Source organism: Cottoperca gobio, chromosome 1 (genome assembly GCF_900634415.1).
Source record: "Cottoperca gobio chromosome 1, fCotGob3.1, whole genome shotgun sequence".
Taxonomy (NCBI): Eukaryota; Metazoa; Chordata; class Actinopteri; order Perciformes; family Bovichtidae; genus Cottoperca; species Cottoperca gobio.
Genome location: NC_041355.1, coordinates 26,043,566 through 26,115,242, shown reverse-complemented (window position 1 = coordinate 26,115,242; position 71,677 = coordinate 26,043,566). Strand labels below are relative to the sequence as shown.

The following is a 71,677-nucleotide window of genomic DNA, read 5'->3' as shown; positions in this document are numbered from 1 at the left end:
ACTCAACCATACAGATCAAAACCTTGTGATATGTTAAGATAAAATGTGGTTAATGTGTTTAAGAAATGGCATCTGAATTGTAGTTGTTTTTCCCCGTCATGCTGCATGACATCCTATGCATCCTATGTGTGCTCCAGATAGTGAGTGAGCAGGGGAGGGAGAGGAAGGAGGGGGAGCAGCTTCAGTCTGGATCGACCAAGCAGGTTCCTGATCTGGAGACGACACAACTGGCAGAGACTCCTCGGAGAAACTAGAGAGAGACAGAGTGATTTCCTCTTACTGTTGTGATAAAGCTCATCTTTACATTATTATTACAGTTCATGAGTCCATCAGTATTGAGAATCACTGCAGTAGAAGATATTGCAATACCTTCAAATGTCAGCAGCAGCTGTTGTGTCTTTCCACCAACAGGTGCTAGCTCCACAGGCCGCTGATCGTTACTGTCTCTGATGTTGACATCAGCTCCATAGTCCAGTAACAGTGAGACCTGATCCGCACTGTCCTGTCTGACAGTGGCATGCAGAGGACTATCACCTCCTCTGCCTACATTAACATTGGCTCCTAGAGAAGACACAGACAAGAGGAGAGGAGATACTTACACATTACATTTAGTAGATAGAATAGAAGACAACTACACAAGATATGATCCCTATGCTGAGGAACAAAGTGGAATTGAACCCTTTAAAAGACTTCAGAACAACATAATGAAACATCACTTTTTCCCCAGATGAACATCCTAGAGTAGTGGATCCAGCATATGGGAGTCAGGACCTCAAAAGGGTTAATAATAGGTATGAGAAATCTTCTATTTTTTTTATTTTCTTGTTAAACACTGCATACGTTCACCTCTTCAGTTCTCTAAAAATCCTTCAACTGAGACAACCCCAGAAGGAAAACAAAATGGCCATGCTCAGGCCTTAACCTGTGACGAGGGGTCACAAATTAACATTGCTTTATTTTAGGGCTTACAACCAAAAAACGTTCAAAACCACAGGCTGAGAGCACTGGAGTCTATGCAGTAATGTAAAATAACAATAGGCAGAGATGAATGAGATGATTTCTGTGGTCAGAAAAAGTAGTTAGGAGTTAAAAGTATGCATATATAATGTTTCATGACTACAATCCTAAAAGCACATAATGCAGTATATCGACAGTCATAACACATTATAGATGTGACTTATAATAAACTATAAGTGTCTTATAGATGCTCTTGACTAGTTTTACATGAGAGGTTGACTGATGGGCTTATAAATCAGTATGCCTACACATACTCACCTATACACACCACAACAATCAACTGTAGTAAGGACTCATACTAGTAGGATGTATGCTATAATAGTCCACAGTTCATAAGTTACCATTGTATCTGTTAAGTTCAGTGAAGTACATATTGATATCCATAATATTATCATTATGTTCCATTGTTGGTGGTAAGTAAAGTGTAATGAATTGTGCATAATAATCACATACAATGCAGAATAGATTATATTAAATGAAATGGCAGAAGGTTGCTGTAATTGAGACACACCACTATGCAGCAGAATCTTTGAGCAGGCTGCGTGTCGGTGTAGACAGCTCATGTAGAGAGGAGAGCCCAAGTGGGACACTTCATAGTCTGGATCTGCTCCATGAGACAGCAGGGTCTCTACACACTGGCTATTACCTGCACACAGATGCACACACATGTACATATATATATATACACATGTACACACACACAAAATGATGAAACATTCACAAACTTTTGATGCTGAAGTAATCCATTTGAATTGAAGTGTAATTGTGAACAGCTATGTTGCTTTTAATTTGACAAGTTATTGAGCAGTACCTTTGTGCTCTCCAGGACCTACTGTAGTTAAACATTACAACTTGACCATAGACTGTATATAGGAAGTGGACGTAGTCACCGTGATGTCACTCATTGATTTGTGGACTATCGTTTTAAAGCCTCGAGTTTTGCATTCTGGCCGTCGCCATCTTGTTTTTTTGGAACTAGAAGTGACACGAGAGGGTGGAGCAAAGTACAACCAAACTCTAAACAAGACACTTTCAGGCAACACAAATGTTACAATTAACTTTCATAAGGTGAAACATACTGTGAAAGAGTTAAAGTTCGAAGATGAAAACACGGACAACACCCAAACTGGACAAAGCCGTGGTAGCAACCTGTCAATCTCCATGTAGCCCCGCCCTAAAGCATAGGCTGCTTTAGCCTCTATTTTACTCTAAATGGGACCATAGTCACTATATGAACATCATGCTGTATGAAGAAGACGTGAAACTAGAGATTTAGAACATACACTCATTAGGAAACTGTTTAATAAATCAAATGATTCTTCTCATAGACTTCTATACAATAAGACTTCTTTTTGCACCCAGTGGAGTCGCCCCCTACTGGCCATTAGAACTAATGCAGATTGAAAGCACTTCCGCGTTGGCTTCACTTTTCAGACCTGAAGGCTGACCTATCAATGTTCTAGCAGCCTTTAGCTGATTTCTTTTAGAAAATGCCACAATGCATAAGTGAGATGAGTCATTCAGCCAAAATTCCACCAAACATCTGGTGATGGGGTGTTTGTGATATTGAAAATGATGGATGCCGGCACACAGAGACTAATCATACTATGACTACGCATGACCCTGGATACTGTTAAATCATACTGCATACAAGCTTCCTGTTCTGTGTATTTACCTCTCTTGCAGGCTTCGTGCAGAGCCGAGGGGAAGTGTGCGTGTGATGTGTGTGTGTGTGCTCCATTCTGCAGCAGCAGTTCCATACAACCAACACTCCCAGAGGCACAACAGTTGAACAGAGGAGTGACACCATCGATGGTAGCAGCATTTACCTAGACACACACACATTGTATGAGCAATACAAAAGCAGCTGTTTAATGAGTGATAATGGGTTTTAAGATGGACACATGGTGACACATAATAATGGTGGTGATAAGAAGAAGAATACTTACATTAGCCTTAGCATTTATTAATGCTCTGACACAGGCTACATGTCCTGACAGGCAGGCTTCATGGAGAGGGGTCACATGATCAATGGTGACAATGTTGGCGTGATATCCCTAAAAAATCAAAGCATTATGACTTTAGTTTTTAGGAATCACACTGCACTGTTTGAATAAGTCTTTCTTTCTGATAAGAATTGACACCATTGACAGGATGAAGGCAATAAAGTACGTGAGGCAAGATAATGTGATGCATTCAGGACATCTTCTGAAGATTGCTGGCCAAGCATCAAGCTTCATGTTAAGGTCAAATAAATGTAAAATGTTAAACTGATGTGTGGACTGCCAGAGTAAGGTAAATTAATACTAAGTAAAGTAAAGTATTAAAAAGATAGATCCAAAGAAAAAACAGTTAATCCCTCACTATCCAACTATAACAATTAGCCACATTAGTTCACATTTTCGATGGGAAAATGAAACAAATTCAATTTGAAGACGGCCACTGAACTTTTGAAATTGTTCGCATATGACCCAGAATTTACTCCTACTGTTTTCAGCATGACAAGGTTGAACATCTAGTGGGCTCAAGGTACAATAAGGAGATTCCAGGAGGACACATTCCATTTACAGAATCAAGACAATTTAAAATAGCCTATTTACAAACTAAATAAACACAAATCTTCAATACTATTGAAAGTGATAGAAGAAAAATTAGCTACAAACATATATGATATCAGATGAGGATGGACCTGATAAAAATCTAATTTCAAGGTTATACTCAAGTCTTAATCAAAGCACATTCCAGTTATAACACAATGGGAAATAGAGAGGAATCTGATCATCACACAAGAGTAGAGGGAGGAGATATTTTGACAAAAAGCTCTGCATTGTGGAGATTATTCATTATTTCTGTAACTCTGTCCAAAGAAGTCTTATTCAAATCAGGCTGACAGCTGGAGATCTCGTGGGAACCATATGTTTTGGAGTTGTAAATCTATGGACTTAAGGTTCACATCATCCTGGAAGCTCTCCTCCAAATGGAGAAAGGATAATCATTTGCTGAGAAAACTATTGGTGGTTTATAAGAATTTTTTAAGAAATGGCATAAGAAAGAAATATCTAGTGTGGATGAATGGATTGAGCCGGCGTCATATTTAAGTAATGGAGAGAAATACTTTGATGCATCAGAAACACATTACAGTGTCATTTAGAATCTACCATCGTTTATGAATGTATTTATTTATTTTATAATCTCTCTGGTTATATTATTTCCTTCCTCATGTTGAAAAGTCTTGATTTGGTGTTGAATTTAGCTTACATATGTAGTTTATGTTCAATCTCTCTTTAAAAGCCAACAAACAGAAAAGAAAATGGATGAATATTTAGTGACTCTCCAGCTAGTTGAGGGATGTGGAGTTTAAAATGAATGGCTGTTATTGTGCTGGAAGTATGAATACTAAACTATGTAAAGTATGTCTGTGCTCATGCAAACCCTGTGTACATCAAGTCACAGACAATGTTTGAAGCTGACATAAAGGACATTTTCACACTTCCACCAACTTGCACAGATAGTTTAGTCCTTGACAGTCAGGAAGGAGCATACACCTTATGACTGACACCAGACAACTCACTGAAGCACTGCTCAGTAACCACTGGAGCTCTAGAGGAAGACACACCTTTTTATTGCACCATTTGGTGCATTTGCACAGGCCAAATAAGGAGGAAAAGAGCTCAGAGTTTGGTGAGATCCTGGACAGAGAAGCATGTTGGACTACAGAGGGAACTGGAGGTGAGTAAACTTTGTAAAAAAAAAGCTAACTTCAATGATGCTGTTTATTTAACGGTGTCTCCCTCAGCCGGCACACATGTGACGTCATTGGTGGCCAATGTCAGGCGTAAATATGTTTGAATAAAGAATGTCTGGCAGCGACTGGATCTGAGGACTTCAGAGATAGAGGTTCTTTTGTTGTTAGCCATTTTGTTTTTGTTATATTTTGTTCTCTACAAGTACATATTCTGTTTTACCTGCATTTCTAAATGTGACACATTCAGAGTGTGTGCGTGTGCGTGTGCGTGTGTGTGTGCGGACATTGCCTGGGCCAGCAGAGTTCGCAGGGCAAGCAGTCGACCCTGAGAAGCTGCTTCATGGAGAGGGGAGCGATCTGCCCAGGACCCTGGACACACACACACACACACACACACACACACACACACACACACACACACACACACACACACACACACACACACACACACACACACACAGACAGACAAGGAAACAGACAAACAGTTTTGTTATGTTAATTGTAGCAAAATATACTGACACTTATATAATACTGGTTCTCCAACGGGCCATTATGCCATGCGTTGTGTTATATTCTGTTTTAAAAGGGCCATATTTAAGATTTGAAAATGTTTGACTTTGGTGACTCCCAGTGGTAATATATTCAAAGACACTGTTCAGCCAAGTATGCAGGGGATACTAGTGCTCTTCTCAAACATTCTATGGTAAAACATGGGGACATTTTTCTCGGTGCATTCGCAGAAATGATCTTATCCAACTATTGCTGGGGCTTTAAATAGCAGTTATGGATAGTCAGGAGAACACTGACATGATTTGCACTCAGTCAGTCAGAGGCACCGGGATGATCTGAATTGTACCAAAAGATGTTAACTGCTACAGAGCAAGCACACTTTCATCATCAAGTTTAGATATAGATCTAACTTCATAATTGTTCCTACAAAGAGCGCTGTGGAGGACTAGGACCGACAAACAACCGCAGAGTCCCTGGTTTGAGTTTGGCCGGAGACCTCTGCTGCATGTTCCCCTTCTTAAACTTACCAACTTAAAGATACAAAACAGGGATATGGTAAAATCACATACAATTGTACATATAGTAGCTTTATTCTATTTTTGTTAAATAATGACAATAATTGTTAGTACTAGCCCCAATAATTTTGAATTAAAAGCAAAACAAACATCTGCTCAAAACAGAGTTTGTAGCAGGACTTCAGCATTGCTTCCTGTGGTTATATTTAGTGCTAGTGAGGTTTTTCTCAACAGTGGCATCAATAACTGCACCGATATTACATACAACATACCCATATCTCTGTCTCCCCATGGCACATCCAGCCACTGGTAGATATAAGACGTTTTGGATGAAATGGAACAGACCTTCTTCTTGTCCTTATGTTGTCTGTCACACTTGAAGATCACCTTACCGGCTACACAGAACAGTGACCACACACCTACAATACTAATAACTACTAGCTAGCTTACTACCTAACTGAATAAGTAGCTGGATAACTGACCCTGAAAACTGATGTGCACCAGGCAGAGCAATCTTAACAGAGTGTTGAGATCAAACCTAACAATCCAACCTAAACTACTGTATCTGCTTAACCAGCTATCTCTCCTTTGAACCTGCTATTAGAAAGAAAAACATGTTTTCAAGCGTCGTATAGTCAGTGCGGTCAGTAGAAAGCCACTTGGACACAAGCCGAGTCCTAGTAAACTTTTGTCGGGGCACCTGGACAAGAGTGTTGCAAGACCTGAAACACCCAATGACTCCAGGATACAACACTGATGATGTGCATCAGAACACTGAGCTACTCCACAGAGTATCCCAAGCTTTCCACTGTGCTCTACTTTCCTTCTTTTCACATTCCCAGTTCACTCTTCTGCCTCTATCCCTAACCCACCCCTGCACCTGTTCTTTCACTTTTTATGAATAATTTAAGCATGGCCAGGGCATACACATAGTAAGCTTTCACAGCAGTGATGGAGACTGAGAAATCATTAGAAGAAAGGTACAGTATATAGATTGATGGATTGGTTTGATATTTCCAAAAAGTCACATAGGAGTCTGTCAATGTTATCAACCACTTCCGATTTGATGGATGTAAAGCCTTATCAGTTACGTATTTGTTGTAAAACTGAATTGTCCTAACCTAAATCATACTGAATTGACCCCATTGTGATATTTAATTAACATTCAAATGCTGCATGATGATATCATAACTTTATTAGTAATAGTATTAAGCAAAATAGACCATATTTAAATGGCCAGAATCAATGCTGTGGCAGGAAGCATTCATCACAATAGGGAGTAACGTCATTTTGTTGTCTCTTACTCTCTCACTGGCTTACAGAAACATCCTGAAATGTCAAGTAAAGTTGCTCTAAATCTAGATTTGCATTGTCCAGTGCTTTTCAGCAAACATTGTACTACAGGAAGGACATTTTACTATGTCATTTCAAGCACTCCTGGATATGTGCTGCAGAAAGTACCAGGACACTTTCAGGTTGTATATTTTGAGAATGAAATGTGTGGACCCGACTCTAATCTGACCTTCCAAGAAGCTTTCCAACTCTATCAAATATTCTGAACAGCACAGTGTTAGGTCTAATCAAACATGTCTTTGTTAATATACGAAATCAACAGATAGTGCAGACTTTAAATTTAAGATAATTATAGATGGATCAGGATATATAACAAGTGGTTTATAAAAGCTATGTTGAGAGTTTTATTTTTTCAGCTTGGTATGTAAATCTGAAAGCCAAAGTTAGAGTGGGGCCCCAGTAGTATCAAATGTCAAACATAGGCCTATAGCCCATAAAGTTAGTTGTATAACATTGAATAACATTATTTATACTGATTTTGACTCTTTTTTTATGACTACACGACTGCTAAAAATATAATGCTATTATATTTTCTAGGTTTTCAAGGTTTGATCAGCCTCTGGAGCAGATCTCTACCATTGCCCAGTAGCATAAACAACCTGTCATTTTAACCACAGCACAGCAGTGTACCGACCTTGACTAGTCAGAATGCCCCAGCAGGCCTTTTTCCTCTCCGGGACGTGCTCGGATAGCGGTCCGGGCTCAGCGCCTCTTTTCCGAGAAATTTCCGGAGCTGGAGACGGAACCTCTGGCATCTTCCAAAAGCTGGACCTCACGCGTCTACCGCTCAATAACAGTCTGACTGCAGCAGCAGAGCGAGAGCCATCAAGAACGGATGAGCGGGGTGAGGCGGGGCTGGGAGCTAGTGGAGAAGTCTGATTGGTCGAACGGCTTTGTTGTTGTTGTGTTCAACGCACATGACCATCTCACATGCGCGCCCACGTGAGGACGAGAAAAACTATTTCTGTCCTTGAAGTGGACTTCACGCCATGGTACACACACACACACACACACACACAGCATGTAACTATGTAACTTAAACAGCTGCTGCTACTGGAGTTACTGACTACAGTCTCCTAAAGGCCCTGTCACACATATCTGTATGGCAGAAACATATGCTGGAGTATATGAAATGATTATTTTTTTTGTCAGAGTCCAAATACGTCCAACTTTTCCACAGCGGTGTTGTAGCTGACATATACATAACGAATACATAACTAATTATTATACGTATGTCAAACCTATTAATAGCTATCACTTACTTATTTAAAACGTATCAGAGCGTCTGGCCAACGGAGCTGGAAAAGTGCCATCTGGTTCACGTCATGCTGATGCTGGAGAACGGCTAAAATGCTGAACGCTAGCTGTACTGTAGAAACACGTTTAATAAGTTACTCCGTCGACAGGCATAATCTTAACATAGGTTACGAATAGGTTATCCACTCGTTATCAATAAATTGGCTGTAGGATTCACCGTCAGCCAACGTAGCCTATAGATCGTGTGCATGTGACGTCACGCTTACGTCCCAACCCGTAAGTCAGCCATGTTGGATGATATACACAACCAAGACGGCGCCCGTTCGCGTGGGAGTTGCTGCAACGCTTCGTAATTTTCTTTGTATTTAAACGTCTAAGATTGAAAGAAAATGGCAATCGTGTGCGCAGTGTATAATTGTTGTAATAACGCTACTCGTGACCCAGAGAAACGGTTCTTTAGATTTCCTACAATCATCAAAAACATCGGTCCACAAAAGAGGGATGAATTACTGTCTACCGAACGCCGTAAGCTGTGGTTTGGCAACATAACTCATGAGGATTTAACAGAAGAAAAAGCACAATTCACCCGTGTGTGTGGCGTCCACTTTATATCTGGTAAGAGCTCATGCTAAAGCTATGTTTTCAATGTTTACGTTAAACATTTGTGCTTATGATATACCCGAACACTATAAGACCTTACTTCTCGTCACTAGGAGAAGCGGCAAAGCTTTATGATAGCAGCCATTTTCTCTTTTCTTCTGTGCATGTTTTTGTTTTGCTTATTCTTGAGACTTGCGAAAAGCAAAGCACCAATGTGAGCACATGCTTCGCTCAATCCAACCATACAAATCACAGTGTGCGAGGATAACATCGCCGCTCTTCTCACTCACAAACCACGGCTTGAGCGGTGTATCTCGAGCTCTTTGCGAGTGATTTACACAGGCATGGACGAGCACCCTGTCATCTTTCAGTGGTTTGGTAAGAAGACTACCAACCCAGCCAGAAACAAAGAAATTATAAGCATCTAAGCTCTTGTATGCCTTCATTTGTGCGTTGGTTGCCCACGACGTTTGTAGCACAAGGTAGTTCACAATATCCGGATATTCAATCGGCGGTAATGAATCTAAATCCTCAATATAATCCGACGGCTTTAGCATGTACGGGTCACGGCCGCAAATTTGGACTTTGCAGAGGACTCCAGAGAGTCAAAATACTTTGAAGAAGTCGGAGTTGTATTGCTGTTGTTGTTCGCTTTAGACGCCAATGTTGATTTGTATATCATCCAACATGGCGTTGCACGCATACGTCACACAGTTTTGTCACGTGTTTGCACACTATCTATATCTAACGTACCTCTAACATAGTCACGTAGGTAGTCACGTAGGTATTCATGTACTATATTTACGTAGGTAAGTATTCACATACTGTATTTACGTAGGTAAATATTCACGTACGTATTCCGTATTCACGTATGTCTAACATAATGTAACGTCTGCATATCTTATGAAGCACACGTTGTCACGACGCTGGATTTGCGTTTCCTGTTTTATTTTTAAATGTTCTCTTCCCCTTGTGTCATGTCTTGTATTACTTCCTGCCCTTGTGTTTTTGCCTTTGTCCCCCAGGTGTGTCTCGTTACCTTCATTAGTTTCCTCCTGTGTGTTTGCCTTTCTCTCCCAGCTGTGTCTCGTTCCCTCATTTAGTGTCTGTGTATATATCCCTGTCTGTCTCAGTGTTCTTTGTCGGTTCGTCATTCTTGTTACACTCATGGTCCCTTGTGTTATCTCGTGCTTCCCTTGTGTTATCTCGTGCTTCCCTTGTGTTATCTCGTGCTTCCTTGTGTTATCTCGTGCTTCCCTCGTGTTATCTCGTGCTTCCCTCGTGTTATCTCGTGCTTCCCTCGTGTTATCTCGTGCTTCCCTCGTGTTATCTCGTGCTTCCCTCGTGCTATCTCGTGCTTCCCTCGTGCTATCTCGTGCTTCCCTCGTGCTACCTCGTGTTTTTTGTTTTACTTGTTACTTTGTTTTGTATTCGATTAGCTTTGTTATATAAAGCTCTCCTTTTGTTAAACCTCATCTGGCGTTCTGCATTGCATGTCGTAACAGTACGAACTGACCAGAAATGGTCCCAGCATTCCTTGATGATGAGGATTTTCTTTGTCTGTATGTCGAGTTAATATGTCTTATGCGTGAATGGAAGGAAGCCACCTGTAGAAAGGACCAACAAGTCCTTCTTCGACAGGCCCGCGGGGAGGTGGCTGAAAAGCCTTGGTTGAGGAGTGTTCTGCCTGAGGAAATCAGGGATTTTCTCAACCTAGCAGATCGGTCTGCCTTCCAGTCAGCTCGCCAGCTCACCGTTCCTCCTGCTCCAGCACCTGACCCATTTCCAAGTACTCGCTCGACTTCAGTTCCCGCTGCTGGACCTCCGCGAACTCCCGGACCTCCGAGGACTCCCACCCCTGCTGCAGACCCCCGTCCCTGCTGCCGGACCACTGCAGATATCTGCTCCGGCTGCTGCCGGACCACTGCAGACCCCAGCTGTTCCCCAGCTGTTCCCCAGCTGCCCCTCGAGACCCCGGCCCCTGTGCTCCCTCTGTCCCTCGAGACCCCAGTCCCTGCAATTCCCTTGCCCCTCGAGACCCCAGTTCCTGTGCTCCCATCGCCTCTCGGGATCCACGTGTTCCCCTTGACTTGTAAGAAGAGAGAGGAAGAGAAGGAGGGGAGCAGGGAGGTGTCCCCCAGCAGTCTAAGCCTATAGCTGCATAACTAGGGGCTGATCCAAGGCAAACCTGAGCCAGCCCTAACTATAAGCTTTATCAAAAAGGGATATCTGTGACAGGGCCTTAAAGTAGGTCAAACTGTGGCAGCCTCAGTCTGAATTTCATGAAAGATAGGAGCCTAATTCACAATACTTAAATGTTGCAGTACTAAGTACAATTTCCCATTCATTTTAAAAGCAGTGGATTTTAACTTTAGCCCAGGGGTGGGGGACCTTTTTTCATCCTTCGAGGGCCATACTAATTATTGAACTCATAACCTCTGCAAACATTTAAGATACAGCCCATTCATTTCACCTTTCTTTTATGCTAAATGCAAAAAAGCAACTTTTGTCTTATCCATGTATCTTTCTGTTTTTATCAGAAATCAGCAATCCTTTTAGTCCCACAACGGGGAAATGTATCTTGTCACAGCAAAAGAACATATGGAGTAAAAAGGCAGTAAACAACAGTTAAATAGAATAAAAAATAATATAAGTACCAAGAGGTTGATAGAAAATAAAGTGAGTATTGCACATGGCAGTGATAATTGCACAGCAGTGGTGGAATAGTCTGTTCTTGGTGTGGTGGGCTACCTATCTATCTTTCCATGCTTTCATGTTTCGCAAATCACGAGTCTGGAGAGAGCTACTTGACGGGCCAAACTCCGCCGAAGAGTATTAACTTTATCCAAACGCACTCGTCCTTTCAGCTCATGCAGTTCGGCATGTTTTGTGCAGTAATGATTATTTTTAATCACCGCAAGTACAAACTAGACACACTGGCCTTTTACTTCCACAAAGAAATAATCGTTCGTCCATTTCTCCTGGAAAGTGCAACATTCCGAATCCCACTTTCTCTGTTTTACACTCGCCACGCTGCGTTCGCTGATGTTAATGACCGTCTTGTTTTTTGACATGACGTGACCACGTGATGACACGTTCCGCTCGTGTTGTGTTCAAGGACTTGGCCAGGAAAAACAGTCAGTCGCTCGTTTAAAATATTGCCGTCTAGTTTCTTTTGCTAGTGGATTTTTTTTGCGTGCGTTTTACGAATTACCTCGAGGGCCGGATCATGTTCCCCACCCCTGCTTTAACCTATCCATCCCCATCATTTCAGATATGGTAGAGGGATAAATTTCTAATCTAATATATTCCTATTTCAAATGTTTTCTCTGGCTGTGAAAAAGATTGACACTAACCTTGATTTGATCTGATGGCTTAATTGTCTATTTGGAGCTATAGGTTTTGAGTTGTGCATTCTTCATCGGGATGAAGGCAAAAACCAATGAAATGACATAACGATGAGGGAATCTATGCAAACGTTTCATAAAGAACAAAAATATTAATATTGTTATTATCTATCTATTAATTGATAGATATATTTATTATGCAATAAAACTTAATACAATGAAAATATAACGAAATCACGCTTTAACACTTCAGGTACTGACAAATAGCATCAAGCAGGAAGTTGACCCCAAAAAGCAAGAAGTCAGAGAAATGACACATGGTTTGGCTTGATTTTAATATAGGGGTATAACATTTGAAGGACTAGCATATTGTAGATGCAAATGATATACAAACATGTATGATATAATAGTGTAAAATGTTTCAGGTAAAATAGGACCATGTTAAAATACTATTCAAATAAAGTATAACGCTAGTGCATATTATAACCTGATGAAAATAGTCTTCACATCTATGTTAACACAAACCCACAGCTATGTAGCCTTCAGCCAACTTGTAAGTAGATAGAGTCTTTTTAATGATTTATGAACAGACTACAGATAGCTAGCATGCTAAACTCATTTATGCTAATCCCCCAAATTGTGTTTAATAGGACGTTATAATTTGGACACATTAGCCAAGGGAGACCATTATCTCAGCACAGGAATTGGCCAGCCTGACTTAATAACAAGTCCAGTAAAGCGAGGATTTCTGATGAGGAATATGGAATATCAGAAGCTAGCATTTCAATTTGCAAAGGCCAATGGCCTAAAAGGCTTATCAGGTATCCTAGATGTACTGAGCCATTTGTGGAACTGCAGGGACAGGGTTGAAGGATCATTTTGTGTTTGTGAAAGTATGATCCCCGTGCTTCGAGGTCACTGCAAATGAGAAAGGAAATAACACCACCCGACTCGCAATTCTCAACGCGGCATGGGAATATGGCCCTATCATGGTGATTTTCAATGGAAAGCAATTGTGCCATGAGTGTTGCTATATGGGGGTCCCAACAACACAGTGGTCAATGCCATGGACACTGGGTGGATCAATGTAGATGTGGTTCTGGACTGGGGAAGACAATTCATTACTTCCCAACCAAAAGATGACCCCCACCCACATGTCCTTCTCCTGAATGGGCACAGATTCCTTGTGCTTAATTTGGAGTTCTTGGAACTAATGAGACACACACAGCCACATCCGGCAGACAATATAACTGGAAGCTGGAGGGCCGTACCTTTACTGGGTAGAATTGTGGGCAGAGGCTGCAGTAGCATCTGTTTCTTTGATTGTTTCCAAAGGCCTGGAAAAGTGCAGCGCCACCAGATCCTAGCAACATAGTTGAGGTGAAAACGATCATTTTTGATGATCTCTTCACACTGGCTACCCACAATCGCCGTTCTAACAGCAAGCCAAAAAGATCCAAGCCTTCAAATTGTTACTTTACAAGTAAGAGACACCTTGAATATGTTAGAAGAAGAGCCAAGAAAACTGCAGATAATTTCCACAGCATTTGTGGAGTAAAGTACAGGGACAAAAAATACCTGAAAAAAGAAGAGGAGTGGATCTCTGTGGAGCCTGAAAAAAGTGGTAACGTCAGACGGGGAGGAGAATGGAATGATTGATTGAATCATACCTTTGCAAAGACTGCCTTTAAATGTGACACTGTGAAAATTCAAGATCCATGCTTGACTAAAGTACAAAGTTTACATGTTGATGTTGTTAAGATGAATACACTGTTGTTATCTCTACCAGGTGTAAATAGAATGAATAATAGAATATGTTTCGAAACATTTAGAAGAATTGATGGCCAGGTTGATGAATAGGCACCATTTCATAAAAGAAATCGGTGGACGGTTGATGGCGTGGGTGAATTGATACGTTGATGAATTTATGCTTTGTTGAACTGATGAATTTCATTCTATACAATTTGATTTTAAATACATTTTATATTTTGAAAACATGTTGTATTCTTTAACCCTTTTAAAGGGGACATATCATGAAAAACGCATTACATCAGTGCTTGTGCACATGCATTTAGTTATCTGGAGTGCCTACCAACCAAAACACTGTGAAATAAGACAACACAGTCAGTAAGAGCAGAATGGGCTTTTTCGGAGGCGGGCTTAATGAGACAGGCGCTGAAACAGAGCATTTCAGACAGAGGGTGAACATGTTTGTTTAGGCAGACAGTAAGAAAGATGATGTATTTAATTAATAAATGGGATGATACCAATGGCAAAATCTCATATAATACATGTTTCCAATAATTTATTTCATATTATATTTATATATATATATATATATATATATACGTATATATAGATAGATAGATAGATAGATACACACGCACACACATACACACTGTTACTGCCTGGCTCAAGGCCGGCAACAAAGCGGGAGGCCACACAGTTATAACAACCAAAAAAGGTTTATTAAACTAGCAAACATAAGCATGACAAAGCAACTAATGGGATGTGTAACCAGGTAGGTCATCAGTGGTGTTAGCAGTGTGTGGATGGGTGAAAATATAGTGTAATGTGTGTTGTAAGGTGCAACAAACCAAACAAAAGTACACACACACACACACACACACACACACACACACACACACACACACACACACACACACACACACTTAAAAGCAACAATGTTTTTTGAATTTGTTGTAAATAAAGTTATTGAAAAAAGAATGTACTTCTTCCGCTTACTCATCGCTCGTATTTAAATTATGTTTCCCCCTGTTGTTGCATCAAGTTTGCTGAAAGCAGCACAAAATCGGAAGTAGGGCGGGACTGTACATTGTTTTTAAAGACAAAACTTCCACTACAATGAGTTCAATATTTTTTTTTATTACAGCAGACTCCTTCTCCTTTCGAGATGCTTGTCCAAATTGTTGTTTGAGAATCACATTGCTTATTTTTTGTCCAAGATTTAAAGATTTAGATTTTACATTAGATTTTATTTTGAACATGTACACAACACGTGTACACAACTAAAATGTCATTTTGGAAGGAGAGTATTTTTTATACAAAATTATTCCTTTTATCTAACATTACTTTCGATGCCAAAAACACCCCAGCGTCTAAAACATAGATGTACAGTAAAGAGAACGGACGTGAGGGTGGTTTTATTTTGAAACGCATGAACGGGAACTACGTATTCATTCCGGTTCATTCCACGAAACCTGACATTTCCTTTTTGTACACAGTAGCTAGCAACCGTGCACAGACTGTGCGATACGTCTCTCATTGAATTACTGATATTCTTATCATATCATTGTAGTGGTAGCTGCTATTTAAAGATGAATACGGTTCTTTCGCGAGCTAACTCTTTGTTTGCCTTCTCCCTGAGCGTCATGGCGGCCTTAACTTTTGGCTGTTTCGTCACGACAGCGTTCAAAGACAGAAGGGTTCCTGTGGACATCCACGTCTCTAAAGTCATGCTGTAAGATCCGTCGTCTAGTATCATGTGTAACAGCTGTTGGCATTAACTTTACCTTACTATACTGTGTTATAGCTGTGTTTCATGTATTGCTGATGCTGTAACGCTCTTAACGTTGTAATGATCAGTTCAAAGACTAACGTTACTGATGCTAGGTGCTTTTAGATGCTACTTGTTTAAAGACACAGTTTGCAGGGCCTTCTGTTCTGGTCACAGTGCGATGTCTAACGCTACTGTGCGTATAACTCTCTGGTTGTGGGACTTTGATTTGGATAACGGTACATGACTACAGTTGTTGCAGGTTGTGTGCCAGAAGTGCTTCGAGTAATGAAGCAGTAATGAACTGCTTTATTGAACATCTCAATTTCTCTAATGAATTCAAGACATACAGCTACAGATAAAAAAAATCGAGCAAATATAGAAAACTGTCTGTATTGAGAGTTATCACTGAATCATATCATATTTTTCATATTTTTATTCTTGATCCTGGATTAGATCACTGAAGTGTTCATTTTACACAATACTGCATTTAGACAAACTATGTTGTATTGTTTGTGAAGACATAAAACCCGGATGCATGTAAAGGGAAAAAAAAGTTAATTTAACTAAAAATCTTTTTTTGTAAAATTAATTCATTGATGTTTGTACTAAATGTCAGGTATTATGCTGGCTCCTGAATTAAACATTTTCCAACGACACTCAGTTGTAACAAACTATCATACTAAATAACTATTTTATGTGATCAGAAAATCTGCAATCAAAAGTTTAGAAAAATGATTTCAGGAATGAAAACAGATCAGGAAACAGTAATTATAAAATGGATAACAGACTAGATTCTTTATTTTTGCAGTAAATACAAGTAATAATAGAATAATCTTAATATTAAAAGTTTGTGATTATGAAAATATGAACTAAAAGATAAATTAGTACTCTAAGGCTATAGCTGTTAAAATAACAAATTAACTGCATGTGTACAAAATGAATAATAGCTGCATTCCAAAGTGCACATGACACACTTTAGATGTTTAATATTTACTTAACTCACAGGTTATGTTTGGATTAAATAGACAATTTTCTGACTTTATATCAAAGCTGCTGTATGGAGCGACACAGTTAGAAGTAATGTCATGAACACAGTTTCTTTCTTTAACAATATCTCAAATCCGTGTTTTAATGCAGCTTCTCAAGGAGCCTCTTTTCTAAATGTTTTCACCAGCAGTCCTTCTTGCTGTGTTAACTTCCACTAGAGGTTGGAGGCAGGTTTTCCCTCAAATCTCTCACACTTCCTGTTTCCTCCTTCATCTCCCCTCTCTCTCTCTCTCCGTTTAACAGGAAGAACGTTGATGATTTCACAGGACCCAGAGAGCGCAGTGATCTGGGCTTCCTCACCTTTGACCTCTCATCTGATATCCTTTAAAATACTGCTAGACAAAATGACATGAACTGTAGTGAACAGTACAAGAAGAAAGAAATCTTTTTTGAGCTACAGCCAGCAGCCAGTGTCGGCCTCTTGTTTGCCACCTTCTAAAGTTGATTGAGTCTTATTTAGTGACATCTCATCATGAAATGAATAGTTGTTGTGGTAACACCAGGACCTACACAAGTTGTAAAAGTGTTTCGATATTAAACGTTTCAGGTCATGTGTATTCAAGAAGGCCCTGTTTTGTTTTCACCTATTTGGAACAGACATTTTTGAATGAATGCTTTTTAAAAATGTCCTGAAATATGGTAAGGGGTATTCTTTTAATCACCCAACAGGGTTCCCCTGGGTCGAGAGAATACGTTTTAAAAGGAGCTGTATGTATATAGTCATCCGGCAAGACGGAGACAGTGCTGCATACATTCAGACGTTTAGATCTTCATTGTTTTTAATACTCAAACTATGTAGAAAATAAGAATTCACAACTGTGTTTGTAGATGTGTTCAGCAGTGAGCTTCGTGCAGTTCTTGAGCATGTGTTGGCTGATGTTTTGCCCCACTTACCAACACAGTGAGCAGTTGCAGCCGTAGCAGTGGCTGTGTGTGACACACAACTCACAAAGGAGATTAAGGTTCAATACATAAGATATGGCAGAATTGAAACATTAAAACAATGAATTAACATCAACAGAGTGTGAAGAGGTAACAGTGTTGACGTATCTGTGTTGTCACTAGCTGCAGTCTTCCCTCAGAACTGAGGGAGAAGAAGTACAGCTGCTGACTCTGCAGACTCAGGGTCAACATCACATTCATGATCCCTGCACTCTTTCATAGTTTGTATCTTAGTGTAGTAGAGTGTGCAAGAGAGAGGGGTGACACAGATATTCTGTTAGCAGTTAGCACTGATTCAGTCGACTTCCCTTCGGATCGTCAAACTTACTGTCGCTGCTGTGACTCAGGTTAGACCCAGTGCTCCATCAGCCCGCTGTGACTGCCTGTGCTGGGATATTCGCCGTCCAAATCCGAGCTGCTCGCCGCACGCTCCCCTCTGGGGAAGCAGTATGAAACAAAAACAAGAGTCGTTCCCTCGTCTCTGCCGCCTGGACCCAAGCAACATACAAACTATCAAAACATAACGTTACACGGAGCGTACAGCCCCCAGTGCCACAGGAAACACAGATATCTAAGATTCACATAAAGATTGCAGTGATATTCAGACCGACTCGAGTTTTAGAAGTCTGCTGTACCTGACTGACAGACAGACAAAATACTCTATAACTTAGAATACAATAAAACTATTTTAATCAACCGTTTATCTGATAATTTCTGCCTCCATACTAATAGAGCTGAGCTAAGATTAATGAATCTTTATTTTTGCTGATCCAAACTTGCCACTTAATGCCACTTAATAAACTCAACAGCAATTTATCTAAATCAGTTAGTCCACAGATCTCACTGAGCAGGTCTCATCACTACGTTCAGGCAAATCTCTGTTGTTCCTTAACTCTTCCTACATTTGCAGCCAATCTTTGACTGGAACGTTAAACAGCTGTTTCTCTATCTGTCTGCTGAGTACGCCACAAAGAGCAATGTAAGTCACACACACACATACACACACACTCATACACTCTCTGTCTGCTGAGTACGCCACAAAGAGCAATGTAAGTCAACACTTGCTGTGTTAGTGTTGTGTTTTGAAGAGGCTTTGCATAGTGACATACTGTAATGAATAATGCATACAAAATGAAGCACAAAAATCTTAAAGTCTTCAATATTAATCCACAATCCAGTGTAAAATGCATGTTTTGTACTGTAGATAAAAAGGGCCAACATTCCAAAATGTAATTCAAGATAATGCAATCCAGTGCAACAGCTCTGTCAACTATTGTATTGTTACAAAGCTCAGAATATAAATGTTTTTGTGCGTCACAATAATTGTTTTCTGTGTGTTTCAGTCTCTGAACCAGGTGGTGCTGTGGGATAAGATCGTCCTTCGCGGTGAAAACACCAAACTGAACCTCAGAGAAATGAAGTCCAAATACTTTTTCTTTGATGATGGAAACGGACTCAGGTTAGACACACACACACACACACACACACTCACACACTATTTAAAAAGAAATATTCTCTCCGTCATCAGGTGCTAAGACGTTTGACCAGACATAGAGCTTATATTAATGCTCTGTTAATTACCTTTCAAATTTCGCAATTTTTAACAGTGCATGAATACCATTCTAAAGTTCACACATGTCATGTAATGTGACTGACTGAAATGTGCGTCTCGTCTCCAGGGCTAATAAGAACATCACTCTGACGCTGTCATGGAACGTTGTTCCCAACGCTGGGATCCTGCCTCTGGTGGCTGGAAGTGGACAAGTCAGCCTCCCTTTCCCAGAGGCGTACGAGACCACCAAGAGCTATTAGACGGACAGAAACACAAACTGCACACACACTGGTGTTTCTTCATAGATGTAAATGAACTTGTTTGTAATAAAAGTTAAGATTGGAACATCTGTGTTTTTGTAAGGATTTAAAAGAAGCAAATGGTCACAAAAAATACATGTTCTCACTTATCCGACATGGATAGTGTTGGTTTGATTCAGCCATGATAGAACATGTCCTGTCAAAGTGCGCTGCCAATAACGGCTCCTGTGAACAAGATTAAGCTTTTTTATACAGACAGAAACCGATCCTAAATATGTGCAAATATTGTTTAATAATGAGTCTTAAATTTGAAATTGGACCTTTTCCATTGGTGCAGGGTCTGCTGTTTACCACCATCAGTGACTGGAATGGGTATATTTGAAAAATATTTTTGATTATTGTAAAATAAGTGTCTTAATATTGTTTAAGTATATAACTCATGTATGTGGTAAATGCAACAAATAGAAAGTTCAGCCATTCACATTTTATTAGGTTGCCAGTTGGAAAAAGTCAATGGAGTCATGGATGAAACATAAAAAAATAAACATACACATGGAATTTTCTTTACACAGAATACCACTCAACTATTTAAACATACACTCATTTTTCTAGTTTCCCTGATTTTTAATCCAAAAAATAACGACCTCTTACAAACAGGGCTCCATCCTGCACCAGGCTGTACACAGAGCTGGCTTCATATTGAGCCAGACTTCTGGTTAAACATGATGTGTACATTCTGCAAGTTAAGACTTTTTAAAAAGGACGATTCTGACATTTTGAAAAAATGCTTGTTTGTAGTCTTGCCAGAAGATTGTTATTAAATTGGGAGTGTGGAGCCTCAGCGAGAGAAACTGCTAGCCTCGTTTCATTAGTGAAAAACACACATTTGTACAAGTGGAAGAGATCTTTATTTACATGTTGAAACAAGACGGTAGGATTGTAGGAGCTGTGGTGCCACGGCTGCCAGTTAGCTCAGGTTTAATGTTTCTGAAGGCCAACTCAAGGTTTGGTGCTCTTCATGTTCACAAGAACAACCTACACAAAAGGTTGAGCTTTTTGTTGTTGTAGTAATTCTTCTCTCAAACACCTTGTTACACTGGTACATAGCCAACTGTTAGTGTTAATCAAGGCGCTGGATGAGCTTCTCCTCCATCATACAGTAGAGTGCAACGTGGGACAGGTCAGATATGAAGGCGTCACAGGCTCGTCTGCTGATGCTCTTACAGCCTCTGAGGTCCAGCAGAGTCAGAGATGAAAGACGCTTCAGGTAGGAGAGACAGCCGTCGGTCAGCTCACAACAACCTAGACAGACAGACAGACGTCAGGAGCTGCTCTCATCTAAAACAACCATTGTTGATAAAGTAAAAGAAGCACCACTGCACAGCCGCGAGGGATTTGGTAGTTCCAACAAATCAAAGTGATTTCTCTCAAGCGGATCACTTCAAGTCAATTCCTTAAGAGTTGCACTCCCAGGTAATCTTCATTCTAATCCAGTGGTTCTCAACCTTTTTTGGGCCAGCGCCCCCCTATCCATTATCTTTTGTTGTTTTTACCTTCAATTGCCGTGATACACCATGTACCCAGGGAGCAAACAAAGACATTTTATTAAGGAGCGTTAAACAAATGCAATGGTAAGAAGAATCAAACTTTAATCTGTGCCATAGACTGCAGCCAATCAGAGACGGGTCAGACATTCAAACTGTAACCGGTGTTAAACACAGCAGCCTCAGAAATGTGAAACAATTTGCACTCTCAATAAACGAGCACAAATAAACAAGTCTGAGGCGTTGCCGCCGCCGCCCCCCAACAGAACTCCATGTTTTATTTTATATAAATATATAGCGCCAAATGTTCTCTTTTATTAAATAAACCAAACGCTTATGTTATTTATCTAATTTATGTGCACGTTTCCGTGTTTACGGCGTTGCTTTGCGCATTCACATTCTCTCCGTTTCGCGAACAAACGAGAGGAGAAAACTACAAAGTGCAAAAAAGTCAAAAATCCAACACATTAATTATAAATGGAGCGACGTCGACCCCAACGTTCATAAACTCAGGCGAAAATATCTGCGTTTTTTAAACACACACAGCCTGAATCAGCAGCAGTGATGCTGATATTAGCTCTGCTGGTGTTAGCTCTGCTATAACGTTAGATCTGCAGGTGTTAGCTCTGCTATAACGTTAACTCTGCTATAACGTTAGCTCTGCTATAACGTTAGCTCTGCTGGCGTTAGCTCTGCTGGCGTTAGCTCTGCTATAACGTTAGCTCTGCTATAACGTTAGCTCTGCTATAACGTTAGCTCTGCTATAACGTTAGCTCTGCTGGTGTTAGCTCTGCTGGTGTTAGCTCTGCAGGTGTTAGCTCTGCAGGTGTTAGCTCTGCTATAACGTTAGCTCTGCTATAACGTTAGCTCTGCTGGTGTTAGCTCTGCTGGTGTTAGCTCTGCAGGTGTTAGCTCTGCTATAACGTTAGCTCTGCTGGTGTTAGCTCTGCTATAACATTAGCTCTGCTGGTGTTAGCTCTGCAGGTGTTAGCTCTGCTATAACGTTAGCTCTGCTGGTGTTAGCTCTGCTATAACGTTAGCTCTGCTGGTGTTAGCTCTGCTGGTGTTAGCTCTGCAGGTGTTAGCTCTGCTACTACGAGAGTGCAGCTCGTCTGCTGCCGGTCCAAGTCCCGACCAGAGTGTTGGTGTTTTAGTTTAGTTTTAGTTTTTAGTTTTATTCATGGTGCATCTTTGGAATAATATTAATGCTTTCGAACAGTGGTGGCTGAGGGGGATGGCGCTTGTTTTTGTTTTTCAAGCAGCACTTTATCGCTCAGCAAAATAAAAATAAAAGCCTAAAAACACACAATGTTAACTTTATTCAAACGCACTCAACTCTTCCTTTCAGCTTGTGCAGTTTGGCATGTTTCGTGCTGTAATGCAGTTCGAGAGCCTTTTCCATGACCGCAAGCGAACACGGCCACACAAACACTGGCCTTTTACTTCCACGAAGAAATAATAGTTTGTCCATTTCTCCTGGAACATTCCGCATCCACCTTTCTCTTTGTTACACTCGCCATGCTGCGGTCGCTGTTGTCAATGACCGTCTCGTTTAATATTTAAGTTTTTGACATGACGTGACCACGTGATGACACGTTCCGCTCGTGTTGTGTTCAAGGACCCTGACCTTGACCAGTAAAAACAGTCGCCGGTTATATTCTATATCTGACCAGATTTGGATACATTTTTTTGGAGTAGATTTTTTGCGTGTGTTTATGAATTACCTTGCGTGCCGTACACACAAATGCCCCCCCAAAGACACGTGAACGCCCTTTCTAAAATATTGCTTCCAGCGCCCCCCAACGTCCTCTGAACGCCCCTCAGGCGCTTTCGCCCCCGTTGAAAAAACCCTGTTCTAATCGATTGATTCTGATAGTATGCACAGTGCTAAAATGAATGATGAGATGTTTTAAACACCCACCTGCCAGTGTGAGTTCAGTGAGAGTGTTGCGGCTGTGAGTCCCGGATGCTGCCAGCAGGCTGATACACGAGTCAGTTATGTCCTTGCAGTGAGCCAGGTCCAGTCTCTCCAGCTGGGGCATGTGGCGCTGGAGCAGCCTCAGAGTGGATTCATTGACATCCACACCGGACAGACGCAGCGTCACCATGTTCCTCAGTCTACTGCGGGACGTCTCAGAGCCTACAAGAACAACCAGAGATGTAGAAAATGGTCACTTGAGTTGGAAAGGTCAACAAGGAGATTACAGGCTTCATTAGTAACCCAGCAGCATGGCATACCTGTCAACATTGGAATTTCAAAAATAAAGGACATTTTCCGCACATACCTTAACAGCTCTCAGCCCCCATATAATGTAAACGTAAACACATAAAGGACGGGTATATACATTCAGGAAATACATGTTTATTTAAAGTATGTATTACTAGTACAGACATGTTTATAAGATTTATGTATTTTATTTGATGACTTATTATCATCAATTGATTTGATGATTGATGAGTTTTGTGGCTTTTGTTTCCCCCGACGAGGACTTCCTTGCGATGTCAGAGTTGGGGAACATGTCCGCTCCACTGCGACTGAAATCATTGCAGAAGCTGAAGGCTACATTATTTTTGGCGCAAAGCATTGACATCTTTCCCTCAGCTCTGGTCACTTGGTCTGCCTTCGACACAGTTCTTGTCACACATGAAGTCATTGACAGTGTATGTTTTTGTGCCTCTTGGCGTGCTTGTGCTTGGACAATTCTTCATGCTGGCGAACATCGCTTATTCCGCCGTGTGCGATGCTAACATCTGAATGGCACACTTTACAAAAAGCATGAGTTTGCCCGACTCTGCTTTTAATAAATAAGGGAAGGTCTCCTCTCATTTGGCAGGTACTTACATAAAGTGTTAACTTGTTTGGCCGGTATAACTGCGTCTCCATCTATCTCCCGTTCACTGTGACTCTCATCATATGTTTTCGTCTTCTTCTGTGTTATTGTTCCTGTTTTCTTCTTCTGTGTGTTTACTGGTGGATAAAGTTTTTTAGCTAAAGTTAAACATAATACTGCCACCTGCTTTACCGGAGGCCACTTTACACTTTTTAAAATTAAGCCTATTTTTACTTTTGAAAAGGTTAAAAAGACGGGATAATCCCGGGGAAAACGGGAGGGTTGACAGGTATGCAGCATGGTGCAGATCGCCATACCGACCACATCAGGGTGCTGCTTGAGCACTTTTGTTAATTTGGTGGCCGTATTCGACTGCACACTTTGATAAGTGGTACACGTGGTGAGATAAAAGAAAAAGAAAAAACCTAACGATGAACACTGAAGGAATCCTAACTGGGCAAATCATTGCAGCGATCTGTAGAGCATCAGTGATATCGGTGAGACCAAGAGCCCAAACGATATTAAGGACAGTGATATCATCACTTCCATAAGAGACTGTAGATGGAAGACATTCCTGCTGCCTACAGCTGGCTGTAAAGAGAGTGATCAGAGCAAAGGAAAGGCCTTCAGTAAAGACTCCTAACGTTTGTGGATTACAGAGCTGGTTACAATCACTTTATCCCTATTTTCTGTGTGATCACATGTCAGCTAGTGAAAGAAGAAAATGAGCAATCCATGAATAAAAGGAGTTTATGTGGGTGTGACCACAATATGATAGTAGTCAGGTGAGAGTCTCTCGCAGGCCCCCTAGTTTAGCATCACCACGCCTCTTCCCCTGGCACACAAGACACTACACTGACACAGGCGAGGAAATAACACCAGGGCACTCCAGGAAAATACCAGTTTGCCAGTGCAGAGCTGCATCAAAACCAAAATAAGAGTGTAGAGTCACTGAGCTTTGCTACTGACCAGGTGGGGTGATGATCTCTTTTATCTGGGCATCTTTAAGGCCTTCACACCAGCGCAGGTCCAGCAGCCGCAGGTAGGGCAGCGTGGGAGAGACCAATGCTGACAGACAGGACCAGGACAGACCAGTCACCCTAAGCTCCCTCAGACCTGAAGACACAGAGAGGGGGGGTGGTGAGACATGCAGGGACCTGTGTGTGTGTGTGTGTGTGTGTGTGTGTGTGTGTGTGTGTGTGTGTGTGTGTGTGTGTGTGTGTGTGTGTGTGTGTGTGTGTGTGTGTGTACCTGGGAGCCTGGTGAGCAGACAGTTGAACTGTCTCTTGGCCAGAGGGGTCCAGGACAGATCCAGAGAGGCTGGCTGGCGTTTAACGATGCCAGCCAGGGCCTGGTTACTGAGCGGGCTGCACCGACTCACGTCCACGTGGCTCCACAGACGCTTGTCACAGCTCCTGCATGATGGGGTTATTCACAAGCAGCATCAGAGCTCTGCTCCTTGTACCCAGCTGAGGACAAGGTAAAGTCAAACAGTGTATGTTGAGGAGTGTGACGTACCACTTGTACCAGGCCTTACAGACGGTCATGCAGGCCAGCAGCTCGGTTCTGTCCAAGTACCTGAACACAGACACCCACACCTCCTTCTCCCCTCCTCTCTCGTTGCCCACGTCCTTAAAGGACGGCAGCGACAGCAGGGACGGAGGGGACAGGGAAGAGGGCGCAGAAGAAGCAGCAGCTTCCTCTTCCTCTGAGGACGTCACAGAGTGATCTCTAGTGCCTCTGTCCCCATGGTTACCCCGCAGACGCGGCCTACAAGATCAAAAATATGAAATGGCGTTTAGGTTAATGGTGTCACATGCATGAAGCAAATAGTTACTGGTCACTTATAGCCGACAGAGCATTTATGGAAGTTACATTTAAAGAAAGCAGTTCAGCTCATCAGCTCATGTTCCCAAGAAATAATGAAAGGATCTGGTCGTGGATTGGACAAAAACTGGATGTTAATATCGTCATGATCAAAGGACGTTTGTCAAGGTGAGCAGTTTACTGCCAGAAAAAGAAAATTAAGTGAATGTAGTTTTTGAAGTGTGTGAAGAAAATAGCCAATAAAAGTAAATGGTTCAAAGGTCTTCAGTGGGGGCGGCTCAGAGAGCAGGTGCAGCACAGAACCCTTAGATTATGAGAGGAAAGCAGCGCTGGACGCATATGACAGTGTTCCGACGACAACATGGAGAATCTTGCTTTGGTCTCAAAGGAAATGTTTACGAGTTTTGGAGGTTTTACACTGAAAATGCTTCATGCTTTGTCCATCCATGGTGTCTCAACTCGCAGTAGGCTCCATTTTAAATAACCAAATACCATTTTATATCATTAGTAGCAGCGGTCATGTTTTAAAGTGAATGATCATGTGCTGAGCTCTACCTGCCAGGTCCTCTTGGTGTTACGCCGTCAGCTGTGATGTCGGCGCTCTTGAGACGGAAATGTTTGGACAGAGCCGTCTTCCTCTGGATGAAGCCCTGCTGACCCCCTACTGCAGCCGTCCTCACACCCATGGCTGCTTCTAGCTTTGGAACTATGGAGCCTGAGCAGCAACAACATGTCTCGGATTCAGTTTTACTTTACAGTTGAGTTATGGAGAGTGAATATAAACATCATGCTTTAGATGTTTTTATACTGGAACAGCTGCAGTTTGGAATCTTACCAGAGTGTCTCTTGGCCTTGTGGGGGCGCTGCAGGGTGACAGTCAGGTAGGAGCCGCTGAGCAGGTCATCATTTAGATCAGACACCAGGAGGACCGGGGGTTCTGGGTCGGAATCCCAGCGCCCTTCCTCATCCTCATCCTCATCGTCCTCTTCATCTTCCAGTGTGTCCATCTCCTCATCTTCAGGGTCAAATTCCTGCCCCTCACTGTCGTCATCGTCATCTTCATCTTCATCATCATCATCATCATCATCATCATCAGTCCTGCGCCTCCTCCTGCGTTGACGATGATGCAGTCGTTCTTTGTCTCCGTCTTCACTGTCCTCTTCTTCTTCCTCCTCTTCATCGTCATCGTCGTCGTCGTCTGACTCCTCAGACTCGTCTCCTCTTCGCTGCATCCTGGAGCCCCCCCTCAGCCTCACCCCTCGTCCCCTCCGCCCACCATCCCTCATGCCCATCCCTCGCTTTAGCTTGAGGGCCGAGGAGCCGGGAGTCATGTGACCTCCTCTGCTTCCTCTGTGGGCCGAGCCTCCTCTCAGCAGGCCTCTCCTGTTGGCTCCAAATCCCCTCCTGGAAGAATGCCCCCCCCCTCGGAGTGCCTTTCTTCTCTGGGAAGCTGTGGAGAAGGACGGACGGATGCGACAGGTGATCAGGTCAGAACAAAAGATATCTGAATGATTCAATTCAAGGAGAAACATTTTACTCAGTTTTGTGATTATCAGTAACAATGTAACCTTTAACACAGACTAACCTTCATCCTCGTCATCACTGGCAGAGTCGTCTCCATCGCGACTGTGTCTCTGTCGTCTGTAAATCTTAGCCATACGGGCGTCCAGCAGGGAGGAAGATTTACGCTTCTGGACATGCAGGCAAGGAAGGAAAAGGAGGAAAGAATGGAAGGAAATTCAGATCGACAAAGAAGGAAAGAAATGAAGAGAGTATTTAGAAATAACCGTGTTAAACACTCACCGCTGGAAGGCCTTCACCTTTGTCTCCTTTAGACTGCTGGAGGAAAAGGAAAACATCAACATCAGAAGTGCCTTAACAACTGGACAGAAGAAGAATCTCAGACAGTTGAAGTTGAAGGCTGATAAAAGATGTTTTGGAGCCAAAGCTGCCATTATGTGGTGATGTTCAGTAAAATTCTATCTGCTATACAAAGGGAAGAACGTGTGTTTTGCCAATATTTTCATTGCCGTCATCATGAATCACGTATCATGAAACACTGAAGAAGTCTCCATTGGAAGCCATATCGGCAAACTTTGTTTTGACTCAGTAAAGAAGCATTAACTGATGTGTTAGTAGAGGACAGCAAGAGCTTCTGGGTAAAGTACAGATACATTAACAGTAGTTAAGGTTGTATGGAACATCAAATAAAGATCACAACACATCATGGTTATACAGTGTACCAAACTCCCCAAAAAACACACTGATAATCTTATACCACATATCTTGGGTGTAGCTATTAGGTGGACAGTTATAGTCACTTAGTATAAAGGTACTATGGTTAAAATATATCAAACACTCGTATCTAATGTTAACCTTCTCCAAAACTACTAATCACTAGACTTTTACTATTCTGAATTACAGTCACACTGCAATTCCAAAGGTCCAACATTTATACGCTTCAGAATTTGAGTCATTACAACTTGTAAGTGCTTTTCACTAGAAATGACAACAAAGGCCGTGGATCAAAGCTTTTTCACTGAGCAGTTTAGAAATGAAGCTGGAACACACAACAGAACTACAATGAGAGAGTATTCCTATCATTGCTGTTATTTATATCCCAACATGTCGCTGTGTGTGGCACAGGAAACAAGCATTGGGCACAATAGTGATGACGTCTGGAATACATTGTTTTGGACTTTTTGCTTAGAAACATGAGAAAAGTCTAGAATATCTGTTTCTATATTTGAGAAGCAGCACAATCTTTTTCACACTTTCCCCATTCACGACCGACAGAAAGTCATTCAGTCAGTTACTGCAGTGATGCTCAGTTCATCCAGGGATTCGAGCGGACAGTTGAGTGAAGAGGGTCACGCATGCCACCAACAATCTGTTAAGTGCAACTAACCATTTCATTGCTCGCACTGGTGCGCCTGACATTCAGCAGGTCTCTCTTGTTTCCCCACCCACACTGTGGAGACCCGCCCACTGGCTCTAACTCTGATATTCTTCTTTGCTGAATGCAGGTGGGGAAAGAAAATAAGGCATGCGTGTCTGAAACTGCGGCCCGTTCTCCTCCTCGAGGGACATTACAACCTTAACACACCACTAATTCAAAATGAAGAAAACCATTGTTTCTGGTCAAGAAACACACTGCAGTGCCTGAACACCTGTCCCTGAAAGATCCGGAGATCATGAGCCACTCCCCTGTCCCGGTAAGATGCCCAATCCTGACCCGACATCTTCAGTGGAGATGAAATTTGGGTGCACATAAATGACGTTCTGGTACACCTAAATGAAAAAATTAAGGGCACCAGTGCAACCAATTAAACAGTTAGTCTAGAGCCCTGCAATGTCTGAGTGCGACCCAGACCCGGAGAAAAGGGTGGTTTGTCAAAGAACTTATCGTCTTAACTTGAGAAAACCAGGCTGGCACATTGTCCATTATGATGAGCCATGAGAACAATCTTTTAGAAAGTATGGAGAAGGGAAAACAGCACAACAACTCATTTGAGCTGAAGGCAGCTCCAAAATGAAAACAGCTAACAGTCTGAGAGAAGAGGCACTACTCCTGTTTAAACTATGAAACAGAATTCTTAAATAGGAAATCATTCTGTCAGTAATAAGACCATTTGAATCGTCAAGTTTACATCAAGAGTCGTGTCTCTTCTCTTGAAAAGGTGGAATGGAAGAAAAGTGTGGGGGTGCACTCGACAGACGGGTGGATGTACTCAGAGTAGGCGGCACCTCTCACCAGTCTCGAGCTGATTGGCTGAGAAGGCAGAGGGGCCGCCACCAATAGAAGTGACGCTGAGGAGGAGGAAGAGCAGGAAGGAAGAGGAGGAGGGGGGAAGAAACCACATCGGACCGCCTCCCCATCCTGCTGGGTGCCCACAGGACCCTCTATGGTAGCAGAGGGCCCGGGGCCCAGTCTGAGGACCAGGGGGCCACGGGGACGGATGTGCTGCTGGTGGCCGGCAGCCAACGATTCATCGCTGCCTGATGACTGACGGAGTTTAATTAAATTAAAAAACAATAAAATAAATACATAATGAAAACAAAAAGACAGGAGACACACAATACCCATTAGCTGTGACACACTGCAACCAAGTGCGTGTGAACGGAGGGTGAATAGACTGAGTGCAAGAGAGCGTAAGTGTTTGCAAAGAGACTCCGTCTGTGCAGCAGTGAACTCAACATACAAGAAGTAGGAAGCCCTGAGACTGTTTGTGAATAAGACATGGTGTACCTCTGGGTCAGTGATCCCTTGGACACACTTTGGACACTCCCAGCAGCTAGGCAGGTCTTTATTCACCACTCCTTCACCCTGAACCTGCAGAGGCAGACATGTTATTAGTAAATGAATGGATGAAATAGAAGGGAGGACATTCAAATGTAATAACAAACAAGAATAAAACCCCGTTTATACCTGGCTACTTAGATACTTTATTGATCCCGAGGGAAGTTTAGGATCTTGTATATAGATTGGAACCGAGACAGTGCATTCACACCTGGCATCAGTGTAATTTGACCTATACCCGCAGTATGTGCTAGTTACTATATAAACACTACTACAATTAAGAAGAATTAAGAATAAAAAAAGTTGTGGGACTCACAAAAGATAGATTAAAAAGGTTCCCTGTGGAGTTTGAGTTTTCTAGTAGTGCTACGGAGACGTTTTTCAGGGAGTGGGACCCTGTTTTGTTTTATCTCATGTACGTATGTGTGCATGTGGGTGAGACATTACATATTCCTGGTTTCCAAGTATTTCAATGATCTACAGGTGGCTGTAATGCACCAAGATAAACAGGGAGGAAGAAGCAAATTAACATGCTGAATTTAAAATACTAAAAAGGTCTTGACAAATGTTTTATGAGGAAGGAAATGCATTCACCATGTTAGACTTGAAGGATACACACACTGACTGATCACGGAAGGATTCAAATCGAAAAGCAAAGATATATACAGTTAGGTCCATAAATATTTGGACATTGACACAATTTTCATAATTTTGGCTCTGTACACCACAATGGACTTGAAATTAAACAATCAATATGTACTTTAAGTCCAGACTTTCAGCTTTAATTTGAGGGTATTTACATCCAAATCAGATGAATGGTGGAGGAATTACAACACATTTTATACGTGGTATCCCCTTTTTAAGGGACCAAAAGTAATTGGACAAAGTAAAATAATCATGAATCAAATTGTCACTTTTAATATTTGGTTGCAAATCCTTTGTAGTCAATGACAGCCTGAAGTCTGGAACCCATAGACATCAGCAGACACTGGGTTTGGTCCCTGGTGATGCTCTGCCAGGCCTCAACTGCAGCCGTCTTCACTTCCTGCTTGTTCTTTGGGCAGTTTTGTCTTCAGCAAGTGAAATGCTCAATTGGATTCAGGTCATGTGATTGACTTGGCCATTGCAGAACATTCCACTTCTTTGCCTTAAACAACTCTTTGGTTGCTTTCGCAGTACGCTTTGGGTCATTGCCCATCTGCACTGTGAAGCGCTATAGTATAGCATAGCATAGCATAGCATAGCATAGCATATCTATATCTATATATATATATATATATATAGTTACTGTATAGTATAGTAAATTAATTTCAAACACATTCCATGTGTGAGAGTGCATTGTACCGTGAGGCAGGCAGGATGGACTATCTGTGCACAGTTGGAACATTCCATCAGAGTGAGGGCGGGGTCTCCAGTTTCCTCCTGATTGGGCTCCTTGCAGATCTCACATACTGCAGACAGAGGAAGGCCCGGCTGCAGGGGACAGAGGGGAAGTTACAACACAGACATATCCAACATATATAAAACATTTAGATAAATGAGAGATATTTACAGAGAGACACTGTCGTAGCACACAGGTCTGCTTGAGTTTCCCGGGTCCTCCAAACTTCTTCATGTCTCTGCAGAAGTTACAGTCTCCACACTCTGGTCTCATACAGGCTTCACAGCGCTTACACCTGAAGAGAAGAGAAACAAAACGGCAATTGGACGATCATTGAAGACCGCTTAATAATACACTTGCACAATTACATTAATTAGAAAAGGCTTAAAATAGTATTAAATTGGTGTTGGCTCCAAACAACTGGTGTATGCCGAGCAGCATTGTGACAGGTCTAAAACAAACATACTGTAAAGTAGTGATGGCGAGATGAAGCTTCATGGTGCTTCATTTGCTCTACTGCGCCATCAAGTGGACAATAAATGTAAAACATGCAGATATTGTCTCTCAACCATGTGATCTTTGATATACTATATTCTGCGCCAGTAAAGGTTTGGGAATAACTAAACAATGAAAAATGTCCATGTCAAAAATGTACATCAATATAGTATCTATTTTCTAGTAAATATATTAGGATTGTATAATAAAACTAATTGTCTCATGAGTAATGTATCCAATATGTGTCAATCAATTATTTGGGCAATAATTGCAATATAATATAATAATACTGCCATTATTGTCATATAATAACCGGCAGCAGGGGTAATATTAGTGTTGTAATACTGGTGAGTTGCAGTGGTTTAACCGATCTGAACCACTATCTGAAACAGTATCTATAGGCAGCGAGGCTTCAGATGCCATCAATGACGTCATTCTTTCCAAAGCGATACAAGCCTCAGTGCGTGCTTCACAGAAAACTTCCTGGATTACTCGACACACGCTCCGAAGCCTCAGCACAGCACGTAACATCACTACTGTAAAGGTAAACGTTGAGGTTTTCAAATGAAGCGTTGAATGTCTGCCGTCATATTTTATTGGTGTAACTAGGATTGTGTGACTGTGGTTCTATAAATGTAAGTTATGGTGCAGCTAGATTGCTGTTAGACTGCCCCGTTAATTAGGATAATGGACACATATGCCGACTTTAACACACACACACACACACACACACACACACACACACACACACACACACACACGCACACACACACACACGCACACACACACACACACACCTGACTCTGCGCCGTCTCAGCACAGACATGGAGGAGGCTGGTTTCTGTGGTCGTGGGATGATGGGAGTGGAGGTCAGCTTTGGACGAGGAGGTGGTGGTGGTGGAGGAGGAGGCTGGTACCATGAGGGCTGGTGGAGAGGCGTACAAAAGTTATGGCTGCGGTAATGAGAAACAATAGAACAAACAGAAGTACAACAGGCAGCGTTTGTTACGATGTGTCAATTCTACTGTTCTTCGTAAGTACACTCATTTCTAATATTAATGATGTATATACAAAATATCTTTATTCATTTTGTTCTTCTGATCAAAAAGCAAATATTTGACAAATCAATACTAACAAACACTTCTTCCAGATATTACTTCATTTAAACCCTGAGAAATGCTTTACAGACTTCTTGATAATCATTATTCTGGAAATCCAGATAATTTGTTTAGATAAAGAAAAACATGTGCAGAGAACTTTAGGATACACGGTTACCATCATTACCAATGTGCTGTGTGTAAAGTAAAGACTGCTTACTCTCTTTGGCCACCTGATGATGGGCTTCCCTGAGTAGGACAGTTTGGGATTGTCATTGGCTCGTTCCTTCAGTAGAGCCTGCAGGACAGCAGAGGACAGAGTGGTGTAAGGGAAAGAGAGGAAGTTGTCAACAGCACAACATTAAATATCAACAAGCTAAATCACAAAATGGCAAAATCACACACCTTGATGTGTGTAATGAGTGCCGGGGCATTGTGAATGCCTGCTGGGACACACTTCTTGTTGGAGGGAAGAGCCTCCAGTTTACCCAGCAGGTTCCACATTCCCTCCAGCTCAAGGGGAGTCAAATGAACTTTGAGTGCAGGATTGTCAGACTTCTGATCTGAAGAGTCTTCCTCGCTGCTCCCTTCCTCCTCCTCCTCCTCCTCCTCCTCCTCCTCCTCCTCTTCTTCTTTCACCTGCTCACTGTCTGGATCGGAGCTGGGTGGCTTCTTCAAACCTGACCGAAGCAATGAGTTACACAATCTATTTACAACCAATTTACACAAAACATCCATCATGCAAAAGATATCTTCATACATCTACCCTCTATGTCTGCCTGTGTTCATACCAATGCCCAGCGTGTGTTTCTGAAACTCCGGTGTGAGGTAGGAGGTCTTTGTCAGGCTGAAGACATAGCGCTCCAACACGTACCAGCACATCTCGTAGTAGAAGGGGTAACGGAACTTTAATGGAACCTGCGATGGAGGTGAAAGAGGCATTTTACCATTACAACAAGCCATCATTTCCTGTCGTTGACACCTAATAGCAGAGTGTTTTCCCCTACCCGCGTTCTGTCCTCTATATTACAGATGTTAAGTTGCATAGGGATGTTGAAGCTGTGTAGGAAGTTTCCTCCAAACACCATAGAGTCCACAGGTGTGTACACAGCATGAATCCAACCTGTAGAAGTAGAACACAGACACATTAATATTATATTTATGTCACTTCACTGAAAACTATTTGTTTGTCGAGTGGATATTTGGGATTCTGATACGTTTTTTTTCGTCTTCTCCATCTTATTAAAAGTATTGTTGTTCTAACAGAAATATGTGTGTTGTGTGTCAGTTCCTTGGGAAGAAATCAACAGTGTTTGTATGCATCTCAAAATGATGCAGAAAAACTAGTCCATGCATTTGTTACTTCAAGGCTGGATTACTGCAACTCATTGTCCCAAAAAGTCCTTTGAGACTCTTCAGTTGATCCAAAATGCAGCGGCACGTGTATTGACAAGAACAAGGAAACGGGATCATATTACTCCTGTATTAGCTGCTCTGCACTGGCTCCCGGTAAAATACAGAATAGAATTCAAAATCCTTCTCCTGACTTACAAAGCAATTAATGGTCAGGCTCCAGCATATCTTAAAGATCTCATAGTACCTTATAAACCAACTAGAGCATTACGCTCCCAGACTGCAGGGTTACTTGTAGTTCCTAGAGTCTCTAAGAGTACAATGGGAGCCAGAGCCTTCAGCTATCAAGCTCCTCTCCAGTGGAACCAGCTTCCAGTTTGTGTTCGGGAGGTAGACACACGCTCCACATTTAAGAGCAGGCTAAAGACTTTCCTTTTTGATAAAGCTTATAGTTAGGGCTGGCTCAGGATTGCCTTGGATCAGCCCCTACTTATGCTGCTATAGACTTGTTGTATTTGTACTATGTTGTTTATCCTGTACACACGACATCTATTTGCACGTCTGTCCGTCCTGGGAGAGGGATCCCTCCTCAGTTGCTCTCCCTGAGGTTTCTAACATTTCCCCCTTTAATTATGGGGTTTCTTTTAGGAAGTTTTTCCTTGTGCGATGCGAGGGTCTAAGGACAGAGGGTGCCGTAACCTGTACAGTCTCTAAAGCACACAGAGACAAATTTCTAATTTGTGATATTGGGCTATATAAATACATTTGATATGATTGATGAATGGATTTCATTTCCCCGCCCACTATAGCGAGTGAGAATCTGCCTACAGTGAAACAGACGAGCTCACAGAGCCTCCATCAATCAATGTAGGTACGGTTAAACACACACACACCGTGGGATATACGTGTGATGCAGATTACGCTTCTCTAAAAAGGCAACAAAAATAGACTTGAAGTGTAATAGGTGGACATCAAAAACGCTTCTAAAAACACTATCTATATGGATTGGCCGTCACTGTGATTAATACTGAAGCTCCAGAGCCAACAAAAGGTATTCAGGACAGCGCTAGTTAAAAGTATACCTGAGGGTATGATGAAGGTGCAGCCCTGCTTCAGTTCAACCCTCTGGCAGTCAGATGCTCGGTCTCCCAGGAAAATGTCTCCTTGTTTCCCCGACAGCACCCAGTTCTCATACAGCTCCAGGCTCTGAGGGGTGGGGGGGATCAGCCAGAACACCTGGAAACACACAAGAGCAAATCAAAGCCTACTCCGTCCACTGTAGTCAACAACATGAGGTCTGACTAGTTGCTTACAGAGTAAAGCAGAAATAATTTAAGACGAGTCCTCCCATTCTACACTGTCTTCATACATGAATATTTTCTGGACATTTTTGAATAATTTATTATACAAACACACAACAGTGTCCACACTTTGAATGATCCTGAATGAGAACATATGAGGTTGTAACAGAGGAAACGTGCTGAACCCCCTCTGGCCCCACCTTGCTTCCTCGGAGTATGTGGTACCACACTGACGTCCCACCAAAGTCGATGTGAAAGTCAGTGTAGCAGCCCTCGACGCTCATCAGACAGTATCTGCAGACACAAACATCTCAAAATATGAGATATCATTCAGTAAATGTTCCAGTCGCATCTTGTAAAGATCAGAGAACAGTGAACATGGGGGACTTACTTCTGTACTTTGGGGTATTGCATGTCATTGATAGAATTGGTGGAGTCTCTCTGTCTCTCTTTCAGGTGACGAGGCCACATGTTGTCCACCCAGTCTATCAGATCTACCTACACACACACATTCAAGACAGACGGACAGACATGAGTTCAATGTACCATTTCTCTGAGGGAACAGACAACAAACAAATACAGACAACATACAAACAACATTTTCAGAGTACAGAGACAGATTCCCTGTAAAGGCTTTCATGGGGGATGTATAATGAACAACACGTGTGTGTACGTACTGTGGCAGGTCTCCTGACCAGGTTCTCCAGCTTCGTGTGGCTGAACTCCAGGCTGATGACATTATAAAGCTTCTCTCTCTGAGACGGAGGAGTCTCGTAGTAACGTGTCCACTGGGCCATGGACATCTCTGTCCCTTTCTGAGTGCTCACGTCCATCACATCGATCATACGTCTGCTACCTGAGAGGGGTTTTTGCAATGGTCAGTCACAGCATTCCAAAACAGCAGCTGATAGAATATGCTCACGGTCAAGGTTTTCATTGTATACTTTGATGCAAGAACAATTTAATACCTTAAATATATTTTTTGTAAAATACAAAAAGGGCATTACGTCCACATTATTGTTTGAACCCTTTCCTAAAATTTAAACGTAGACATGGGTCCCTTTCCACTGGAATTACAGGTCAATTAGCCTAATAAGTGTGTGACATCAATCTCGTCTTACTTTAGAGCAAAACATATGTTAATGAAGTGATTTGTTGAACAAAGACAACATGATCAATGTATAGTTGAGTTATTTATCAAGTACAAATATAAAAACATTACATAGCTCCAGAATGTGATGGACTTATTGTTATTACACTTCATGTTTTAGCATTTATTGATTGTTAGAGAAACTAAGTCTCTTTAAAATGTTTCATAGACTAAATCATTCATCAAGCATTGGTTCTATACATGCATTGAATTAATTATTGCTTTCATTCACATGGATGTTATTATTCAACGACTAAACTCGTAGCATCTAATCATTTATTAATCATTTAAGTCTTACCAACAAACATCTTGACGTCATTGACACTGAAGTCAGGGTCAGGCATCCTGCAGAACAACAACAGGTTACTTAACACATTGCAAATCTATTGTTAGGTTTATACATCAAATCACGCCAGTGTTTATACTCCCCAATAGAGAAGAATGAACAAGCAAGTTAACAAAAGACTTGATAACAAAAGATGTAGACAAGGAGATTAAAGGAGGAATGCCTACTTGAGTCCCAGTCCATCAGGCTTCTCAAAGATGATTGGGTCCCTCAGGCCACCTCTCTGGATGAACTCATATGTCAAGTCTGAGAATGACAAAAAATACAAACAATAAAATGAATGTGACCATTCATCTTATTTTTGGTTCTCCAAACATTACTGGCCGTTTCATTTTTCAAGATTCCCATCTGAACGTGGTGGTTGTGACTGACAGATTAACATTAGAAATGTTTAGAAGAGTTCTATTTGGTTTCAAGATTATTTTTGCCTTTTTTTATTAGACCGTACAGAAGGTATATGGAAAAGGGGAAGGTAGAGGGGACAACATTTAGCAAAGAGCCGAGGGTTGTATTCGAACCTGCGGTAAGGTCTTAGCCTTAGTACATGGGTGAGTTAATAGGGAGGCATTATTTATTAAAATAATTGTTTTTCATTTAAATGTATGGAAGAGCCCAGTAATAAAATTGTCAAATCATATTTCAAAATGATAAATAAATCATATAAGTTGCTTTTGGTGAGTTGATAGAAATGTAAGTGTGTTAAATGGTTTCTATAGGACACCATCAGCTGTCCGCTGCTCTACCTCCTCAGTGCCGCTTCTATCAGGATGGAATTTAAATGGAATCGTAGTTATTGGAGATCTAAACGTGAACTGGCTACAACCAGTATCTGATGATTTTGAAGCCCATTGTGACAAATCTCTTTCAGATTGTGACCTAATCTGAAACATCCTGAAAAGGTTTTTCTAATTGATATAATCCTCATAAATATACAGCTGCTTCTCTATTCACAGATGACATTAGTGACAAAGGTTATCTTATTTCTGAAATTATTTAGTTTTACTGAAACTGTTGACAAGCATGCTCCCCTCAGAAAGAGTTAAAAGTTCACTATAAACGTACCCAGACTGGCTGCCTTTAGTCGACTGCACAGTGCATGTACAGTTGCAATTAGAAAAGCCAAAGCTGATCATTTCCTCACCAAAACTTAAAACAATCTAAACAGTCCCTTGACTATTGGAAGACTATTAAACCCTTTGCTGGAAAAATAAATAGTGTTGAGCTTCACCCATACATTGTTATGGACTCACATACATACTGATGTTTGGTTGTTTTAATGAGAACATGAAATATCCCCTACAGTGTGTTCTGATGGCCATTTTATGTAAATCGAACCTTTAGTTTTAAGCCAAACTCAAACTTTTAGACATTAGAAAATCTTCGTCAGGTCCTGATAAGTTGGAGCCTTGCTTTTTAAAGCTAGCAGCTGATTGTATTGCACCACGTTGAAACATATTTTGAATCTCACCCTGGTCACAACCTTTTTTATTGATTAACTAAAACATTTGATTCTGTGGATCATGCAATATTGAAGCAAAGACTTGAGTATAGGACTCTCAGAACAAACCGTCTGCTGGTTTGAAAATGTCTTTCAGGCAGATCAGTGTGTGCAGGTCACAGGACTAGAACATGTGGACGTGGTCTCTGACGTCCCCATAGGTTTCCCAGGAGGCGTTGTGAAGCTCCGGCAGTGGCTCAGCCAGTAGCGGCTTGGACTGTGAGCCGTAGGGTTGCTGGTTCAAGTCACCGACCAGACCTAATAAATTGAGTGTGACTGCTACTTGGAGAGGTCCTAGTTCACCTCCTGCCCTGGTGTGGTGCGCTTGAGCAAGGCACTGGACATCCTCCTTCCCCCCTCACTCCCCGGGTGCTGTACATTAGCTGCCCACTGCTCCTAGTACTAGACTCCTGGTACTAAAAGCAGAGAACACATTACACTGTGTGTGCTGTGTGCTCTGCATGTGTGACCATTAAAAAGATCATTTGACCATTCGATCATGGATCTGTAGTTGTAAATACTGAGCAGGAAAGGTAAAGGTACACCATTACCAGACATTTGCTCACTGTAGTTTATTTTTCCAGTGTTTAGTCTTCTTTTTGAAATAAAATATGAACACATTTTTACCCTTAAATACAAATGTGTGTGATCAGGCTGGTATTTGTTTGTTTGTATGAGAGTTCCAAATAAAAACTGACAGAATCAAATGTGATGAAGTAAGGTATGGTTATTTTAAACCATTTCTTTATTGAATTTAGAGAACAATTACTGTATTGCGATATAAATAACATATACTGCGATATAAGATTTTGGCCATATTGCCCACCGCTGAAACAATGTAAACCTCACTGACTGCTCGCTTACCTTTTCCCTCCATGCGCAGGACCCTGTCAGAACTGAACCTCTGACTGTGGACTTTGTCCTCCAGGTCAAACATCCTCCTTCCATCAATCTCCTCATCTGAGATGCCGTCGTCATGGTAACGTCGCCGGGTACCAGCCCGCTAGGGAGATAGAGGGATGGGTGAAAATATAATAAGGAGGCATCGGTTACAAATGTAAGAAAGGACGAGACAACCAAACTATGACCAAAACCATCAAACAGATGTGTCTACAAACTACAGTCTGTAAAAATAAGAGATTATGTGCGAGGTTTTTTGGGCTCTTTTCCTTTATTGGACAGTCTGGACAGATATAATGGAAAGGTGAAGAGAGTGGACAACATGCAGCACTTTCAGCAATAACAAAACAACCCTACTTCAAACACTGGCTGTAATTGAGAGAGACAATACTGCTTCGGGGGAGTTCCAGGTCATGACAGGTGACACGGGGATAATCCCAGCCTGAGCCCCCAACCCCCCTGGGCTTCATAATCTGTTCCACCTCTTCACTTGTGTCTACATTCAACCACACAATAATCTTAGGTTTACAGTGTTCTTCTAATAAACTGGTGTTATATATGCCCTTGTGCACATCAGCACCAGCTTGGACTATTTCAATTAGCATGATGCATAAAGATATCAGGTCTCACCAATACAAATTTCAAATGATCAAAACTAATGCACTCTGCATTTAAAATAACTCCGTTTACTGGGGGCGGCAGTAGCTCAGTTTGTAGGGACTTGGCTTGGGAACCGGCCAGCTCCCTGAATGGACTAAGTACGGGTGTGGACTGCTTCATGAAGCGGTGCCGAGGTGAGCAAGGACTCCCACTCTGCTCCCGGGGCGCTGTATAGTATAGCATAGCGATATAGTAGCTGCCCATTTTCTTAATACTAGGAATGGTTTCAGGGTCTAGGATGGGTCTCCAAATGTCACTGTATGTGCAGTGCTGTGTACATGTGTGATGATAAAAAGAGGATTCAAAATCCTCCATTTCCATACTGTTGATTTACAAATAATTAACTCTAACTTTAGAATTAGACTGGAAGAACAACAATCAAGCCTCTTTCTCTGTCCCACCCTGGTATTTACTCATTCAAGGGCGTGAGAGATTCTTAAACGTAGCCCTGCCTCTCTCTGTTGATGGACATTAACCAGTTTGCACTCATACTGTAGCTCCTTAGGAGGTAAACATGTTTCACTCCGACAGACAGGTCACTTCCTACCAGCCTTTGTCTTTCCAACTCGCCCTCCACTTGCATTCACAATTCACATACATTCAAATGGTAAATATCTATAGCCTGACTGAAACAGGACTTTTGGGGCAAATACTGATATTTAAAGGTTTAAAAAAAAGGTGCCGTGTCAAATTTTTGTCTCCCCCTCAGTCCGTGAGAGTAATTACAATATGGGAGAGACCATAGTAACAGAGCAGCAGCAATCTGGAGTGGATGCTCTAGATTAAAAACAAAACTTTGTTCAAAGGAAGGATTTATGTCAAATAATTGCATGGGAAGACTTTAAGAGAGCGCTCTGGGGGCGGGAAAGATGTGGCAAGCTAACCAGCAGGTAGACGTGCGCCGACAAGGAACAAACACTGTATACTGAGAAATACAGAGAGCTTTGTGAACTTGTTTGGGAAGGGAAGGACTGTAAAGGACGTTCATTTAAATGTAAAAGTCCTGTACTCCCACACTTCAGAAAATGGTACAATGATATATTTAAGTAATAAATAATGTAATAACTGTAAAAACACATATTTGATACAGTTCCCTTAATTAAGTATTTTTTAAATTATTTTTTTATAAATTCAATCAAGAAATGTAGAAGGCAGGACATTTTACATTAGAAAAATAAACTTGTTACTAATCTCTGGTGAACAAACTACAGAATGGTGACACTGTATCAAAACATATCTTCAGCATTTCTGTCACTACTAAGTCTCCACACACACACACACACACACACACACACACACACACACACACACACACACACACACACAATCTTAAAGGTTTTATTTCTTAATTTGTATTATTTACTTCTTAATACACACACAATGGGAGTTATTTTTAGGCTGGAATATGTCTGGTATAACTGGGTAGTAACAGGACGGCATGTAAATAAAAAAACTGATTCAGGTTTAAAACTAAAAACATCCAGGAGTTTTACACCAGCTATTGTAATTATTTTTAGATCTTGTCATATCTTAGCAAACTAAAAAATAGAAAACGTGTAAACAAACACACAGCAGCAATATTATATTATTATTATTATTATTATTATTATTATTATTATTATTATTATTATTAATTAACATTAATGTGGTTGGTGAATTAACCCTAAGAAAGCAGTGCCAATAAGAGAGAAAATAAGGACTAACGTGGCCAAATTCACTTTAAACTTACCAGCCTTTTGCTGTGCCTCGGCTTGGAATCATCCATTAGCACTTGAAAAGCGAGCTCTGTCCAACTAAATGCAGGTTTTTAACGACGCAGACTATAAGGGACACCAATCAGAAAACCACCTCAAACTGCAACTTAAATGCGGCGCCGCTCGGCTCCATCGGATAGTAAACAAGGCGCGTGTCCACAACAACGGAAGCTTTACTTGTCAAGCCCAAGTTACAAAAAAGGGATTAATAAAATAATAACTATTTGACATGAAAATGAACTATTGTTGTCTTTGAAGAGCTCTAAAGTGCATCTAACGCTAACGTTAATCGTTTCTTGTCTAACCTAACGTTTCCATACACACTGTGTTGTTTTGTGAAAGCTCTCTGGCTGGATATGGGAAGCTTAGTGTGGAGCCCTACTCATTTAAAGAGGCCAATTAAAGTCGCGTTAGTACACTGAATGGAAGATAACTTACATACAATTATTATCATCATAAAATCAAGTCTGTCTAAATACTCGAGCTTTGTTCCTTGCCTTCAGCATTGCAAGTCGTGTCCAGCTTTTTGGAAGGCGTCCTGCTTATATCGATATTAAATTCAACATGGCCTGAAACGTATTAAAAAAGCAACATTGAGATATATCTAATGCACTGAGAGGAAAAGGGCGTACATTATTGCAGCTGTTATTACTAGTATGGTATAAAGTTAATGCAGTTTCCGAACAGCCGCCATTTTCCATCCCATCCCAACACAAAACAAAACCATATCCCGCCCACAACTGTACATCGGACCAATCACGGATATTCCGGCGAGGCATTCATTGGACTACAGCGTTGCTATTAATGTGAAATAGTTGTAAACTTTGATTGGACAAGTATAACCAATAGACATATAAAGGAGCAGACAAGCCACCAATAACAGCACATTTCGAAAAAGACCATATACTTCATTGGTTAATATATCCCAATAACGTTAATTACAGGACAAACACGCAATCAGTCAAGAGAAGAAGCCAATCACGCAACGATATAATGCACTGACCACCGCCCCGTTACTCAATATAACAAGTCATCACTCATAAATAACCCGAATTACCTAAAAAATATTGCGTTTTACAATGCTTACCCCCATATTCACTCAAATCCGTCCACCGCCTGCAGTAATCCAAGATGTGTGACGTCTTCTGTGTCCGTTGTTTTAACTCCTAAAGGCTCGCATCGGAGGGACACGTTTCGTAGCATTCACCTCAACGAGGAAGTGCTTGCAGGATCATCAATGGAAGTGTACTTTCGACGAGCTGTTGGCGATTGGCTGGAAAATGTTGCATAGCTCATGTGATTGGTGGCAGTGACTTGTCTTTCAAACACGTCAAGCTTGAATACGGCAAGCGAGAGGAACATGCAGAAATTGTGATGCGCAGTACGAATGAAACACAAATGTAAATAATCACTTAGCCCAATAAATAACAGTTTCATTTTATTATCGTCAACTGTGGACAAGACTACAAAAGAAAACAATAGAATAACGCTCCTTATAAATTGCTACAAAGTGACAGGGCCTACATAGTGTATGCAGGAAAGGAAGGACACAAAACCACATAGCATGTCGTCAAAGTGTCACACGAGCTAATAATTAGGTGAACAAAATTGACAACGTACTGACAACCATGTTTGACAATTAGCCTTCCCTAATGTCCTACCTGCCCACTTGAATCCACACTCCATTATTGAATTGAATCTATTATTATAATTATAAGATTGAACTATTAAGGTCATTAAGCTTTTTGTAAGGTTTACATTTAGCCTTACCTGGCTCAGAAAGTGTGATCCCCCACTGTCATGTGGACACCCACAACCCTGCATTTAAGTCAGAAAACATATTTAGCCTACAGGTAAAATTAACAACCTAGGTTACAAGTGGAATGTCCGAGGTACCCAGATGTCATGTTATCTTGTTGATGGAACCTACGTTTTATTAATTCAACTTTGACATCACAAAGTAGTAAGTTGCTGCTCCATTCATTAAGAGAAGTGTCTGACATCCATTTATAATTATTTAAAGTCTTGTTTCAAACTTGTTTGCAGTATGAGCCAGTGAAGAAAGTGATAGGTATACAGTATAACATCCACAGGGAATTTTGGCTGGTTCTCCCGTTGTAGCTTGACACTTTCCAGAAAACACCACTGCTTGTGTAGCTCTCAAAATAATTCTACAAAATATTTCAACACCCAACATTAAAAAGTTACACTTTCTTTTGCTGATCTATGCATGAGCCAGTGACCAAATATTTCCTCAAATTGCAAAAGATAAAGTCCAAATATGAATTAAGAGTAGGTTGACAATACAAGTGGACTGCAGTGTAGCCGACTGCATATGTGGATCTAGAGCAAAGAGGAAGGATGCAAATGTCAAGGAATAACCAGAGTCAAACCATGGCATTAAACAAGAACAACCTCTTTGGAAATACAGGCATAGTCCTTTAAAAAAGAAGGGGGGAAACACACACACACATATTAAAAATGAAAGCAATCTAAAATAAATACACAAATAACAAAGACATGAAGTAGTAAAACACCCCAAGGCAGTGCCAGTGTAATAATAAAGCAGCGCTGTGTTTATTTCCATTTCTAAACTAACAACTTCAGAATTCACTCCTATTTGTGAATCATACACCATCTACTATTAATAATCTTATAATCAGTTTAAAACTCCTACATGTGAATTATTTAAGGAAAGTGGCTTTCCTCCTTCCTTAAATCGAAAAATTATTTGAATAAAGGCGCACTATGGAGTCATAACAGGTGCAGGTAACATCTGATGCAGTCAATAGCATAAGTAGTGGCACAGTAGTATGGTTTCTACACCAGCACACAAATAACAGATAAATGTACAAAAGAATAACGACAGCTGTCTCAATACTTCGGATACTGACTTCATAGATATGCATCATGATGATGGGCAGTGTGGTGGTCATGCAGTCATGCCACAGAGATATCTGTCTGAGGTCGGTTCACTATCACTTCAGCTGTTAACAGCCACTGCTATGCATTCCTTACTCATTAATAAAAATAATTTAGTTGTTTCTTGGATATGACAACATTCCTATCACATTAGTTTTTCACTATATTAGTAAAGGCTAACAACTATTCAGTTTCTCTGAAGTATTTGAATAATCTGAGATAGTAGTTAATGGGGCAATAACATTCTCTTGGAGATCACATAAAGACATTCTTTCAGGTTTGATAGCTTTGGAAGAAATCTTTCTCTTTCAGTGTAAGGGAGACCGAGATATTCAGGGTCTACAAATGTAGAAATCTATGTTTTTCATACGTAAAGATTGGGCAGAGATGCAAATAAAAGCTAATGAGATACCCTGCTAGGATGGAATAGCAGCCCGATTGACATGAATTGTAAATATTTTAGTGACCCCTTGACCTTTCATCCTTTCTACTTTTCCACTCTGCAGATTCAACTGGTCTAACTCATCACTCATGAGAAGTCCTACAGATACACCAGCATTTACTGACAAATGCACCTAATACCATACAAATCATATAAATACTGCAGCAGTTATTATACTGAGGTCAGGGCCAAAGATGAAAAAGATATTCTTGCACGTTCAGGTTTTGTTGGGACTATTGCTCTGTTGGTTCAGCTGTTTCTGAGGTCATTTTGTGCTGGTGGTGTATTGGATACAATGCAGTGTAGGCATTGAATGGTGTCTCTAACATTTTGTTTAAGTAATGCTTTGTTTAGTGAAACTGAATTGTAACCCTGAGAAGGTTGAGGAAGTAGTCAAAACATATTCAGAAATAACTGAGAAGGAATGCAACTATTGGCAGCCTCTTTTTCCATTTTGAATGAGTGAAATGACAGTAATCTGAGCACAGGCTCTAATTTGTGACCATCTGCGAGCAGGTCTGCTCTGCCTCATCCTGTACTGTGTGGACTCAGCTGGTGGGTGGCCTCATTCAGCTTTTCTATTTGAAGAAGCTGTAGACAAACGAACCGAGTATCAAGGCCAAAATCACACAGCAGCAGAAGATCATTATTTGTTTCTGGAGAAGAGGAGGGAAAAGGATAAAGAGACAGAAAAAAAAGTGTTACATTACCCTACCGTACAACGCTGGAGTTAAAATCACTCAAGACAAATTCAAAACTGAGCAAAATCAAATTTGAATCAAGACAAATTTGAGGAGCCGGTCAAGACAAAACCCAGATGGTTGAAGAGCAGGTTTCAGCAGAGCCTTAACCAGAGCCTAATCAAAACATAATGTAAATATTTTCTGTTGATTTGGTCATATTTGTCACACAAAATGTTCCACAGGATTGAAACATGGTTTGGGCTACTCTGTAGTATAAAGTTCCGTAGGTTAAGGGTTAAGTAATTCGGTCCTCCCGTTCTTTTAGAAATACAACAAACAAAAGGGTTTCACTTGTGCATTTCTGTTTCAGGGTGTGACATGTAGGTAAAATAGGATTTTAAATACAATTTGGGTAATTTCCTTTCACACTTTCAAACACTGTATAAAATGGCAAAATCTATAATGATTTTTGCCTGACCAAAGTTGGTTTCCTGAGAAAGACCCACCATGGACAATGGCCAAGAGGCATGTTTGTGAATGAGAAAACAAGGATGACAATGAAAACAAGGAACTTCTTTATAATACTTGTAGTCCACTGAAGGGATATTCATTCTACAAAAGCCAACAAAATGAACAGTTTTTAAAGTGGCTTCCTACACAGAAGTATTTCTTTAGTCTCAACCACTAATCATCTCCTGGCTTGATCATTGGTTTATTGTTGTCATTGTTGTTTGGTTAGATAACGGACAACTAACTCCAGTGCATAACTCAGTAAATGCATTTATGTTATGTATGAAAAGAGCGACAGAGGAAACAAAAGACAACAGTAAACTAAACCTAGCAGTTATGTCTTTAAAAATATTTCAATAGGTCATTACATCCATGTTACTTCTGAATCGGTGTCAACTCACCCTGCGTGCCTCCTGCTGGAATTTGGCTGCCTTTTTGGTATCGGCCACTGCCCTCTCTACAAAGCCCACTGACTGGTCCATGTTGCTCTCAATTCTGTCAATCATGCCACCCTAGTGGAGGGAAGGACAAGACGGAATAATGTGAGAGAAGAGAACTCAGAAAGACACACAAATGAATGTTGTTTGTCATATTGACTTTATTTGAGCAGCAAGAAGGTGCTCCAACTCCTTTGTTGTGTCTTTTAACTTAAGTGGGCATGTGTCTTGTTGTGGACATCTTCTGCTTGTGATCACCTTTACCAGCATTGTATCAAATATCTGAGCTGTTGTATAATCTAACGTACAGCGTGAAGGACTGACAGTTTCTTGTATTATTACATCACTTCTCCTGCACAGCTCTGTGATCAGCTGCTCATCTCATTCATACTCATACCGTTAGAAGTCATGGTGACTGGTCAGAACGTGTTGCTCTGTGTGGTTTATTATATGTTAATAACAGCATGATATAGTTTTCAAATGTGTGTTAAAGCGGCAACAGATAACATTTTTGCTTTTACTTATCATTATGAAGTAAATGTTGATTGAACAATGTCCTGGCTGTAGAATAATGACGCCATCGGCATTTAGCTTGATTCCTATAAGCCTCCATTTACAATGCAGTTCTGTCTCCTCCAGGTCGCGATTTCCATTTCACAATAAAAGCCCTAGATACTGTAGGCCTATATACACTGCATCACTGCTACCACAGAGCATTTAGCAAAGCAACAACATAGCTAACAGTAGCTATCCCCACTCTACCCGGCAAAAGAGCAACATTGATGGAGGAGGCAAAGAAGTGAAGAAGATGTAGAGTGATAAAAAAACGTTATTTTTACTAATCTAGATAAGTAAGTAACAAAACATGGCAACTTATTACAGTTTTTATCATTAGCTTGAACACATTTGTCCTTTCAGAAGCTACATTTTCAGAAACAGTTCACACACGTTAGCCAGGCTGCTAGCTTTATCGCAATGTTGCTAACAGTATTCCAAAAAGTGGATGACAAAGTTTCTTTCAAAAGTTCAAAAGAAGAAAAGAAACAAAAGAAGACATCATAACCATCTCTTTGTCTCAAATTTGGAAAGCCCACATAGTTACACTACCTGTGTTAAACAATAATATTAAATATACAGTAGGCCTATAGCCCAATGTTGATAATCCCTATTAATAATCTCCTGTTTTATTATAGGGAGAAAGCTGAGATCTTAGTTTAAAATAGAGTTTTCAGACTTATGCAGTTTCAAAACTGCAAATTTGAATCTCCATCGGGAGTCGTTGTTGCGTGTGTGTACCTGATTCTCAACCAGCACGGCGATATCAACAAACATGTCATGGAGCTCTTTAATGCTGCTTTCCAGCCTCATGATGTCTTTGTGACGAGCCTCAATCTCATTCAGGGCCTGCTGGTTGATTTTAGAGTCCATGATCTGGGGAGGGGGTAACACAGACAGACACAATTATTGAGCAGCAGCAGAATGAGAGGAGAATAAAATAATAAATATAAGATGAGAAGCACATCCTCAGAGAACAAGTTACTATGGCAGCAATGACACAATTTACTCACATACTCAAACATGTAATGAAATATCTGTGCAAGTTCAACTCAAATACCTGCACAGACTAATGGGGGGGGGCTCCGTTGGCGGAGCGCAGCATCCTTTTTCCTCTACTTTGTATGTACCAAAGTGAACGTTCATTCTTAAATCATACCGGCTTACTGCCCATGTATATCATAAGAGAAGAAAAGGGAGTGAAGGTGTAAATAAATAAATACCAATAATTGAATTACAAAATTAGTCAGGAATAGGCATGGCTTTAAATATTAATACCTATTTATAAACTGTAAGAAGCCTATTTCTCCTTTACAATCATTTGCTACATGTTTATAATATACAATAATTAAGATTGTTGTATATGATGGAATTGTGGCATTAAAATGTAGAGCCACCAACTTTTGGCTGTTATGGTCAAAGTATTTCTCTGGGGAGCACGCCCCCGGAGCCCCCGAGCTGGTTACTTTCCCCCACCAGCTGGCTGCTCCACATCCTTGTGGAAAGCCCTGATTACAGTACACAGACTGCCTGTACTACTCAATGGGAGATAGCTTTAACAGTGCATGCTATAGCTTACAGTCCTGAAGAATACTCATATTAACAGTAGTTGTTGGTGACCAACTGACATCTCATACAGCCCCCCCCCCCCCATTCAAAGCAGGCCTGGTGTGTGCATGTATACATGTACACATCCACACACTGTCACTCTTACCCCGGCACTGAAGACAGCTGAGTTGCCTCCCTCCAGCATCTCTTCCAGTTCCTCATCAGTTGTTGCTTTCCCCGCTGTGATGAACAGAAAGGACAGTTATACAAGTGTTTTACTTACACACCTAGTAACAGCTGACAGGCCTGCTTAAATACAAAAGGTATAGGCAGACTGACAGAGAAACAATGACATATTAAAGTAACTGCCAGTGCCCTGACTGTGAAAAGTAGAGACACTTTACAAGTCAAGAGACAGTTCAGCCAATATGCCTGTGTATAATTAAGTTAAAGTTACAATTATCACTTAAAACAGCAGGTTAAAAGTGGACAGAAGTTACCGGTGCCCTGTGGAGGTTTATTTCCACAATGGATGATGCCACATCCACAGGGGTGATACATATGTTTTAGCATCTTTTGTGGATTGTCATGAAAAGCTCAGGAACTGTCACACACTGCCAAATATTGTGTAATGATGTTTATATTCCTGTATTCCTGACAGCTCTGTCTTGGAACATACACTGACACTGGCAAGTTAAACACTCAACAACTGTGTTTGTTTTATATGAAAACTCCCCAGGGTGCCTTTAGTGTTTGTAATACTTATAATAGTGATGTGAGAAGTGATCAGTAGACCCATATTGCCAACAGTACCATGCCGCTATGAGATGTAGTTATAATAACCACACCTTCAGCCTCAGACTTATATTCAAACCTGACTATAACAGGTCACAATTGGTCTTTATCATTCCTGACAACTACATACTACTACTAAGTGGTTAAGGCTCTTGTTCCAAACAATGACCAGTAGAAAGTGGTTAGTGTTATTTTCATGTTTAAAGAGGATATAAAACTGACCGGCAATGGTGATAATAAGCATATATGGTCATTTAAATAATGAAAACAAATAATGCCATATAGGAAAGTCATCAAAAGACCAAGTCATGTTTAGTGAAGTAATAACACCACATGTGTATTACTGTTCTAAACTCTGAATGAGTTAATGTAATGTGAAAAGTAAAGGATGAAGCCATGAACACCATGTCCATAATTTCTAAAGTTAAGTAATTGTGCTTAACTCAACACCAAAATATGTCCTCATCAAAGTTTACTGTCAGTAATCATATCATAGTTTTGTCTGATTGTAGCATGTAGTAATCATCTGTAACTCACTGATCTCCAGCTGTCGGGCGATTCGTCCTTTGGTCTTATCTCTGAAGTCAACTTGAGCCTCGTTGTATTTTGTCATCACCTCAACAAACTTCTTGGCCAGGATAGCATGCTGGGAAACGAGAATGCAGATGTTAATTGACTTTAAAAAATGTGTAAATGTGAAATGGCAGTTACATAACGCATCAGAATGTGAATGTCATTGAAAAACAATATAGACATATTTATGTTTTCAGCTTACAATGCTTCTATTTTTGGTTGGAGAGGTCTGAGGGATAATATTGTATGCTGACATTTCAAAGCATTGTTAAGTTGTTCCCTCCAAATGTCAATGAGTCAGAGCCCCTGGAACAACATTTTAACTGTCATGGGACTAAAACTCTCCACTGAAATAATCATGAACAAAACAAATTCACAAACACAATTCTCAGTTTAAGTAATTCTTTAACTGTCTCCAAAATTCTTTGTTAGTTTCTTAAATGTTTACACACAACCAATTTATATAAAAATTAACATTTTATTCACAGAGGGCAAAGTAAGAGAAATTAAGTAGTTTCCAGGTCTTGCTGTTTCTCAGCCTTCTACAAGAGGAAGAAGGCTGAGAACTTGCACCTACTAAAGAAATGTGTAAACTCAAACCTCTTTTAACCTTCAGCTCCAGTACATATACTGTCCAAGCTCCATTTAAGGCTGTTATCTAATATTGTCTGACCTGTGATTTGCGTATCCTGTTGTCGGCTGAAGCCTTTTCATCTGTGTTTGACTCAAGCTGGCGCTCAATACCTGATGCACACACAGACACACACACCCAGACAGACAGACAGACAGACAGACAGACAGACAGACAGACAGACAGACAGACAGACACATTTTAAATGTGTCCTCTCCGGACATACACAGAACTGTGCAGATGTAAACACAAGATGAGACACAACAGAATAGTTATGGATTATAATTGGTATTCGTATACTGTATATCTAACTAAGAGTTGGCCGTGGTCAACCTTCACACTCACACTGCAGTACCAAAAGCACAACTTTTTTTCCCACCTAACCCAAGTGGTATCTCACCATCAGATAACTGTCTGTAAAACCTCTGCCGCCACCACACTATAAAGGAGTTGAGTGAATTTTCACTTCCACTCATCGATTGTTTATACCCACTTAATGCTGTTGTAATTGGGAACTACTTTCCGTCAAAGTTAAAAACCAAAAAAAAGAGGAACAACAAACAAACAAACAGTGAGCCTGAAAAGAAAGTAAAAAGAAGAAATACTGACTCTTAAGTTTGTTCCTTGCATTGTTAGCCGACTTCTTGATCTCATTGGTGAGGGCTTCAACGTCATCTTGTGTTTCTGGAATAGATAGTGAGAGCAGAGGGAGTTTACAAACAGCAAGAAGTAATGGAGAGGAATAGAAGGAAAGATGAATGTGTGTGCGTTTGTGTATGTGTGTGTGTGTTACTCTGTTCTGATGAAGCAGCCGACAGGATGGTGGAGTAGAGTTTTTTGATTTCTGTGACACTCACGTCAATCTTATCAATGCTGGAACGGATATCTTCAATCTGAAAGACACACACACACAAACACACACAAACACACAAGCACACACACACACACACACACACACACACACACACACACACACACACACACACACACACACACACGCACGCACGCACACACACACACACACATTAGCAAGGAATACCTTCTTTTTTACATTTTTTAATATGAGGAAGAGACAGACACAAATAGAATACCTGAGCAAAGAAATCATCCATAAAAGCCGCGTTCTCCACTGGAATCTCAACATCATCGCCTCCAGCATCACTCTTCTGTTAAACACACACACACACACACACACACACACACACACACACACACACACACACACACACACACACAAAAGTAACAGCACATTTAGTATACTCTAGCACTTCCAATATCTTGTAAATATTGAAAAGATTATGGATTGTACAGCAGCAAAAAATAAAACATCCTATTTTGCTAAAGGTCTTGGTGCAATATTCTCTTCCAAACTAATAACATGTTATGTCTTGGGATAATATAACACCATGGTCACCTCTTAATAATGAATTTAGTTTTCTGTCCTATTCAAAACAGTCCCAACGGGTATTTGAACACCAGCTGACACTGCACATCTCGACAGTAGTTCAGTGGACCTGCAGAGCGCGTGCCACTGTGACTTCAGGTTAAATGGATGTTTACTTGGCAGGAGCTGCTGTCTTCTGCACGCCTCAAACTACACAGTGAATTCATCTTATTCAGCTCCTCAGCCTTACATAATATAACAAGCTTGTACTGAATAGTAACATATATATGACGTATAGGCTTTTTTAGGACTATACGAATATCTACTTTAAAATATTAAAGTCATAAGATTTCACAAAATAAGCTTATATTTCAGAATATGCTCTTTTATGCAGTTTGTGTATGCACTGTATTCCTTCATATACTTCAAATATTTGGCTAGAACCTACTTTAATGAGTTTTTGAAAAGCAGTTTTCATATTTGGTTAAATATGTTACTGTTTGGTGATATAAGCTAAATGGAATAAATGTGAAATGTAAGCTGATCTTTAACATTATTAACATGATCGACAGTGCCTCCACACATATGAGTATGACAACGTTACATTCATATTACAGGCTAGTAGCAGGTACACCGGGGCCTGTGCTAGCAACAGGTGCTCCACAGGGTAAATATGACAAATAACTCAACTAACTCATTCTGCCTACCTCCTTCAGCTGCGCCAGTCGGTCCTTCATCTCGTCAAATCTGTGGTTCAAATAACAATTTCACAAATAAATATATAAGTGGATAGAAAAGACAGCCTCACACGTCTCGGACAGCAACGCTTCCTCTAGCCTACAAGAGCTGTTAAAATGGCCTCCAAATTAGCCCAGTGGAAATGATTAGCTGCTTCAATTAATCCAGAGGATTTGGCCGGAAGAGTTGTCAGAGCCAGAGAAGAATCAGCAGACATGAAGGTGAGTAAGAATAAGGAATAAATCAAAACTGTACATGAATAGAAAGTCTTGGTTTGTGTGGACGTTCCTCTCTGAGGCAATATGTGTTGTCCACCTAACCTGAGGTCCCACTAAGCCTCTATCCTCTAAGAACGGATTAGGACAACAGTGTAGGGCGATAAACCTGTCTCCCCCTCACCCCTCCCACGTCTCCCAACACTGCACAGTATGTTGCCTTTAGCTTTTACTATAAGTCCATGAATTGTGAATAGAAATCGACAATGAGGGAAAATATTATTTCATGTCTTACTATTTACTGTATAAAGCTGTTTGAATGGGGACGCTATCATGAAAATAACTACTATGTTACTTTTGACGAGATGAATGTAATGAGCTGTGTCGCCTCTAGGGGGTGCTAACATGGTTTAAGACTGAATTGGGTTTGTGGAAATGTATCATGTTTCATGTCACATGTCACATTTAATTTTAAGCACTGATGGATTCATTAACCAATGAAGTACATGAAAAAGTATTGGAACCCAAAGTACAGCCAATAGGCCGACTTGTTTTTTCACAAATGTTTATAAACAGAAAAGAAGTAGGTCACTCTCATCTCTTTATCTGCCTTTCACTTCCTGTTGAATATCCACTACACATTGCTCTACCCCGCTCACATGGGGGCCCTCATGATGCTCATCGCATGATCTTCCGTGGCAGTGGAAGAAAGAATACAAAGGATACTGTGGACCCTCTTGTCCACAGTCAGGGATAATTATGACAGAGAGGAGGTGTAGTGTCACACACACGCTTTATTCTCACACAGGTATGGTTTATATACAGGCACAGCTGACACAGGTCGCTCTCCTGTCGGTCGCTCTGCTGTCCGCTGCTATCCGCTGCTCTCCAGGCTGCTCTGCGTCGTGGCTGCAGAAGCGTCTCCGTCTAGTCTCGAACCCAGCCTACTGCAAGAGAACAGAACCAGGCCATCACCATGCATTTATTATGTGAAGTGACCTGATTCCGTTCAGCTGTCTGGCCTCCACCTGGGACACTCCTGTCTCTCCCAGGCAGCCGGCGCCCTAACCACACCCCACTGCCACACACCCCCACCGCCCGACTCAGGCCGGGAGCCCGCCGGCCGCAAGCTAACTCCCCCCCCCCTCCGCCGAGCGAGAGAGGAAATCAGCCACAACCATCCGGTTACCCGGCCTGTGGATCACCTTGAAGTTGAACGGTTGCAACGCCAGATACCAACGGGTGATCCGGGCGTTGGCATCCTTCATGCGGTGGAGCCACTGGAGCAGGGCATGGTCCGACCAGAGAGTGAAAGAGCGCCCCAGGAGGTAATAACGCAGGGCGTCGACCGCCCACCGTATGGCGAGGCATTCTTTCTCCACCGTACTGTAGTTCACCTCCCGCTGAGCCAGCTTCCGGCTAATGTACAGTACGGGGCGGTCGACCCCCTCCACCTCCTGGGACAGAACAGCTCCCACCCCGCTGTTCGAGGCGTCGGTCTGCAAAACAAAAGGGAGAGCAAAGTTAGGAGAGAACAGTAGTGGCTCCCCACAGAGGGCTTTCTTTACCCTCTCAAACGGCCGCTGGCACAGCTCCGTCCACTGGACCGGATCTGAAGCACCCTTTCGGGTCAGGTCGGTCAAGGGGCAGGTCAGCTCCGCGAACCCCGGAATGAACCGACGATAGTAGCCGGCCAGCCCCATAAACCTCCTGACCTCTTTTTTCGTCTTAGGCGCCGAGCAGGCGGAAATGGCGGCAGTCTTTTCCAGCTGAGGCCGCACCTGCCCGCCACCCAAGTGGTACCCCAGATACCGTACCTCCCTCCGCCCAACCGCACACTTCTTCGGGTTGGCTGTGAGCCCCGCGCTCCTCAGGGACTCGAGCACTGCCCCCACCTGCTGCATATGCTGCTCCCACGTCTCGCTGTGTATAATCACGTCATCTAAGTAGGCAGCAGCATACGCCGAGTGAGGACGCAGAACCCGGTCCATGAGCCGCTGAAAGGTGGCGGGGGCCCCAAACAACCCGAACGGAAGAGTCACAAATTGGTATAAGCCATACGGAGTGGAGAAGGCTGTTTTCCCTGGACTCTGGAGACAGGGGAATCTGCCAGTAACCCTTGGTCAAATCCAGTGTCGTATAAAAGCGAGCCGTGCCCAACCGGTCCAGGAGTTTGTCGACCCGGGGCATTGGGTACGCGTCGAATTTGGACACCTCATTAACCCTGCGATAGTCCACACAGAACCGAATTGACCCGTCGGACTTGTGGACCAGCACAACGGGACAACACCAAGCACTGCTGGACTCTTCTATTACTCCCATCTCCAGCATGACCTGAAGCTCCGCCTGAACAATTTTCCTCTAGTGTTCAGGCAGCCGATAGGGCCGTGACCGTACCGTCACGCCCGGGGGAGTCTCTATGTGATGGTGTGCGAGGGTGTTGAGCCCGGGAAGGGGGGAGAACACATCGGCAAAAAGCCCTTGCAATGTGGCAACGTCCGCTCTCTGACCCGGTGAAAGCTGGCTGTCACAAAAAACCGGGGCTGATTTTACCGTTTTTTAATACCTCCGGCCCCAGCTCATCTTTCTCCATCACCGTAATAGCCAGAGAGACAGAGGCCACCTCTCTCCACTCTTTTAAGAGATTGAGGTGGTAAATTTGTGTCACTCCCCCCCTGTCCGACCGCACCACCTCGTAATCGACGTCCCCCACCTGCCGGGTGACCACAAAGGGCCCTTGCCACTTGGCGAGTAATTTGGAGCTAGAGGTAGGGAGCAATACAAGTACTTTATCTCCCGGTGAAAATTGCCTGAGTCTCGACCCTCTGTTATACAGCCGCTGCTGACGTGCCTGGGCCTGGAGTAAATTCTCACGTGATAACTGTCCCAGTGAATGGAGTTTCGTTCTCAGGTCCAGGACGTACTGAACTTCATTCTTACTTGTGCTAGGACCCTCCTCCCAGTTTTCTTTAACCAGGTCCAAAACACCCCGTGGCTTCCTGCCAAACAACAGCTCAAAGGGAGAAAATCCCGTGGAGGCCTGGGGAACCTCCCGCACTGCGAACAACAGAGGGTCTAACCACTTATCCCAATTGCGACTATCTTCGTGAACGAACTTACGAACCATATTTTTCAGCGTTTTGTTAAACCGCTCCACCAGCCCGTCTGTCTGCGGGTGGTACACACTAGTCCTAATGGAGCGGACGCCGAGTAGCCCGTACAGCTCGCGTAAAGTGCGTGACACAAAGGACGTGCCCTGGTCAGTCAAGATCTCTTTCGGGATCCCAACTCGGGAGATGACCTGGAACAGTGCCTGCGCCACACTCTTTGCCGAGATGTTACGCAGCGGCACTGCTTCCGGATATCGCGTTGCGAAATCCACTGGGACCAACACAAAGCGATATCCCCGTGCGCTCCGGTCTAATGGCCCGATGAGGTCCATACCAATTCTGTCGAACGGCACCTCAATTAATGCCAGTGGGCGCAACGGCGCTCTTGGAGTGGCCGGCGGGTTAACCAGCTGACATTCACGGCAGGACGCACACCACCGCTTCACGTCCGCGCGAATGCCAGGCCAATAGAATCGGGCCATGATCCGGTTGAGTGACTTGTCGTACCCTAGATGACCGGACATGGGGTTATGATGAGCCGCCTGGAAAACAATTTCCCGGCGGCTTTTCGGAACCAACAACTGGGTATTTAACTCTCTTGTCTGTTTGTCACGGCTCACACGGTACAGTCTGTCCCTAATCACCGAGAAGTGGGGGTGTGTCAGTGCGACGTTCGGGTGAAGTGGGGAACCATCCACACACACTACTTGCTCGAACGCGTGACGGAGGGTCTCATCTCGAGACTGCTCGAGGGGAAAGTCCTCCACCGGACGTAACGGTGGAAGCTCATCACAAGCCTCCTCCGGCCCTGCACTCCCCTCCCCGGCGTTTGCCACCTCCGTCTCCCCATTGAACACCGCACACAACTCACATTTCCCTACCGCCCGTGAACGCACCCCCCCAGTCTTCCCCGCTACCTTGTCAAACCCCGACCAATTCGTTCCCAGTATCAGGGGGTGCGTGAGGCGAGTACTAACTCCAGCCTTAACTCTATGCTTTTTTACCCTTAAATGAAATTACCAGGGTCACCACCGGGTACTCGTGAATATCCCCATGCAAACACCTCACCTTCACCCACGACGCCTCCAGCAACGCCCCGGGCCGAACCAAGCGCTGGTGGACCATGGTCTGCGTACATCCCGAGTCCCACAGAGCCTGGTGAATACCCCCCTGTATACATACCGGTACACGGTACATCCCTTCCGGATCGGGGGAGGAGTCTGGCGGTGCCACAATCCGGACCAGCTGCCCCACCTCCATGACTGGACAGTCCCGCCGGATGTGGCCGAGCTTGCCGCACCGCCAGCACCCCAGCCCTGACATTTGAGGAGCCCTCTGTGGTGCCGGGCGACCAGACGCATAGGCTGGGTCCTGTGGAGGGGAAAACAAAGGAAACTGGGGGTTAGGGAGCGACTGGGGTCCAGCTGTCCCAGGGGTGTAGGCAGGACCCCCGGAGGATGGCGTAGTGCCAGGGCCAGCGGCCCCCACGGCAGGCCGGAACCTCCTCGGGGCTGGAACGGGCCGGAGCTGTGGAGGAGAGATGGCCCGGGCTTCGGCCCCCAGGCTCCGCCGGGGCAGGGAGAGGTGGTCCTCCGCGAGTCTGACGGCGGCTTCAAGGCTGGCCGGACGGTGGCACTGGACCCAGTTCGCCGAGGAGAGAGGGAGTCCGGCGATGAACTGCTCAAGGGCCACCTGCCCGACGATGTACTCCACGGAGTTGACTCCCGGCTGGAGCCAGCCGGCGGCGATGTCCCTCTGGTGTGCTGCCCAACCGGTCCAGGATCGCCCTCCGGAGCTGGTTGTAGTCGTATCTGGAGGTCGCAGGCAGGGTATGGGCGGCCCGCTGGGCTTCCCCGGACAGCAGGGGGAGCAGACGTATCCCCCACTCCGCCTGCGGCCACCCGCACACCTCTGCCGTGCCCACAAAGATGTCCAGGAAGGCCTCGGGGTCGTCCTCCGCCGTCATCTTCTGCACTGCGACCCGCGGGAGCTGGGCTGGCCCGCCTCCCGACTCAACCTCCGGGGCAGCCGATGACCGGAGCATTCCCTGCAGGAGGTCTCGGTCCGCCTTCTGGTACGCCGCCAGGTCTACGAGCGTCTGGCTCTGCTGTTGCTGGAGGGCCGCGGTGCCCTCGTGAATGGCCGCCAGACGCTGGAGGATCAGCCCTAGCGGGCTCTGCGCAGCTACCTCCTCTGTCATGTCCCTGTTCAGGGACATGACTGTCCGCTGTCCGCTGCTGTCCGCTGCTCTCCAGGCTGCTCTGCGTCGTGGCTGCAGAAGCGTCTCCGTCTAGTCTCGAACCCAGCCTACTGCAAGAGAACAGAACCAGGCCATCACCATGTATTTATTATGTGACTGATTACCTGATTCCGTTCAGCTGTCTGGCCTCCAGCTGGGACACTCCTGTCTCTCCCAGGCAGCCGGCGCCTTAACCACACCCCACTGCCACAGATACAAACTATTTTAGGAGGATCTGCACCACTAGAGTGCTGAAAAGTGTATCTATTGTTTCCCCCTCTGGGGTTAAGATCTCTGCTTTGTTTGAATTTTTTTGTATTTATTTATTCAGTCATGCCATCCTAATTTGCAATCAATGTCACTGTTATGTTTGGATCATCCTGTATCTCAAATCCTATAACCTCATTCCTAAAAGATCTGAGTTAAAGATCAGAAGGTATTATCAAGGTTTAAGCAAATTAAATCTAATGTAATTTTCCAACAGGAAACACGTCACGTTAATAGGAGGTGGGCCTCACCACCTAGGTTCCCTTTTTTTTCAGTACCCTGATTTTGTGAAATTTCTTGATGGGAAAATAGATAAATACTTCTGTCTTAACACAAATCAAACCAGCGATTCAATCAAATGGGAGGCATATAATGGGCAAGATAATAAGCTATACTAAATACAGATACAAAACACATATATTAGAGGCAGCTATGGCTCAGGGGGAAAAGTGATAGTCGGAAGGTCGGTGCTTCAATCATCGGCTCCTGCGGTCAACATGTCGAAGTGTCCTTGGGCAGATACTGAACCCCAAATTGCTCCTGATGGCATGGCCAACGGTGTGTGAGTGTGTGTGAATGTTTATTACTCGTGATGGCCAGTGTATGTGTGTGTGAATGGATGAATGCAGACTTGTATTACATAAGTGCTTTGAGTGGTTGAAGTGGTCTCAAAGACAAGAAAAGTGCTGTATAAATGCAGTCCATTTACCAAATAAGGAACATCTGGAACAAAAAGTTATGAAGTTACAACAACAACAACCTTATCATTATGATATCCCAACAACAATCCATACATCCATCCATCGTCTACCGGGTCGGGTCGCAGGGGCAGCAGCTCCTGTAAGGAACCCCAGACTTCCCTTCTCTGGGCCACATCCGCCAGCTCCAACTGGGGGATCCCGAGGCATTCCCAGGCCAGTGAGGAGATATAATCTCTCCACCGAGTCCTGGGTCTTCCCCGGGGTCTCTTCCCAGCTGGACGTGCCTGGAACACCTCCCTAGGGAGGCGGCCAGGTGGCATCCTTACTAGATGCCCGAACCACCTCAACTGGGTCCTTTCAACGCAAAGGAGCAGCGGCTCTACTCCGAGTCTCTCACGGATGGCTAAGCTTCTCACTCTATCTCTAAGGGGCCACCCGTCTGAGAAAACCCATTTTGGACGCTTGTACCCGTGATCTCGTTCTTTCGGTCATGACCCAGCCTTCATGACCATAGGTGAGGGTAGGAACGAAGATTGCCCGGAAGATCGAGAGCTTTGCCTTCTGGCTCAGCTCTCTTTTCGTCACAACGGTGTGGTAAAGCGAATGTAATACCGCCCCCGCTGCTCCGATTCTGCGACCAATCTCTCGCTCCATCGTGCCCTCACTCGCGAACAAGACCCCAAGGTACTTGAACTCCTTCACTTGGGGTAAGGGCTCATTCCCTACCCGGAGTAGGCAATCCACCGGTTTCCTGCTGAGAGCCATGGCCTCAGATTTTGAGGTGCTGATCCTCATCCCAACCGCTTCACACTCAGCTGCGAACCGATCCAGTGACTGCTGAAGGTTACAGACCGATGACGCCATCAGGACCACATCATCTGCAAAGAGCAGCGATGAGATCCTCAGGTCACCAAACTACAACCCCTATCCTCCACGACTACGCCTCGATATCCTGTCCATAAAAATTACAAACAGGATTGGTGACAAAGTGCAGCCCTGGCGGAGGCCAATATTCACTGGGAACGAGTCCGACTCTCGCTTTGGGCGTACAGGGATTGGATGGCCCTCAGAAGTGACCCCTTCACCCCATACTCCCGCATCACCTCCCACAGTATCACCCGGGGGACCCGGTCATACGCCTTCTCCAGATCTACAAACCACATGTAGACTGGTTGGGCGTACTCTCAGGCCCCCTCCAGGATCCTTGCGAGAGTGAAGAGTTGGTCCGTTGTTCCACGACCAGGATGGAATCCGCATTGTTCCTCTTCAATCAGAGGTTCGAACCCTCCTTTCCAGCACCTTGGAGTAGACATTACCGGGGAGGCTGAGAAGTGTGATACCCCTGTAGTTGGCACACACTCTCTGGTCCCCCTTTTTGAATAGGGGAACCACCACCCGGGTTTGCCACCCCCTAGGCACTGTCCCAGACTTCCACACAATGTTGACGAGGCGTGTCAACCAAGACAGCCCCTCAACACCCAAAGCCTTCAGCATTTCTGGAATGGATCTCATCAACCCCAGCGGCTTTGCCACTGTGGAGTTGTTTGACTACCTCAGTGACATCCGACAGGGAAATTGACGATGGTCCCCCATCAGCTTCCAGCTCTGCCTCTACCATAGAGGGCATGTTAGTCGGATTCAAGAGTTCCTCAAAGTGCTCCTTCCACCGCCCGATAACCTTCTCAGTCAAAGTCAGCAGGGTCCCACCCTTGCTGTACACAGCTTGGATGGTTCCCCGCTTCCCCCTCCTGAGGTTCCGGACGGTTTTCCAGAAGCACCTTGGTGCCGACCGAAAGTCCTTCTCCATAGCTTCTCCGAACTTCTCCCACACCCGCTGCTTTGCCTCTGCTACGGCAGAGGCTGCTTTATATGGAACAAATCCTAGACCGTGTCTCTCTCTCCTCTACCTACCATGCTAAAGTTGAGGGCTTAAACTGCCGAACATGAAACTTTATTATTGGGCATCCCAACCTCGTGCTGCCATGTATTATTTTCTCACTGCATAGGTGCCAGCTTGGATAAAGATAGAGAATAGTATACTAGAACTTATACTGTACTATCTTTATTCGTCACAAACCAAAACGCTTAAAAAATCTGTTCATTTGAAGCTCTATAAAAGTCTGCCATGAGGTCCTCACTTTTTAAATAAAAACTAATACTACTACTGCTACTAGTACTAGTACTACTACTGCTACTGCTACTGCTACTGCTACTGCTACTGCTACTTCTACTGCTACTACTACTACTACTACTACTACTACTACTGCTACTACTACTACTACTACTACTACTACTACTACTCCTACTACTACTACTACTTTTACTGCTACTACTACTACTGCTACTACTACTACTACTACTACTACTACTACTACTACTACTACTACTACTACTTTTACTGCTACTACTACTACTGCTACTACTACTACTACTACTACTACTACTACTACTACTACTACTACTACTACTACTACTACTACTGCTATTACTACTACTACTACTACTACTACTACTACTGCTATTACTACTACTGCTACTACTACTACTACTACTACTACTGCTACTACTGCTACTACTACTACTACTACTACTATTACTGCAACTACTACTACTACTACTACTACTACTACTACTACTACTACTACTACTACTTCTACCACTACTGCTACTACTACTACTAATTTCACGTGCCACATTCAATGTACGGCATTGAATACAGAGTCTGCCGCAGCTCGGCATCAAGTTCCTGGGTCTGCCGCAGCTCGGCAGGATCAGGGGTCTGCCGCAGCTCTGTAGCAGGATCCGGGGTCTGCCTCAGCTCAGCACTCCTCTTGGGTGGTGATGGCCTAGTGGTCTAGTGGTATGGCTTCCATACCAGGGCTGCCACCATTGTGCCCATGAGCAAGGTACTTAACCCTGAGTTGCTCCAGGGAGACTGTCCCTGTGGTTAGTTCACTGTAAGTCGCTCTGTATAAGAGCGTCTGCTAAATGACCTGTAATAAAATAATTGATGTGGAACGTTGTGACGAGTCACAGGCATTTTATACTGTATGATACATCAGGCAGTTCAAAGTAGGTATTACCGTTGAGTGCAGCTACCTCCAATCCGATCCTCAATTTCTTCATTGTTCTTAGCAGGATATTAGTGTTTCTTCCTTTCAGTTTAGCTCCCCCATGAGTCACTTAGAGCAGAAAGGGGCCGTGCTGCCAGGATCTAAGCATAGGTCTATAGCATTTTGCTGCCTTTTTTAGCCTTGATCTGTACAGGCACAATTGGCAAGACACAATCCTGTGTTCCGGCCCTGATATGTCCACATGTCTTACAACTGTAAGACTATTTCCTGTTTTTTCTTGCTGTGTGTCCTGTGATTTGATTGGATTTGGAGGATGGTAGGACGTTTCAAGTTATACAAAGTGCAAGACAAACGACGATGACAGTCTTGTACTCATGTGTCCAATAGATGAACTCCAAAAACAAGCACCTTTCTCTTTTAGAAAGTACATTTTCTCTCAGTACAAATTCTTCTCCATTTTGGGGCACAACTCCAATCTATGACCCTCTTCACACAGCAGACAAGATATGTTTGTTGGCTTGTCAGGTGGCTTTTTCTCCTTTTGCAGTTGAGTTGCAGTTTCAGAGTTACCAGCTACCACAGAGGTAGCGAAACAGCTTCCTTTTCTCTTGCTGTGAACCTGTGAGACTTTGTTTCCACCTTTGTATTTTGATGGCGAGATAGATGTGTCTTGAATGTTACCAAAGAGCAGATGTGAAGCAATAGACACTTGTCTCTCAATGAAGTTGACAATATCAATGAAACCTTCTTGACGGTGGTGCTTCCCCTGCAGATCAAAAGCACTGTTTCTCCAATTTTCCCTCAGTTTGTATGGCACCTTAAAGATTAAAGCACAAATGTTAGATGGCATATTCATCTCCGAAATGTAACTAATGTCTTCCATGGCATTACAGCAGACTGTAGAACAAAAGCAAAAGCTTTTAAAGCCTTGACGGAGTGGCTATTCTTTGCTCATTTCCAAAGCGGTCTTTTAAAAGTGTCCTTGCTCTTTGATATCCCCGGTAGAATGGGTTGACAACTCTTGACCAGCTCCCTATGTTGTCCTTTGGTGTACTGCTCCAAAAAGTACAAGCAGTCTACACTGCTAGCATCCTTTCCTTCCACTCCATGCTCAAATGCTCTGATGAATGTACTGTACTCAAAAGGGTCTCCACCAAAAGCTGGTGATAATAGACTGTTGCTACACTGGCAGAACCGTTATGTCATTTTGAATTTCCATGATGGTGAGAAGATTGCCTTGGTTCATATTGGTTTGCAGTAAACCAGCACACTGAATGGGTTCCTTCTTGTGCTGTTGAATGGTTATCTTGGGCCATGCCTCCATTGGCATTGTAGCTTTGGTGGCTCCTGTTGGTGGATGATTGAACTAATGGTTTGAATCTTGTAAGACAAATTAAGTGGCAATGGGTCTGAGAGAAAATTTACGTTTAGAACTTTCCAGATATCAATTAATTCCGTCTCAATGAGCTTCGGAGCTCTGTACATCAGAACCTCTGTATTTCAGCACAGTAACTTTAGCTGTGTGAGCAGCAATTTGACTTTGTAGCTCATTGACAACAGTTATGTTTGGCACAGCATTATCATTGACAGCAGTTATGTTTACACCATTGCCATCAGTTTCATCATCAACTTCATCATCATCATCATCATCATCATCATCATCATCATCATCATCATCATCATCTTTGCAATGCTCCCTAGCATCAAGCATCAAGCAACCACTTTTACATTGTTCTTGTTATTTCTTTGTTTCAAATCATTCATTTTGTTTTGACATTTCATCCTTGGGTATTAATGGTTTTATTGATTCATGCAACTCTGTAGATTCCACATCCAGTTTTGAAAACATTTCATACTTGATTTGCACTGCAGACAAATTTGTGTTTGAAAGCATAAATTGCTCAACTTGTTTGTTAGGTTATGTAGTTTCTTTATCTTGGAATTCCTTTCCTTTAGATTAGATAATATTTTTGCTTTCAATGCTTTAACAGTGAGTTTATCTGGTCTTTTTCCAAGTTCATTCTTCGTTTCAATTTGATTGACAGGTGCATTAATTTCCACGTTACTCATTTTGATCTTGATTTAGCAATGCTGCCGATGGCTTTATTTAGAATTGTATTAGGATGTACCTGTATTCTGTTTGTGAGAAGACCAATCTCTTCTACACATCTTGTTACAATTCGAAAATAATCCTACCGGGATAATTCAGCGTTGCTTTCACCCATACCACGGGTTTCACCATGAGATGGCGCTTCCCTCTCAAAAACACATGAACCACCTAAATACATTGAATAGTCATTTGTCAACCTAAATACAGAGCTGTTTCATAGGGATTAACAGAAACACATTTCAATTAAAATTATGTTAATACCACTTATATACTACAGAGGGTAATTTTATTAAAATTGACTGACATAGATGCTACATTAATTTATATTCTATATAAATATAATATATTTATATAGATTAAGCCACCCAGTATATCAAGTAATTCAAATGACCTCTATATTTACCAGCTGCAACATTAAAGTGATAAACACATGAAAGAATCAATAATTATAATTCAATTTTTTTTATATATATATATATATATATATATATATATATATATATATATATATATATACACACAGAGACACAGAGAGAGAAAGACAGACATACTGGAGCACGACCACAGCTGTTACACCAATTTACTTCAGCCAACATTAAGAAGCTCTTAATAAATATGTGTATCTAAAAACTTTTGTTTAAGTTTCAAACATTCGATCCCTGGATGATTGACAGGTGCCACTGAAAGGTTTGTAGCTTGCTCCAATACAGAGGACAGCAGCTTTAATCAGTTTGGATTCACAGCAGTTACAACAACCTGTTTGACACAGGAACTTTTCAAACCATGGCTGCAGCACAATCCACTTCTTCCTGTGTTCCAGTCCTGCTTTGCTAAAAATAAAAACAATTGAACTTATTTTCTACCCCCTTCCATCTTTACTTATTTTGTTCGTTCCTTTTATTTTTGTCTCCCTTTCTTTCTTCCTCCCTTTGCTGCTTACGTTTTGTTCTTTTCTTCCCTTCATCCCCTCCATATTTCTGATGTCAAATGTTTAATGTTAAGATTTTTGTTCGATTCCTACTGATGCAAATAAAAAAAATGCAATGCACTAATGTTTGTTTTGTTATGTTTTTCTTGTGCAGTTATAAATAGACTACAACTTGCATGTTGCTATGCATCCCTGTGTTGCAGTATGAAAATAAATTATCCTAAATGCTTTTTCCTCCTCTTCCTACTTTGCTACGTTAATTTTCTCCTTTCCTGCCTTCTTTTTATAACATGCGTCTTTCTTTTCTTCATTGCTTTCTTCCCTTCTTCAATCTTCAAAGTACTTTTTTCGCTTTGCTTCTCCTCCTGTCCTTACTTTTTTCCTTAATCTCTTTCCTTCTTCTATTCCATATGACATATTTCTTTCCTTATTTGATAAATAAATGTTCATAGGTAAACAGCTATAATTGTGTGCAGCTAATGGTGCTTTCCTAAATAGTCACTCTGGAACAAACTGCATCATTCTTAAATTTGGAGACACTTTGATCCAATTTGTCATTATTGCACCACATCAAAGTTTCAGGAGCAGCTTCAATACAGATATATCCTAACATTGACCGGCGGCCTGCACCAGCTGAACTCTAATGAATTAGCCCTGGATGTGCTTCTGCTGTCCCTCATTTTATAATCCCCATCCACACTCACTCCCCTACTGTGTGTGCCTCTGTCAGTCAGCCCATTAGTTCTCATCATGTCACACACAGACCTAATGGTGTTACCCACACACACACATACACACACACACACACACACACACACACACACACACACACACACACACAGCCAGACATAACTATAAACATAAAACCTAGGGCTCCATTATTGTCCATGGGTGTGTCTGTGTGTAGCTGTGTGTGTGACAGTGTTATGGCTAAGCATAGGTGTGTGTGTGTGTGTGTCCGTCCACCTTTTACCAGGTTTTATGTGTGTTCCCAGACCTGATGATTAAAAACATACAGTGCTGGACTGGTCGGCCTGGTGGTCTACCCAGACCCGGGTGGTCTCAGGATTTATAGCAAGCTGTGTGTGTGTGTGTGTGTGTGTGTGTGTGTGTGTGTGTGTGTGTGTGTGTGTGTGTGTGTGTGTGTGTGTGTGTGTGTGTGCGTGTGCGTGTGTTGTGGAGGGTGTTGTTGGTTGTTGGATAGTTTGTAGCTTCACATCATGTCTCATGTCCAGATCTAGTGTGCTGGATGGGTGTCACAGACCCAAGGTGTTGCTGAATGATCACGTCTCCTTCCATTTCAAGTGAAAGCGTGAAAATGAATGAATCACAGGAGCAGTGTTGTTTCCACTTAATGAGATTAAGTCCAGCACTGTCTGCCTCTAGGGAGTAGATCAGTGCTACACAAGGTTATACCTGGCTTGATTTCATCTGTCTGCCTGAGATCCTCACACATGAACCATCTGCTGTTCACAAATGCAGGAGAAAGACTTCAGGTGCCTTCATTCTTATTGCATCATCTGTATTTTTCATCTGTATATTCAAAACAATTACACTTAATCAGTTTTAATCCATAAAATGTCTAAGACTTCTGTTTAATACCATGTAAAGTGACTAATGTGTGGACACAATGTTGTTGCATTGAATGCTCTGTACGCTGGCTTGGTACAGAAAGAAGCAGCACGTTCTGGCAGTTCACGTTGTAATTCTAGATGAAGAAAGATATTATGGGATCTGCTGAGCAATCTCCTTTTAAACAAAGGGGTGCAATTGTATTTATTTTAATATTCATATATTGTATTCTCTAAGGCCTTCTCTCAGGCTCTAACTCTCTGACGCCACTCACACACTTAAAAGTCGTCAGCTATTTCTCCAGAAGGCCTCTTGAGTTTTAGTGCAGTCTTTCATACGACAAAGTCTACACTATGTAGTAATGTTGACAGAGCAATTACAGTAGTATACATTTTGTATTGCATTTTTTATTACATTTTGTGACACAATTTGTGCCACTGAGATTGAGACTTTTCTTTCTCTTTTTATTTTTTATTAATTGATTAAAACAAGTGTGGAATTATAGAAATAGAGTAGCTAAGATGTGCTTTTCTCCTCAAACAAACTCCTGGCTTTGACTTTGAAGAAGGCAGAGGGCCACCCAGGATTAAGAGGTGTGAGACCTTCCAACGTCGCAACTAATGACCAATAAATTGCCAGCGCGACTGACCTGCTCACACTGCAGTAAATCAAAGGAGAATAAAAGTTAGGCAGAGGAGGAGAAAAGAGTGAGTGGTAATGAATTCATGTCATGGCTTTTCTTTCCAAAGACATTTGACATTAAAATATATACATCTTTACAGAATCTCTATTTGCAATTACGTCAAAATGAAACAAGAGATTATTGAAGTCTCACCGAGTAGCCAGCTGTTCTAGCAGACGCTGGCTCCAAGAGAACTCTGAATGTATCGAAATCGAAGCAAAAATCCTTCAAGTTCTCTCGAGTAATACAATGTTGATGTTTCAGTTATAATGTCTTTGTCAAGTCATCTTTCATACACTCACTTGCCAATTTATTAGGTACACCTGTACTATCGAATGCAATCCAATACAACAGCAGTTGAAAGGTGATAATGCTGCTTTATGTTTATTATTGAGGTGGTTGTGGGTGGTGGTGTTTTATACTGAATTACATCAATTATTATTTTGTCGACCCCGTTTATGAGGGGGCAAAAATATTAGAAACCATTTGTCAATATAATTCACCACAACCCAAATGAAATACAACCAGAAGAAGAAAAACAAAAAGACATCATTGACAGCAATGAATAATTAAATACAATAATATATGGTAAATGCCAAAAGGTGTCATTATATATTGTATGAAGGAATTATTTAATTATTTAATATGCGCAAAATAAATCGGATAATGAATTCAGTATAATCAATTTAACTGAAGCATTAAGAAATATTAAAAGATTAATTTTCACCTCACACACACCAGTACTGAGAAGGGAAGCGGTTTGTTTCCCTGTTGTATAGGTGACATGTGAGGAAGGAAAAGTTGTCCAAACAGGAACTAAAGACACAGCTATAACCGAACCATTTCTGAGGAGCAGAGGGAAAGGAGACACACACACACACACACACACACACACACACACACACACACACACACACACACACGCACGCAACATACAACCTACTGTACTAAGCATAAATGAAATGTATTCTCTTATATATTATAAATACTGATAGCACTTATTTGAATGAAAAGCAAAGCTAAATTACAGAATAGATTCCTTCATGAACTGAAGTCAGGGTCTCATTCAGGCCTAAAGCAAATCTGAAGTCACCTTTCATTTCAGCTCCAAAAATATGTCATATTAAAATATTGCTCTTATCACAAATGTAACTTTTCAATTTTCTGTATCTATTTAATATATTACAATGGCAGTTTCATGTGAAGAAAGATATTCAGAAACCAAACAGAAATGTAAAGCAGCGGAGCAGTGCGGCCTGTACAGAAGTTACACAGGCCAGGGTACTTTGAATCTTTGATGTTGATAAAAAGTTCAAAATGGTGCAATAAAAAATAAGATTTTTCTAGAGAAAGAGGAAGCCTTCTACGTGGGAATTCAATACTGTAGTGTGCTCGTTCATTACCAACAACAATGACACATGAATGCAGTTTAGCGAGTTGGAAATCTGGGATGTCAGACATTTACTATTAGCACATAAACACACACAAAATATGATAAATATGATAACAAAGCAAGAATAATAGAATAATAAAAATAAAAATATGAGTACGTATATAAGTAAGTAACACTTTTATGCAGCACTTTTGAATCAGGGTGACAATGTGCAAGTACTTACAAAAGAAACATATAATTTCACTGGATATAAGAAAATTAACTATATTTGAATAAATAAAATCAGGAAAAGCGAGAGCATGAATGAAATGCTGTAGGTCTTAAAATGAGATTTGAAACATTCAGTTTGCTGACCTGACCCCCAGGGGGAGACTATTCCACAACCTGTGTGAGTCTGTGTGTAAAACTGTGAGGAGCAACCAAGAGACCTTGTGCTGAAGTAGAGCAGCAGGCTTCAGTAATTCATGTTGTGGAAGAACACACAAGTGATAAGCAAGAAGCCAGTGCAGTAAATAATTAACATGACATAATGGATGCCGGATGTATCAAGCTATTATTTTGAAGTTGATACTCATGACAAACTCTGGCAGCAAGCCTGCAGGATTTAGGATTGAAGTCAGGCGGAAGAACTAGTGGACTGTTCCAGAAGCTCTCAGGCTGCACTGTGACTCCGAAGGTGAGTATAATGTAGGAAGATCTTTAGATTAAATAAAGTAAAACCTCAGAGGGGTTGCAGACTGTTTTGAGAGTGAAGCAAGAGGAAAGGTGAATAAAAAGCAGAATGAAATTAAAGCAACCTTTATAAAATCAGCAAAATATCTCTTTGTGTCAGTATCCTCTTCCAAGGTTTCAGATGTTTTTCTTCTGATTCCACGTTTGTACTCGTCTTCTCAGAGAGCTTGGCTGGGTCAGGAACATGGTATGTGATATTGTGTAATACAAATAAACTTGGCTTTTGTATTGTTGGATTTTGAGTTGAAAAGTGAGAATTAAAAATGGCAGCTAAATTACAGATGACTTACTTCCAACATCAGATGTTTGTCAGTCGTACAAAGGCTGATGTGCTACTTAGATTTTAGTTTCATATTTGTATTTGACGTTTTATCAAATTGTTACTATTTGTTAACTTTCTTTTTTTAAATGTATATACAGATCCACATGTGCCAAATTCATTAATGTTTTTTTGAACATCATTATCTCTGAATGTCTAGAAATTCTCATTTGAAGCTAAATCAGTAAAATTAAAAACTAAACCAAACATTTTAGACATAATGTCAGAAAGTCAAACTATATGAAACATACTGATATGATTATATATGAAACATTGATAAAGAACACAATTTTCATTTAATTTGAATTTAGTGTTGACTAAACTCTTTGTATGGCTTCAGCTTTCAACTGGTTTTATTGTAAATACTCTTAGATTGTATTCATCTGATAATATCCATGTAGCAGAAACACAATGATCCCACAAAGTCATCAAAGTCCTGTTTGTACAATCACCTGTTTGGGCAATGTCTATGGTCCATGACCAACAATAAGTGAATGGAGTTCTTCCCAGTGGCAGCCAGGCTCATTAACACATGCTGGTGCTCATGTGGCTGCAAGGATGTAAGCTTGAACATGTGCTTCTACAACTGCACATTGCATGATCAGGCAACAATGTAAGTCACACACCGTATTTAAAAATGATAATACATTATAAACCTTGCTGTATAGTGTTCATTTATATTTCAAGTCTTGCTAAAAGATGACACAAGTGGCATTAGTAATGTCACAGCCATGTACATAAATACATAATGTGTGGTTTGCTGGAAGAACACTATATGGACAAAAGTATCGGGCCGGAGCTTTTATGACATCCCATTCCAACTTCATAGGCTTTCATATGAAGTTGGTCCTTTGCAGCTATAACAGCTTCCACTATTCTGGGAAGGCTTTCTACAACATTTTGGAGCGTGTCTGTGGGAATGTTTGCCCATTCATCCAGAAGAGCATCAGTGAGGTCAGACACTGATGTTGGACGAGAGGGCCCGGCTCGCAATCTCTGTCCTAGTTCATCCCAA

At 42.1% G+C, this 71,677-nt stretch overlaps 4 protein-coding genes across 9 annotated transcripts in view; 1 reads left to right on the top strand and 3 right to left on the bottom strand.

Moving 5' to 3' along the window:
* asb5b (ankyrin repeat and SOCS box containing 5b) overlaps window positions 1-7,959 on the bottom strand; it is an 8,277-nt gene extending 318 nt beyond the window's left edge. Inside the window, exons 1-7 of one of the 3 annotated variants that reach the window (XM_029438848.1) lie at window positions 7,775-7,958; window positions 5,052-5,131; window positions 2,967-3,074; window positions 2,693-2,846; window positions 1,529-1,663; window positions 370-561; window positions 1-250 (exon numbers count right to left, since the gene is read on the bottom strand). The exon at window positions 1-250 is cut by the window's left edge and continues 318 nt beyond it. In XM_029438848.1, coding sequence (XP_029294708.1) covers window positions 123-250; window positions 370-561; window positions 1,529-1,663; window positions 2,693-2,846; window positions 2,967-3,074; window positions 5,052-5,131; window positions 7,775-7,895 — 918 coding nt within the window. In that variant the 5' untranslated portion in view covers window positions 7,896-7,958 and the 3' untranslated portion in view covers window positions 1-122. The other 2 variants (XM_029438936.1, XM_029439020.1) reach the window with 2 other exon arrangements.
* A 7,577-nt stretch (window positions 7,960-15,536) lies between these two features.
* spcs3 (signal peptidase complex subunit 3) lies at window positions 15,537-19,750 on the top strand. Its single transcript, XM_029429348.1, has 5 exons — window positions 15,537-15,825; window positions 17,155-17,228; window positions 18,756-18,832; window positions 19,197-19,312; window positions 19,533-19,750. Exons 1-5 carry the CDS (start codon window positions 15,683-15,685, stop codon window positions 19,663-19,665), a joined length of 543 nt encoding a protein of 180 aa, XP_029285208.1. The 5' UTR covers window positions 15,537-15,682; the 3' UTR covers window positions 19,666-19,750.
* A 387-nt stretch (window positions 19,751-20,137) lies between these two features.
* Window positions 20,138-43,374, bottom strand: kdm2aa (lysine (K)-specific demethylase 2Aa). 4 transcript variants are annotated; one of them, XM_029429311.1, is made up of 25 exons: window positions 43,190-43,374; window positions 39,653-39,791; window positions 37,458-37,536; window positions 37,243-37,289; window positions 36,472-36,650; window positions 36,186-36,292; window positions 35,995-36,088; window positions 35,576-35,729; window positions 34,148-34,263; window positions 33,932-34,058; window positions 33,546-33,820; window positions 33,361-33,438; window positions 32,841-32,968; window positions 31,720-31,843; window positions 31,512-31,640; window positions 30,117-30,200; window positions 27,671-27,706; window positions 27,453-27,558; window positions 26,703-27,317; window positions 26,423-26,582; window positions 25,559-25,810; window positions 25,292-25,455; window positions 25,010-25,156; window positions 23,131-23,349; window positions 20,138-20,967 (listed from the first exon to the last, which is right to left on the bottom strand). In XM_029429311.1, the coding sequence occupies exons 1-25, from the start codon at window positions 43,193-43,195 to the stop codon at window positions 20,786-20,788; spliced, it is 3,747 nt and encodes a 1,248-aa protein (XP_029285171.1). In that variant the 5' UTR covers window positions 43,196-43,374; the 3' UTR covers window positions 20,138-20,785. The 4 variants fall into 4 exon arrangements, with proteins under 4 accessions (XP_029285171.1, XP_029285154.1, XP_029285162.1 ...); XM_029429294.1 differs by lacking the exon at window positions 43,190-43,374 and adding an exon at window positions 42,078-42,790; XM_029429302.1 differs by lacking the exon at window positions 43,190-43,374 and adding an exon at window positions 42,078-42,790 and having other exon boundaries at window positions 27,671-27,703.
* A 2,670-nt stretch (window positions 43,375-46,044) lies between these two features.
* stx3a (syntaxin 3a) lies at window positions 46,045-53,319 on the bottom strand. Its single transcript, XM_029429334.1, has 10 exons — window positions 53,290-53,319; window positions 52,290-52,364; window positions 51,992-52,091; window positions 51,808-51,882; window positions 51,241-51,311; window positions 50,532-50,640; window positions 49,366-49,439; window positions 48,393-48,527; window positions 47,061-47,171; window positions 46,045-46,122 (listed from the first exon to the last, which is right to left on the bottom strand). Exons 1-10 carry the CDS (start codon window positions 53,317-53,319, stop codon window positions 46,045-46,047), a joined length of 858 nt encoding a protein of 285 aa, XP_029285194.1.
* Between the last annotated feature and the right edge of the window lie 18,358 nt (window positions 53,320-71,677).

Coding starts and splice junctions, on each gene's coding strand:
- spcs3 (XM_029429348.1), top strand. CDS start 15,683: ATGAATACGGTTCTTTCGCGAGCTAACTCTTTGTTTGCCTTCTCCCTG. Junction 15,826..17,154: donor CACGTCTCTAAAGTCATGCT/GTAAGATCCGTC, acceptor TCCGTTTAACAG/GAAGAACGTTGATGATTTCA. Junction 18,833..19,196: donor AGTACGCCACAAAGAGCAAT/GTAAGTCACACA, acceptor TGTGTGTTTCAG/TCTCTGAACCAGGTGGTGCT.
- stx3a (XM_029429334.1), bottom strand. CDS start 53,319: ATGAAGGACCGACTGGCGCAGCTGAAGGAG. Junction 52,092..52,289: donor TGGATGATTTCTTTGCTCAG/GTATTCTATTTG, acceptor TGTGTCTTTCAG/ATTGAAGATATCCGTTCCAG. Junction 51,883..51,991: donor GGCTGCTTCATCAGAACAGA/GTAACACACACA, acceptor TATCTATTCCAG/AAACACAAGATGACGTTGAA.
- kdm2aa (XM_029429294.1), bottom strand. CDS start 42,113: ATGGATGATTCCAAGCCGAGGCACAGCAAAAGGCTG. Junction 31,641..31,719: donor TGCTACGACAGTGTCTCTCT/GTAAATATCTCT, acceptor TGTCCCCTGCAG/CCGGGCCTTCCTCTGTCTGC. Junction 27,559..27,670: donor AAGGTGAAGGCCTTCCAGCG/GTGAGTGTTTAA, acceptor CTGCATGTCCAG/AAGCGTAAATCTTCCTCCCT.